Genomic DNA, 72,089 nt, shown 5'->3' on the forward strand with positions numbered 1-72,089 from the left:
AACAGGGCCCACGTCAAAGCCCTAGAATAGTAGTGCAACTTCTTGTGGCTTCTTGGAAGTCCTACTCTGACTCCTACTAGGCCCTGGCCCATGAGACAGTATCAGACCTCGTGGCTGCAAACAGCTTTGCGCAAGCCCTGAAGACATCTGGTTCCAACCTAAATCTCAGAAAAGCCTGCAGAATATTCTCTTCTCCAAAAGCTTCCAAGTCTAAAGGTCTACCAAGCCAAGATCAGGCTCTAAAGAGGGACAGGATACCCTGGTCAGCCCAGATACAAATGCCATACTTTAGAGCCTTTGTGCCCTTGCAGACCACTTCTCCACAGCAGCTGCGACACTCATCCCATGAGAAGCTTCGTTGCCCCCTACTTCTAGATACACTGTTTCTCCACCTGGGTCCTGGTTCCCTGTACCTCAGCCAGTTTTGGGGGCAGAGGGTGGTAGGAGAGGGGACAACAATGCTGACAGATACTACTATTTATTAAACACCCATTCTGTGTGAGGTACTTTCATAATAACATCACACTGACCTCAGAATCTAGAATCTTCTCAGCCACCCTAGAAAGCAGATGGGATTTCTTTTTTTTCCATTTTACAAGTTGCATAAACCACCTAAGATCACACAACTAGAGGGTAGCAGAGGCAAGATCTAAACCCAGGTTTAACTACCTTGAAAAGCTGTATTATTTCTGGCATCATCTGGTGTCTTTACTGGCAGTCGTGGGGAAAGAATAGTAGAGGGGAGGGAAAATGCCATCCTGACACCACCGCCTTGCTCCCCACCCCCAACATTAAGAGGAAAGAAAAATTGGGGGCGGGGGAGGAGTAGAGAAACGAGTAAGAGAAGGCAAAGAAAATCCCCCACCCGGTTCTCCCCACTCTCCCTGAAGCTTCTTACCAGCGCCCCACCCCACCGCCGGCCTTGCACCTTCACCAGCACCTGCCTGACAGGAGCGCCCCCTGGGATACAGGAGACAGCAGTTTTGCTCTGACTCCAGCATCATGGAAACTCCTGCTGCAGAGTGATGGCTTCCTGGCTTCCTTAATTGGAATTCAACACATTTTTCCATAAAGTTACATTACATGTGGTAAGGGCTTATAATACCAGTGGCCTTTTTATTAAAAAAGAAGAGGAAGAAAGAAAGAAAAAGAATAATAGAGATCCACTAATCTGAAATCCAAAACACTCTGAAAACCATAAGTTTTTTCATAACTCATTTGGCAGCAAAACCTGACCTGACCTGAACTCATTTGGCCTGAATTTATTTGGCAACAGATCCTGAACTGAACTGACATGAGGTTATTTATAGTTTTTATTTATTCCACTGAGTGTGAATATTCATCAGTTATACGGCAAAGTATTAATGTGTTTGATTATAGGCTCATGCTGCAGACCACACTGCAGTGCTATGTAATAACTGGTATATACACAATATTATCTTTCAAAAAAAAAAAAAATCCAGGGTCAGCAAAATACAGCCTCAAAGGTTTTGAACACAGAATTGCAGACCTGTATTTACTCAGATTTAACCTCTTTGAACCTTGAGTTCATCGCAAGTCTGAAATTAGGTCATGGACAACATCATTTCTTTAGGAAAATATATTCTTAATTTCAAACAAGCAACTTAAAAATGAACTTTTGGGACACCACTAATTCATGGGTTGGAAACTATATAAAAATATACAATAAAGAAAAATTTGTCATGATAAAAGGTTTCCATCCTGCAAAAAAAGATCAAATTCGGTTTCCCAATCCCACACAATCTTCAAGGAAGTCTTCAGCTTCCAAAAAATATGGCCAATCTTCTTGAACCTCTCTGTGCACTGAGGAGAGCGTTGGGAATATTAGAATGTGGACCAAAGAAAAGAGAGGTAACAGTAGAAATTCTGCTAACTGCTTCCATCCTGTCATTCTGTTCACTCATATTTCTGCCAAAATTATGTTTTTATGGTTTTTATTGACATTCAAAGTTTACCTTTCCAGCAGAAGGAAAGCATCAAATGACCTTTTCAACACAACATATGTTCAAAGCAAAATTCCAATCTTATAATTATCTTATGAATGTGATGAATCCTGTGATGAATCTACCATTTTGTTTGGTAGAAAAACCACAGCCAAATTTATAACCTAGTTCTAGAGCCTGTATAGTATTTTATGCTGTATGTTCTTTATACTAACCCTACCCACACCAGCCTTGTTGTATTTCTCCCATTTTCCTTTGGCCCAATTTCTCCATCTATTTATTTTATGTGGTGGTGGTAGTAGTGGAGGCAGTCGGGTGTGTTTGTATGTGTAAATTTCCCCCAACTCTTCTTTTAATAAGGTGGAGTTTAGATAAAAAGATAAGTAATTGTATACTTAATAATGTCCTGGCATGGATCCAGTCACTCCCCACTGTAGAGGCTTCAGTAATAACAGAACTCTAAATCATTCTACTTGATTAACTACACAAATACTGAGCCATAATTAAAACCTCCTCTACCAAAATGTCCATGGCATCTTCCATTATATGAAAATAATCATAAATTAGGGAAAGCAAAAACAGCATCTCAGCAATGTTGCATGTTTCAAAAATACACAGTCACCCAAGATACGTGGTTAAGATTTGACCATCACTTTACCCCAAAGGAGGAGGGAGACACGAATTTCAAGTCTCAGCATTCGTGTATCTCTCTACTCCATACCCCCAGACCACAGTTACTTTCCACAGCACCACATCTGAGCCTAAGATTATGAAATCCCCACTGCTCACACCAGGCCCCATACTTGCTGGACTTACTAGAAGACAATGGAGCTACTGAAAGATGGGGAAGTCCTAAAGAGTATTCATAAAATCTCTAAGAGCTGAACACTTTCGGTTCTATGGCTGCATCTGGTGATCAACCTTTTATTTTCTTTTCAGTGGTTCAGTTTTTCCATGAATAATCCATACTTCTGAAGAGTTGTCTAGTTAAAAAATTTCTGAAAGGAAAAATTAGAATTTAATAACAAATGGTAATCAAGATTCATAAATAGTAAATCAGGATATATAACGTAAGCCTGCCCTCCCCAGGCCCAAACTGTAACCATGAAGCACTACAAGAAGTGAAAACGGGTTTATATGGATCCTACAAACAGAAGTCCCATAGTCCAGCATATCTCAGGTATGAGTAAGGGGCAGCGAGGTCACGGGACCTAGTTTCTAACCCAAAACTGGATTCTGACAGAATTCTATTTGAATAGATCAAAAACTCAGGTGCCTGGGTGGCTCAGTCGGTTGGGTGTCTGTCTTGGGCTCAGGTCCTGGTCCCAGGATCCTGGGATCAAGTCCCACATCCGGCTCCCTGCTCAGCGAGGCATCTGCTTCTCCCTCTACCTGCTCATGATCTCTCTCTCCCTCTCTTATGCGTTCTCTCTCTCTCAAATAAATAAATAAAATCTTTAAAACACAAAACAAAACAAAAACTCTCCCTGGCTGAAATCAGACTGCAGAGGGAAACTATTCTTTTTAAAATGTAGTGATCAACATTATATATAATATTAGTAGAATAAACTGAAATCTATCTGATGCTACACAATATGATGCCAAAAACAAAATGAAACAAGAAGATTGGGGAAGATTTTGCAACATTAAGAGTCTGAGTTCAAAAAAAAAAAAAATTTATAGGTGAATGTTTCATTAAACCCCTAAAAATTCTTAAGCAATAGTTCATATTTCTGGCCTTTTTAAATTTTACCTTGCAAAATTCTAAGCCATAAGATGCTTAAAGTCTCTTTAGAACAATAGATTATGCTACTAGCGTCACAGGAACACTGTGCCTAGATGGGTGTGCTCAGCAGAATTCAAAAGATGTCCCCCAAGATTCCCATCCCCTGATGATTCAATCAAGCACTAAATGAAGTACTGCTGGGAAGGGGCTTTGCTGTGTAATTAAGTTACTAATCAGTTGATATTACAGACATTATCCTGAATTATTTTAATTATGCTGGGAATTCAATTTAATATAAGGAATAATATTCTCATAATTAGAGCTCTCCAGCTACGAATGGACTGCCTCAAAAAGCAGTCAGAAATGTTATAAGATTCTTACAATTCCATTAAAAAAAAAAATTGGCCTGAATGACCTCTACATTCCAAATCCAAAATTCTGTGATTCCATCCACTTGGTAACAGTTACACCGACTGCCCGCTACAATGCTGGCTTCACCAGAGGGCTGGTTAAGGCACTAGTGCTCTATAGAACAGGGCATGTGAACTCATTAAACTTTAACAAGAAAACAGACGCGGCCGTTCTCACAACATCAATTATTAGCATTCTGAGTGTCTAAACAGGAGTAACATAGGAGTATACAAAAATGAAACTATTTTAAAGGGCAGCCTTTTGTTTTTGATTGTGCAGAGTTCCTCTTCAAAAGTGAAGTCTGGAACTTCTGGTTCTGAAGTGGAAGACGAGAAGGGGAGAGAGACCAGGTGAACCTGCCCCGATGAGAAGAGACCCAGGACAAAATGTGTTCCCGTTCCCAAGGTGCACAAACACCTGACTCTACGAGGACAGTCTGCCCCTTCAAAACAGAATCTGCAGAGCCTGCTCATCACACCACAGCAAGAAGCTCCCCGGCAACCCGTGATTGCTCATTTACTGAAGGTGGGCAGAGGGCTGCTGTAAGGAATGCCAATTTCCCCTGTATTCTCTTTCCCAAACACAAAGCCAAGTGTTTCTGCAAGGTTCACATTACACTCAGGTTTGTGTTAGGTTTGGTATGTTTCCTTGAGATTGGCTGAGTTTCCCCGGTTTTGGTGGGGTGAGGACAAGCCAATCATTTCCTATTTACCTTTCACTAAGACCAAATTGGACAAATGCAAATAAACATGGCTTTCCAGTATCCCTCTGTCACTCCTGGTACTGCCTTTGCGTAATATGCTGAGAACGAGGAGAAACGACCCAGTCACCCGCAGATCATACCCCGTGCGCCCTTGGGGCGGCGGGGTGACTAGCCGCCTCCCAGACAAGGCTACACTGGACCGGCGAGCACCCCAGCCCGACTCTGTGCTTGTCTGCTGTTCACACAGCGCCACCGCACTCACCAGTTCCTAGAGAAGGCATTCTGAGAAAAAAGAAAGAGACCGGTTCCCTAGAAACATTAAATTAACACAAGGGATCTGGAAACGAAACAGCAGATGCCTGAAAGCCTTCCCCTTGACTGTTTCCTGCCTTCTTGGAAAATCTTTGCATTAAAATAGATTGGATTACCCTGCAGAGCTCAACGCTGCCGCTCGAGAACTTCGTTTTGGGTTAACATGAAAACAAAGTTTGCCGTCTTCTGAAAAGCTTTTTCTTTCCGAGGTGGTTTGAATATCGCCTTTGGGTTGTTGATATCAGCCAGGACCTGAAGCTGAGGGGTTTTGCATCACAACAGAGAACTTCCCATAACACTGATTTGCAAATCAGATAACCAAAATCGGGGCTTGCAGAGTAGAAAGGTCGAGTGTAGAACGAGTAATGTGAGTTCAGAATCCGAGATTCTGGTCTCTGGAAAGAGACTAGAAAGGGTACAGTCCAGCCCCTTACTTTACAAATAAGTAAAATGTTTGATTTCTAAGCCTATTTACTTTAACGACAGCTAGAGGCAAACAGAAGAACAAAACTATGTAACAGCATTTTCAGAGAGTCAAAAACAGAAGCAAAAAGGCTTAGGAGTAATATTACATCAGCCGCCTCATTTTAAACCCCAGGCACTAACCTCCATCAACACGATCTGCAAATCAATCTCATCCTCTAGAATGTGTAAATTCAAACCAAGATTAATAACTACACACCTTGAGAAGAGTGGACCTTCAGGACAGAATGGAGTCCACCTCCAAACCACCTTTACTTTCATATTTAAACATTTTTGACAGCTGAGAATAAGATCCAAGGCCTTCTGTGAGATACTTTAGTTATGGAGAAAATAAGGTTTTTATTGTCATAGCACCGTCTTTGACATTTTAACTTTTTTTCCTTGATAACCTTTAAGGAAAGACTCATAATCTTTAGCCACTATTTTACATGGGTCTTGCTTTCTAGTAAAAACAGTTAACCTGTGCAGTCCTGAAAGGATTCTATGCTTATCCCAAACTTGGGAGGATGTGATGGGGAAGAAGTGTATTACAAGATACTCTCAACAAATATAAAATTAAATATCCTGGCCTAAGCAAGAAAGCAACAAAACTCATTTGAAAGCAAGGCAGTTGGACAAAATCATTTCATCTGTAACAAGGCAAGTATACCACTCCATGAGAACAGCAGCCCAAAGTATTTCTGTTTTAACAACTCACAGGGGATACACAGAGTCTATCTTTCCTCCCTGATGGATGAAAAAATAAGGGGCAATTTTATAGTAACTTCAGTGCTTTCTAACTTAATGGTTGGACGTAGGGAAAAGCAAGTAAAATTTTTAAATGTTTATAAGAAAGCAAAGGAAGATACTGCAAAAATTATTTAGCTGGCAGGCCACGGAGAAAGCCAGAATCCTTTGCAGGAGTCACCAAACTACCGAGCTGCTTTAAAACTGAAAGTCAACTCAAGCAGCTTTTAACAGGTATTAAGTATTTTACACAACAAAATTATCATGTGTACATAGGTGTTTTTTTTTTTTAATATCACAAATAGACTTATTTCTAACTATTAGGGAAAAGCTACAGGTATTCAAAAATAACTAAACTGCCTGTGACAAGAGTAAATAACTTGCCACGCAATGCTATTAGCCAACACTGGCTTTAAAAAAGAAGCCAAGAGAACTTCAAACTGATTCTAATTGATCTAGGGTGACTCCTGCGTTTTCTAGGTAGATATTGCTGTTAAGACTATAGCTTTCACAGAAATATATTCCATTCTATCTAATTTTCATGTATCAATCACAGCAACACTAAAATAGAAATGACTGCAAACGAAAATGAATTGACCAGGCTTCTTTTAAAAAATGTTTTATTTAAAATAAAACCCTTGGCAAGTGTATTAGGGAAGGTTAGCAAATCTTAAAATCCCCCTCCAAAATTATTTTTGAAAAAAACAAAACAATCTTCATGCCATAGAAAACTATGGATAGCTTATAACCCTCAGAATTCCTTCCACACAGCTAATGGGTCTCTCATTTCTGGTATTTCTTCACATTTAAGTGAAATGTTAAAAGGAGGAATATTTGGATGTTGATAAAAAAGTTATTCTAATCATCCTGCTTCTCTATCTAATTTCAGCTCAACCAAGATAAAAATCTAGTAAGCACCTGGTCTGCTTCAGTATTTTTCCCCCTATTTTAAAAATCACTACTAAACAGAAGAGGTTATTATAGTTAAAACTCTAAATCCAAATGTCATATGCTTTGTTATAAAAATGTGCACAGTATTAAATATACTTTTCTTTCTACATATTTTTGTATCTTTGGCCAAACTCTCCAAGTGAAGTTTTAGTTTACGATTTGTATTCTAAAATAAAAATGTTTCTATTTTATGCTATAAAAATCCGTAAACTTTTTCTAAAGTCGGATGTTTCAAAATAAATGATTCAAGTATTTTAATGAAAGCCCTCTTGTAATTAAAGGCGGCGAGTGGTAATGAGGAAGAAAATTGAAGGCATATTTATAATAAATCAAAAACAGAGTTGCAATTAGTAGCCTCCATATTGATTATTAATCATCTAGAAAATATTGGTCTTTGCATTTAAATCGAAAGTATAACCTCATTTTTTTCTTAATATATGAAAAATAATTTTCTGGTTTTTTTCTATTTTTAAGATGAGAATGACTACTTTAAGAATAGAAAACAACTTCCAGGATCTTTCCCTTTCTCCATTTCAAAACTACAAGTTATTCTTATTTATCTTTCTGAACTCTTGAAATTCACAGACCTTGTCACAGCTCTGAGAATCAAGATAAGTGAAACCACCAACAGTAGGAGACAGCCTTGATGCTTTTGATTATATTTTCCTAGAAAGATTTATATGATATTGATATTTAATCTTAATAGTTTTTAAAGAAATCTTTCAACGCCAATAAAAATTAGATTTATTTAGACCATCAGCATACCCTATAAAAACAGGATAATTTATTAAAACCTAAATAACACATTGTATTTGATTTTAAATAATATGTTCTATACTTTCAATATGTATGTCCTATTAAGATTAGTGGGTACCAACCTCAAAACTGTTGGAAACGGGCAGAGTACACATTTTTTTAAAGAAGAGGCTACATTAACCACGGCTCAAAACCGTCACATTTGGGTGTAGAAGAAAGATGGAAAGAGAGTATGGGCAGCCTGGTTCTTCCTCAGGGAAGCTCCCCACCTCACAGCACCCACTGGGTCCTGACCATTGTCAAAGTCAGAATACTCAGTTCAAGAGTCTCTACAATCACATATCTGTCTGTTTGGCTGTGAGGAGAAGGGAAGAAACAAAGAATATAAAACTCATTCTTCAACTCTCTGTATTCTTTAAAAATCAAGTAATTAGTAGGATTAAAAAAGAAGCCACTCGTAATCTAAATGATTTCCTCTTAAGACACATTTTAAGGTCAACAAGAGCACACATTTTTTTTTTCTTTTTGCTCCCCTTTTTTCTTTTCTAAAGTCAGACGCTCTGACTTATTAATGATTTTTATTCTGTTTAAATCTAGTCCCTGTTTTCTTACATGATTTTTCTGGAGAGAAATAAGATTTCCATTGTTTATGAAGTTTTATAAAACAGGAGGCTGACACTTTACGCACAAAAAAGAATAGCCAAAGGTTACGGTGATGTCAACTTTAGTTTTTGCTGAGGGCTGGTGGGGTTTTGGCGGGGGTTGGGGGGCAGGTGTGAAGAACTGGGTGTGTTTCCTTAGTGGAGAGAGGATTTTCACTTCACGTAGTGCTAACCTGGTTCTAAGGAGGGGGCCAGCTCTGCCACTTCTTCTGGATAGACCTCATAACAGAGTTGAGCAGGCTCTATTCTCTAGAAAGGCTGAAGCTGGCAACTGCTTCTCATGGAAGATTCCACAAAAGGCTAAATTAGGATGAGATCGTCAACAGGCTTTAAAAAGGCAGAGTTCCAGGCTCCATCCCTGAGGCCAATGGGCCTCCTTCAGGTCCTTGTCCCCACAGTCTGACACTTTTGGCCTCTCCTCTCTCTTCCAGCTTCCCACCCCATCCTTCTGCCAGCCCTTCCTTTTTCCTCTAACCCTGCAAAAAATGAGCCGCACTGTTGTTTTGCTCCAACTGACAAAACAGCTAAGAACACCAGAAGAACATGACTGCCCTTTTCAAAATGGGCCACGGGATCACCCTATTTAAACCCAGCTCTTACAGTAAAAGTGAATAGAGAGGGAGCTGTTTACGAAACTCTCCTGCTTGCCTTTATGATACTGTCATCTCCTCCCCTCTCAGCCTTCTAAATACCCCAATGAAATTATATAATGAGCTTTATTTTCTCACTCCAAAACTCTTCCTTAGTCCAAACTGCTAATGCAGCAGGTTCCAGCTGCCTAAGTTCCCTAAACAACATTCCCTGTTCCATAAAAAGCTGTTGCACTGCAGGCACAGCAGTCCTGCTCCAGGGCTCAGGGCCGTGGAATGACGACCCAGTTCCTCCGCCTGAGAGGGCGGTGACAGAGGCAACATGGCTGACTGAAAGGTAAACCATATCGAAGGTTCCTCTTTCCACCGAGGCAGCCAAGAGTGGACAAGGAGAGGCCACCCTCCATTTTTCTTCGGACTCTTAGATTGATTCCATGGGAACTACCTCTGCTCCAAAGAACCAAGCCTCCCAATGAAGAAAGGTAGACACTAAGTTGTACTGCTTTTTATGATTGTATTTGTTTCCCCAAGAAGGAGCAGAGTTCCAGACAAGAGACCACCTTAGTTAGGTGACTTGAAAACCAGAACAGCAGAGTAAAGTGCAGCGTTTAAGTCCTTTCTTTAAATTAATTAATACGACTTCAATGTTTACATAATAGTCATCGACTCATTGACTTTCATCTGACACATATTGTATGTAGGTCTCTACCTTTGGCAAAAATACTGCTTGAACCATCCTAAGCAGATGTGGATGCTTTATTTTGAATTTTTAAGGCTCCAAAAAAGAAATTACACGACCTAGCTTGCATTGCCAGACTTCAACAGTCTTCATACTCAACAACCTAGAGATAGCTAATTACTTGGAATTCCCTGCACAAACATCATGCTATCCCATAGCTCCCTGTCTCTCCACCTACTGTCTCCTCTACTTAAATACCCTCTCCAATCTTGTTCATATAGCAAACTCTAATTATTCTTCAACAGCTGGCCTATAGCACCATCACTCACCTGTCCCAGACCTAAGCCATCACTGTCTCCTTGGTTGCTCGTACATGACCTACACTACTCCTCTCAGACACTAAGGACCATGTTTGTTCATGCGTCCATCTCCCCTGCTGGACTCACATTCCTGAAGGAACTGATTGTTTTTAAATCTCTAGTGCCATGCATATTTTGCACCAGATAAAATAAAATAAAAATAAATTTAAATTAACATTTAAAAAAGAGAGAACTGAATTGATGTGGCTGTACAATGGCTTCCAGCTTTCAACCATAATGAGTCTAGAACAAGGTTCATATAGATTCTGTTGCTTGATGCTAAGTCTGTCAGGTTATTGTCAGAAATCATTTGTTCTCACTCTAGCCTCAGAGCAAAACAAAACAAAACAAAAACCTTGCCACACTTCACACTTCTCTGTCTCATTAGATGGGAGACATAGAGGGCTAGGTTACTGGAGAACAACTGACTTACCTAGTCAGAGCCTAAGAGAAGTCAGAACTGAAGAAAATCAGTGGATCCATCAACACTTACCACACCCTCCATCCAGCCCACCGTAACTATTTGAATTGGCAATGGTGGAAATAAAAGAGAGAATTTACTGCAGAGAACAGAATAAAACTACTATAGGAAGCAGTAGAAGAAATAATCCGAGGAAGAGCTGGGTTGAGGCGGTATTTGTAAGAAGAGACAGGAAACACAGAAATGATGGAGGTCAAAACAGAAAGTTTTGAACGTAAGGACTTTATAAATCAGCTTGGTCTCTCTTTTCTGGTAATAGGCTGACCATAGACAAGAATAATAGGAATAATAATAGGAATAATTGTTCCCCAATTCCTACACAATGTGCTGCACTGCTGTGTAAGCATCCCGACGTCATGCTTGCTTTGACAAACACAAGTAGCCAAGCTTTGTCATAGCTTTGTTGCTATGATTCTGCCTTGAGATTTTTTTTCTCTACTTTAACAACGTACAAACCTTTCTCAAAAGCCTTTCTGGGACTTGACTGAAGGGAGAGAGGCAGAACAGGGGAGCTCAAAATCTCCTGATGGCCTATTACATGTGCCCAGCACTTGCTAAGCACTCTATGTGCATCATCTACCTACCATCCTCCCAACAAGCCCACTTGGTAGGCATACTTACTCTCACTTTCTTTTTTTAAAAAAGATTTTATTTATTTATTTATTTGTTTGTTAGAGAGAGTAAGAGAGCCCAAACAGGGAGAGAGGCAGGCAGAGGAAGAAATAGGCTCTTCGCAGAGCAGGGAACCCAATGTGGAACTCGATCCCAGGATCCTGAGATCATGAACTAAGCTGAAGGCAGACGCTTAACCGACTTAGCCACTCAGGCGTCCCTTGTTCTCACTTTCAATGCAGTTTTAAAACGAGGTCTCCAGTATTCTTTCCATAAACATGCTATTCCTATTTCTAATATCAGCATTAAGAACAAAGGTGTGTATCATTCATTCATTCATTCAACATTTATTCCACAGCTAACCTGAGCCAGGCACTTCACTCTCTTTGAGGATATAAACACAAAAACGTTTTGATACTTGACTCCAAATTGCTCACAGCTTAGTGGGAAACAGACACAAAAACAAATAACTTGGTTTATTCTCTTTTCCCCCAGGCTCTGTATTGGGTTTTGTTTTCCCCCTTTGTCACTTTTTACTGCCACTTTACTAACTTTCCAAATCTTAGTAGCTGCTTTCCCATTCTTTATTTTAAACATGAGTAAAACATGAGAAACCTCCACCATTTCATACGCTGCCTTCATTGCTAGAATCACATTCTGGAGGGAAGCAAAACTGAACAAACCATCATTTAAATTTAAATTTGCTCATGCTGCTCTCAGTTCTGTGCTGCTAGAGTAATCACTCATCTGTTTGCTCACATTTTTTTTTAAAAGATTTTATTTATTTATTTGTCAGAGAGAGAGAGGAAGAGAGAGAGAGCGAGCACAGGCAGAGGCAGAAGGAGAAGCAGACTCCCCGCCAAGCAAGGAGCCCGATGTGGGACTCAATCCCAGGACGCTGGGATCATGACCTGAAACGAAGGCAGCTGCTTAACCAACTGAGCCACCCAGGTATCCCTGTTTGCTCACATTTTTTGGAGCATCTGCTAGAAGGCCCAGTGCTAGCTGAAGAGACAGTAGTGCGAACTAGATAACCAGGGTTCCTGCCCCCATGGAGCTTATCTTCTAGTCATTCCAAGAGGGGAGAAAGTCAGTAAATAAGCCCATGGTTTGGGATCAGCGTGCTGTGAAGGAAAACCAGAGTGCTGTGAAAACATATATACGGCAAAGGACCTGACCTGGACTGGAGGATGGGGAGGGCCTCCCCTTAGAAGTGGTTTGAAAGCCAAGATCTATGAGTTGAATGAAGCTGGATGAAGACGGGGGGTGGAGGGAGAGGAAAGGGAATAGAGAAGAGCATTCTAAGCAGAGGGAACAGCATAAGCAAAGGCCTGAATGTGGAAAGAACGCAGTGCTTCTGAGGTGAGGAAGGCAAGCCAGTGTGTCTGGAAGACAGGCAGTGAGAGCGAAAGGGTCCCAGGTTAAAGCTGTGAAGTCGTCATAGCCAGCTGACGTAGGGCATGGCAGACAACCTTGTGGATTTCAAATCTCACCCTAAGAGCAATGGGAGCGAAGATTAAAGCAAGTCCACTGAACTCATTTAATGTTCTTTCCAATTCCCTTGGCTACCTGTAATTGATGTATTAGAAAAGGCACGTGGTGCAAAAAAGCATTTTGATGATAGAAAACATATTTAGAATAGAAGGCAGACTGTCACAGAAGAAAGGGGGCTAAAACTAAGAATGAAAAATAATGGGTTCTATTTCGTAGCACTATTACCCTGCGTAGGTTATTTAATGTCAAAATATCTGTTTCCTCATCTATCAAAGCAAAGTACTAAAAAAATCCAAATTCACATACTTGTTGTAAAAAGCAAATGCATTATTTATAATAAATAGTCAAATTATGGAAGCAACTCAAGTTTCCATTGATAGATGAATGAATAAAGGAGATGTGAGAGAGAGAGAGATCTAGGACAGAGTATTATTCAGTCATAAATAAAAGAATGACATTTTGCCATTTGCAACAACATGTATGGACCTAGAGGGCATCATGCTAAGTGAAATACGTCAGAGAAAGACAAATTTCATATGATTTCACTTATATCGTGGAATCTAAGAAAACAAAACAAACAGAAAAACAGAAATAGATCATAAATACAGAGAACTAATGGCTGCCAGAGGGAGGGGGGCTGGGAGTTATAGGCTAAATAGGTGAAGAGGATTAAGAGGTACAAACTTCCAGTTAGGAAATGAAGAAGTCACTGAGATGAAAAGTACTAGGGAATACTGTCAATGATATTATAACAACATTACATAATGACAGATGGTGATGACACATACTGTGGTGAGCACTGAGTAATATACAGAATTGCCAAGTCACTACGTTGTACACCTGAAACTAATAATAACATTGTATGTCAACTATACCTCAATAATTATAAATAAATAAATAATTGAGCGAGCCAGCCAGCAAATGAGACACTCCATTTGAGGATGCTATAAATCTCTGAAATGTAAGCTCCTGAAGGCAAGGATTTTATCTGTTTTGTTCACCGCTATTACTAGCACCTAAAGGATAGATGGGAAGACAGAAGAAAGGGAGGGAGGACAGGCAGACTAAGGGATCGCATCGAGCACCATACTGTGCAAACACGAAGCCAGAGGTCCCACACGTGGACGAAGCCCACCCAGGAGAGCAGCCTGCACAGGGGAATGCGATAGCACCAAATCACAAATGCCTGCCAGCCAGCCAGGCCCTCCCTCGCTGCTGGCGCACATCCAGCAACTACCCTAGAGGACCGGCCAGTGCCCCAGCCAGCACAGGAACAGGAACCTGTGGCATCCACTTGGGCAGTGGAGTAAGAGGGGGTGGCTGCGAGCAGTGAAACCACTGCCCTTCCTGCTTCCTCCTCCTGAGAGACCGGCCCCTGACAAGGACACCAAAGCCAGGCCCTGCATACACATCCTTCTCTCTAATACCATCCATCACTTCAGATTCTTATTCTTTTTACCAAATGTACTATTATAATAAATTTTTAGAGAACTTCTTAAACTTTTCTTATATTGCACAGTCTTGGCTATGTGCACTCAATTTCTTAAAGAATTACAAGGTAAAACACAAAGATGAAAGGGAAAATATAAAAAGCCTAAAGATGTTCTTTGATATTCAGTTTTATAACCATGACATAGTAACCATTCATTGAATACCTACTTACTCCAAACACAGAGTTTGATACTTAGCCTATTACTTCTAATCCTCACATCTGATAAGGTAAGCATTACTGACCCCATTTCACAGGAGAAAATTAAGCCTCCGAGCATAAGTGACTTGCCCAAGGTTTCAGGGTTATTAAGAGACACAGGCAGGGTTCCGATCCAGGTCTTTGAGATAATACAGTATACGTTCTTTCCAATATATCACTTCTTATGAAAATATTCTAAAAGAGATTGAACTATATGTGATAAGAGCAACCTGAGCATTTCCTACGTACCAGATGCTATTGAACTCTTTACAAAAATCCTCTCATTTAATCCTCTCAACAACCCTGTAAGGTTGGTACTTTTGAGATGAAGAAACTGAAGCCAGGGAGACTGGCTTTTTTAACTTTCTGAAAGTAACAACACTGCTACATAGTAGAGACTGGATTTTATTTAACTCAGGTCTACCTGACTCCAAAATGCACCCTCTTAACTGCTACATAAGAGTTCCACTATTCACATGAGATCAGTGTGACATGTACACCTCCGAAAGAGAATGTCAAATAGAAGAACAGGGTCAATAAACCATTTCAAAGATTATTCAAAATAACTACTGCATTAAGACACTGTCTCTAAAAGCCCATTACTAACCACGTTCGTGGTGACTGTCACCTTGCTCGGTTGCCCCGAATGGCCTTTGGAACTATCTACACCCAGTATTTCCACTTCAAGTGTTTTCCTCTTTCATTTGATAAGTTAAAAAAAATATTTCTTAAAAAAACAGCTCAAATGGAACTCATATCTCTGCACCCACATCTTCAGAGATACCACCAAAATGAACCCTAGTTACTTAGCCTACAATTCTCATCATTAAACAATGTTAAGTGGTTAGGAAGATGCTCACATCACTGTGCAAATTGCCCACAAGCCATATAAAATACCAGCTTTCAGAGTTTCATAATAAATTCTACGTTATGTATCAAGCCTCAGGAGATATTCCCAACATGACTACCTCCTTATCAGAAAGAATACTTTTCTAAACCAGGAGGTTCCTTGAGGGGGACTTCTTCAGCAATATTTAAGACCATTTTTTAAAAATTCCATTCGTTGGGGCGCCTGGGTGGCTCAGTGGGTTAAGCCTCTGCCTTCGGCTTGGGTCATGGTCTCAGGGTCCTGGGATCAAGCCCCGCATCAGGCTCTCTGCTCAGCAGGGAGCCTACTTCCCCCTCTCCCTCTGCCTGCCTCTCTGCCTACTTGTCATCTCTCTCTCTCTCTCTGTCAAATAAATAAATAAAATCTTAAAAAAATAAAATAAAAATTCCATTTGTTATTAAGAAGGTGTGAGCCCAGAGCACCTGGCTGGCTTAGTTGGTGGAGCATGTAACTCTTGATCTCAGGGTCGTGAGTTTGAGCCCTATGTTGGGAGTACAGATTACTTAACTTAAAAAAAAAAAAAAAAAAAAAAGGTGCCCAATAGAAAAACCCGACCTTGCTGAACTGCTGATTGGTCAAGCATGAATAGGACTCCCCTGCATCTATTGAGAAGTTTACTCATGTCAATTTCACAATAACTGGATTTGTAAATCAAATAGCTGGCAAACCATTACTTTAAACCCAATCAGTGAAAAAATTCCGGCAATTCTTAGAAAAACACACGGGAAATCATGTGTATGTGTGAACTTATACTTATGCCAACTCTCAAAGAGTAAAATGTAAGTACAGGGAAAACCTAAAAACTCCCTAACAAAATCAAAGTAAATATACAGACCTGGATGAAATCTCTAAATTTTGTACTTAAACTTCAAGTTGGAATGTTCCATGAGTATGGGAAAATTATAACAAGTATTTTTAAATACTTTTTAAAAACCAGGGTATATTTGTACAGCAAAAAGAAATCAGAAAAACTGCAGAAAAATATAAAGAAAATAAATCATTTATAATTACACCACTGTCAACACCGTGTCCCAGACTTTTTTCTTGGCATGTGTGGGTATGTAAACACCGAGTTTCTCAAATATAGGGTTGCGCCACATGGGCTGTTTTGCAACTGGCTTTGTTTTACTTTTCCATCCAATAGTAAATCAGGGACATTATTAAAAAATTAATAAATACAGCTCTACCTCTTCAATTCTCCCATAACTGATTTAGTCCTTCACTGATGGACAAGTTTCTTTCAAACTTGTGCTTTTATAAATACTGAATTGAACATTCTTATACATATGACTACATGTCAAATTAATCCTTTCAAATTCCTAGAAGTAGAAATACTATGTCAAAGGATGTGGCTCTTGATACATATTGCCAAACTGCCTTCCAGAAATATCATGTCAGTGGACACAGCTACCAACTATAGAAGAGAGTACACTTTTCTATACCGGGACCTTTCCTAGCAATAAGATTTTTTTTTTTTTTTTTAACTCACTTCCAATCTGATAGACAAAACAAATGGTAACTTCAGGTTGCTTTCATTTGCATTTTCTTTTCATAAATACATTGCTAGATAGAGGTCAGTGTCTACTGAAGAGTGAGAGCTTTGGAGGCAAATAGTCCTGGGTTACAGAAACCCTGGTAATTGCATGACCTAGGACAAGGCATCTGAACTCCCTAAGTTGGACTCTCTCCACTGCAAAATGTAAATCACTGCAGCTGTCTCAATATTTCCTGAAGCACTGTATGTAAGCCCTAGCCCAGTGCCTGACACACAAAAAACACTCGGTAAATGGCGGCTGCTAGTTGTAGTTGTCAAGGTTGTTGTCAGAGTAGTAGAAGAGTCTTAGTAGCCATTTGTATTTCTTCTCTTGCTAACTGCCTTTTCATATCCTTGGTCCATTTTCGTGCTAGAGAATTCATTTGTTGTTTCTTAATCTGTTCATTTGTTGTATATTAAGAGCTCATTATACTGGGGCGCCTGGGTGGCTCAGTGGATTAAAGCCTCTGCCTTCAGCTCAGGTCATGATCTCAGGGTCCCGGGATCGATCCCCGCATCGGGCTCTCTGCTCAGCAGGAAGCCTGCTTCCCACCACTCCCTCACCCCCGCCCCCCCACCACCTTTCCCCCACCACCACCCCCCCCCCGCCTGCCTCTCTGCCTACTTGTGATCTGACTGTCAAATAAGTAAATGAATTCTTAAAAAAAAAAAAAAAAAAAGCTCATTATAAATTATGAACAATAATAATTCTTTGGCTGCCATATATGTTGCCAGCATTCTTTCCATGTTGGTATTGTTTTAACTTTATTTAAGGGATTCTTTGTTATGTAGAAGTTAATTTTCATGTAGTTAAATCTTCTTTTTTTTTAATTTGTTAGTATCTGCCATTGGTGTCATGCTTCCAAAGAGCTCCACAAAAACAAGATTGTAAATAAAAACTAGGCATGTATTTTATTCTACTGCTTTTATAGACTTCAATTTTTTAACAGTAAAATAATAAGTAGTTAATTTTGTAACAAAGTTGGGATTTAATTTTATCTTTTTTTCTCTTAAATGACTAGTATGTAATTCCAACACCTTTCAAAAACCCTTTATTTTTTTTTAAGTCTTTTATTTTATTTTGTTTTATTTATTTGACAGAGAGAGACACAGTGAGAGAGGGAACACAAGCAAGGCGAGAGGGAGAGAGAGAAGCAAGCTTCCCGCAGAGCAGGGAGCCTGATGTGGGGCTTGATTCCTGATGTGGGATCATGACCTGAGCCAAAAAGGCAGACAGTTAAGGACTGAGCCACCCAGGCACCCTCAAAAACCCTTCATCACTGATTTGAAATGCCACCTCAATATCAAAAAGCTGATAATTCCTTACCTGTGATTTTGATATCACAAAGCTCTGGGAACAAACAACTTTTTATCTGTTTTTTAAAGATTGATGCCAAAACTTATTTGGTAGCAAAGTCTGACCGAAGCCAATGTTGAGGCTATTTCTAGTCTTTATTTATTCCGTTTAGTGTCATTGTTAATGTGTTTAGCTATGGAAACAAACAGGTACATGACTATGAAAGGTTGTTAAAAACTCTGAATTCTGGGGGCACCTGGGTGGCTGAGTCAGTTAAACATCTGACTCTTGGTTTCAGCTCAGGTCATGAGATTCAGCTTGGTTTCAACTCAGGTCTGCTTGAGATTCTCTCCCTCTCCCACTGCACCTCCCCTGCTTGCACCCTCCCTCTCTCTCTCAAATAAATAAATAAAATTGCCCTCCCCCACAAAAAAAAAAAAATAAATAAAAAATAAATAAACTCTGGATTCTGAAACATGGCTGGCCCCAAACATTTCAAATAAGACACTGCAGGTCTGTACGAGGTTTCCATACATACCCAAGCCTGCTTTTAGGCTTCCTGTTGTAGCTATGCCATTCTAAATGCTCTTCTATCCTGTTACTATGATAAAGTACACTGACTTTCAAATGTTAAACCAACCTTGAATTTCTGGGATAAACCCCATTTGGTAATGATATATTACCATTTTTCTGTTTTACTATAATCAACTTGTTAATATTTTGTTAAGCATTTTTGCATCTATGTTAATGAAGTCTGATTTTTTTCTTACAATGTCTTTGTCATGTTTTGGTATCCAGGTTATACTGGCCTCTTGTTTCTGAGTTTATATGCTATTTTATTTTTTATTTACTGTATTTTGTAATATTTTAAAATCTGATGAGATAAAATCTCCTGTTTTTTTCATTCTTCCCTAATCTCAAACAATAGTTTTCTGAACTTTAAAATTATTCTATCAAATTCATAGAAGAATAATCCTACTGCAATTTTTGCTGGAATTGCTTCAAACTTTGGGTTAATGTAGATAAGAACAACACTGATATACTTTCTATATTAACAATTCTCACCAAAAAACATGACATGTTTCTACATTTATTCAAGTGTTCCTTTATATGGCTCAGCCCAGTTTGGAAGAATTCTTCATATGTGCTGTGTGCAATTGCCACATATTTTATGATCACCTTTATTTTTCAACTCTGCTCATGTCCATACTACTATGTTTCATTAGTTCTGATTACCAGTTGTGTGTAACTGGTAGAATTTCTGGTATATTTCTTTTCCTTGGAAGGGATGGAGGACCTGTGGAAGAAAGCAGCTGAATATTGCCATTTCATTATTTAACAGACATTTATTGAACATATAACATGTATTAGGCACTAAGTATACAAACTATCCCTGTCCTCAAGGGTTCAGAGTCTAGAGAGTGAGATAAACAAGGACACAGAGAAGCATACTGTAACAGCGTAAGCCCTGTGTTCAAGGAGAGCCCAAGAGAACAACACAAAGTCTTCCATGAATACAGGGTATTGTTAGGAAAAACTTCCCAAAGAACTGACCCCTGATCGCTGAGGTGGGCCCCCATTTCTCCCTTGAATAGGCCTGGCATGTGCCCAAGGCCTGGGCCCATGTAGAAGCTCCATTAAATCCTACAGAATGAATGAATGTCATTAACATGGAGCTGAGTGTGCCCCATCTTCCATGTCTAATCAGGGTGGCACATGCCTTCAGCTTGCTGGCTTCACCCTCTGGCTCAGCAACCCTGGCTGCCTATGGCTGAGCTGGACACTGAGCACTGTGGGTGGAGCCTCATTTCCCACATCCCCTCCTCTCTACCTCAGGAAAAGGCCATCAGTGTCAAGTTGAGTCATTACAGTTTCAGTTACTCATGGGCCTGACTCTCGACTCCTTAAAACCCATGAAGTATTTATTTCTACACAGGGACATTATGTTTGGCAGGAAATGGTTCCATTTCATGCCTAAAATGGTAACAAAGCAAATGAAAGCAAAATTGCTGTGTCTCCTGGACAGTGACAGGTTTTGGTAACAAATAAGCAGACCTAGCCAAGCTCAGGGATTGGCTGCTTGGATGAACTATTTTTCAGTATGAACTGTGGAATCAGCCCACAACTACAGAACCCTTAGCAGAGTGACCACAGGAAGCTGTGCACAGAGGAAGAGGGAGAGAGCACAGCCACTTGTGTTATTCTTGAAGAGACCCCAGGGTCTGTCCAGTTATTCAAAAGCACATCTGGAAAGAATTCACCTGTCTTGAACTCTGCTTGCTCAACAGCAAAACAAGCAAAAGCACCACAAAACACTCAGTCACAGTGATCTTTTCAGTTGCTGAGGCTGAAAGTTTTCCCACCTGAGCATCATAAAGGAGACAAACTGCATAATAAGATAATAAGAGCTCTTGCCAAAAGATGCAATCACAAAATAAAAGGACCTTTCAAAATCTTAGTAGAATTGGTAATTATCCAGGAACAGAATATAAAGAAGAACAATTCCAAGGTTCCTGCTTCTTCATGTTATCGTGAAACTCAGATGGCCAAATGCCAAAGATCACTCCTTTCACTTACAACAGACCTTCCTGTGTCTTCGACAACAGCTCTATTCCTACTGAGTGCTGGAGTAGTCTTGCTTATCAGTCAAACCTCAAACGCCACAATTCACAAAGTTGCCATTTGTTCTTTCCTACAGTGAAAACCCAACTTTAACCTGGTGAGATTCACAGCAGAAAAGAATAAGGACAAAACAGTAGCTTGTAGTTCTTTGTGCTTCAACTGACACGGCATGTATTTAATTATTTGGGTAAGATCTGTGCCTGATAAGAGAGGTGCCCCTCCAAAGAGAGTACTAGTAAAGTCTGGTTCCCTACCACAAAAAGCAAGACCTGAAAAAAATCAAATGCATACTTAAATATTAAAAAATACATTTATTGACCCAAATAAATAATACATGATCTCAATTTGCCCAAGCAAATTGAGAGTATCATTAAATAAACTATTTACTTGTTGCCAGTTCAAGAACATTAACTACAAAAACAATTACAGCTGCAGACTTTGCAAACGTTCAGATTAACTCAGTAGGAGAACCACAGGTCTTGGAGTCACCTCTGGGTTTCATAACAGTGCGGTGATGTGTAGCTTTGAGGCCTTGGAAAAGTTCATCTCTCTGAGCTTCCTTCTCTGCAAAATGGGGAAAATACCTACCTCATTGAGAGAGGTTTTGAGGCTTGAGAGAGAGGTACATATAAAGCCCAACGATGAATAGACAGAGGGGGCATTCCACAGCTCACTAGTTTCCTATTCAAATTCTCTGGACACTAAATGGTCAAAATAAATGTCCCTAGCTTTTCAACCCACAACAGACACTTAGTATTTAAAATAAAGATCTTCCTTGACTTACAAAGGAGTTACTTCCTGAAAAACTCATCCTAAGTTTAAAATATCCTACGGAAAATACATTCCATACACCAACCCTATTGAACATCATAGCTTAGCCTCGTTTACCTTAAGTGCCCAGAACACTTACGTTTGCCCACAGTGGGGCAAGATCATCTCACACAAAGCCTATTTTGTCAGAAAATGTTGAACAGCTGTATTCACTTGGGAAGTGAGAAACAGAATGGGTGTCTGAGCAGAGAGCGTTGCGCGATCACATGGCTGACTGGGAGCCGTGGCTCCCCCTGCTGCCCGTCGTCACCAGAGGGTGTCGGGCTGTGTCCTCCCAGCCTGGGAGAAGACTCATGCTCCCAAGTAGAGTTTCTACTGAATGCGTACAGCCTTCACACCGTCATAAAGTTGAAAAACCAAGTCAGGGACCATCTGTTTTGAATTCTTTCCATTAAAACATTGCAATATTCCACAGGTCAATTCTCTTCAGCAAAACTTGAATTTCTTATATTTTTCCAACCTCTCATTTTCATGCTCTTACAAATAAAAGCACCATCGCACCACCACCACCATTTCCCAAAGTCACTCTCAAGGGACTCTGTTGGGAGGAGTGGGGCAGGGTACAATGGGGTGAGGGCCTTGAGTCTTTAAAGGCAGTACTTGGCATCTAGTTCAATTTGTATTTTAAAATCAATCAACAGTTTTTTCTTCAAAGCAGAATGGTTTGAGGACATGCAAATTCATATCTAAGGAGTACTACAGCAGGTGGTGACGATCAGAAACTCAGCTGAATGCTGCCAGTAATCACGGTGTTAAAATTGTTTTATTCTTAGACATACATTGTTCATACATTATGATGCCCATAATGGGCCACTGGTTAAAAAAGAGAAGCACAGGGAACACTCATAGAGAAACACAACAAGTTAATGAGGAGATGAACATAAAAATTATGTCTGTTCCTTATAAGACTACTAAAAATTACTTTGTAGTAAAAGAAAATGTCCAAACCAATGTTAAAAGGATGCAAAATAGTGACAATTATACCAACGTGCCCTGTCATTTTCAGGAATACACTCTTCTTGCTAATGAAGTTAGAAAGGTAGAAAGAGGTAAAGTGAGAGGTCTTACTCTTACCGTGTAAATAATTTATATAAGAATCAAAGGCAAGAGTGTCTCTGGTCCTCAGTTATCCCATCTCTACATAGGAGTTGTTTAATAAAACTCAACATAAGCAGGGTGCCACCCTGTTCTTTGGGCTAACACAACTGTCACTGCCAACTTCTTTCTCATATACTATCTCCATTCTAGAGGCTGGAAGAACAAACATTCACTGTGCAGGCTCTCCTGCATCAAGGAGTGACCATGCAACACTCCCAGCCACCGAAACAAAAAAGGAAATGGGCTGGGGATTTCTGGGAAGACTACTGCTTTTCCTGATAAAAGCGACAGATGCATCAGGAGTTGCCCCTTCCCACTAACTTCCAGCCTTACAGATGCAGCCATCTTGCTAACACAAAAAGAACCAATTCCATCAACCCTTCCATCTGAGAAAGGCAACAAGTTCTAAGGGCCTACCATCCAATAATTTGAGCCACACATATAATTTTAAATTTTCTAGTGGCCTAGCAGCCACATTTCTAAAAAGAAAAACAAGATGAAATTAATTTAAGATTTTTTTTTAATTTATTGAAGAGAGAGAGCATGAGGTGGAGGATGGGGGCAGAGGGAGAGGGAGAAGCAGACTCCCCACTAAGCAGGGAGCCCCACACAGGGCTCCGTCTCAGGCCTCAGAGATCATGACCTGAGTCAAAGGCAGATGCCTAACTGAGCCACCAGATGCCCCCAAGATGAAATTAATTTTAATAATGAATTTTATGTAACCCAATATATCAAAATATCATTTCAATAGGTACTCAAAATAAATTATGATTAGATAGCTTACATTACTTTTTGGTACTAAAATATGGTATGTATTTGAATCCAGCATGCATTTTCCACTTTGGGACACATCAATTTGGAGTTACCACATTTTTACTGTTTAACACTTGCAGTAGAGGCTACCATGTTGAACAGCACAGGTCGAATGGAAGAACATACGCTCTTTTCTGTAGATGGACAACAGGTAGAGTTGTGTTAATCAAATAACCTGGCAAAATATAGTACCAACTTTCTCGACCTAGTAGTGCAAAAACCTCTTCTAAAACAGAACAAAAGGGAATGAAATCTCATGGACCTCTGAGAATATGCCCTTGAACATTTTTTTTTTTAAGATTTTATTTATTTATTTGACAGAGAGAGAGAGAGAGAGATCACAAGTAGGCAGACAGGCAGGCAGAGAGGGAAGGGGAAGAAGGCTCCCTGCCAAGCAGAGAGCCCGATGCAGGACTCGATCCCAGGACCCTGAGATCATGACCTGAGCTGACGGCAGAGGCCCAACCCACTGAGCCACCCAGGCACCCTGCCCTTGAACTTCTAAGGATCAATGTTCCCCAACTGAGCCTTCAGAGAGCCTTCAAAAGTGGCTTTTTTTTAAAGCTTATCCTCAAAATAACAACATACAAAAGAAAATCTGTTTTATGTAAAATTTGAGGAGTTTGAAAGCTCTGTTGGAAAAGAATCAGGAGATCTTTATTTTTATCTTGATTCTACCACCGAACTAAAGTGGTAACTTGGGAAACAAAACAAAACTATTTTTCCAGGCCTCTTTTCTGTAAGGGTGCCCCAGTTGCCCACTAAACAATGCTGTTGTAAGCATTCACAAACCATCTTTTTACTAATCCATTTTAGAACTCTGCCCACGAGGAGCATAACACTCCTTCTCTCGGTCTATGGTTTTTGAACCATATTCCTCACTATTGAAAATTAGGACTGCCTTTACCTACCTTCATAATTCTGACATTTTTCCATTCTTCAAAATTCTATGAAATAATACTTAATAACAAATTATCCCCAAGTTCTTTCAGTGTCCTGAAATAGAATTCTTCTGGATCAAAACTCTTAAACTCATTTTGAGCAATTAAACAGTCTTGTCCTATCCATTCAAGTTTCTCAAGCTTTAATTTCATGTTACCAAGGACTTTTCTGGCTTGTTCAGGATGACCATTCCTGCCTTTCATTTATTCACTTTAAAAATGACTACTTACCGAAGATCTACTGTATATGTTGATGCAATGGGAATAGAGATGGAACACGAACAAGACAGGCAAAGGCAGTGCCTGCTTGCAAAGAGCTGACACTCCAGTAATGGGAGAAGTCAGTAAAGAAGCAAAAAAATAAGCAGGGCAATTTCAGGTGGTAAAGAGTGATATAATAACAGCTAACATTTGAGAGCATACCATATACCCAATAGCCTCCTAAATATTAACTAACTTAATCCTCATAACAACTCTATGAAGTACATACTGTTATCAACTGCATTTTATAAATGAGAAAAATGAGAAACAGAGGTTCAGTGCTAAAAAGAACAGAACAGAGAAACGGGGGGGGGGGGAGTGCCCGGTGCACTACTATAGCCTGGAAGGTCAGGCAGGTCTCTCCAAGGTCATCTGGGCTGGGGCTGGGCCTGGAATGAAGAGCCAGCCACAGAGATCTGGGGGCAGAGTGTTCCAGAGAGAAGGAACAAAAAGAAAAAGGCCCTAATGCAGGATGAACCTGGCAGGATAAACCTGAGGGGCTCTAGGAACAGAAACAAGCAAAAAGTGGCTTGAAACATAAAGAGGGAGGGGAGAGTCGTAGGAGGTGAAGTGTAAGAAGTGGGAGCAGGAGCCAATCCATGATAAGGAGTCGCTATTTTATCACAAGTACAAGGGAAACCCACTGGTTTATTTTAAGCTGAGGAAGGACATGATCTGATTGACATTTTTCAAAGATCACTCTGGTTGCTCTGTGGGAAATGAACTGTAGGAGGCAAGAAAGGAATCAGAGAAACCAGTTAGAAGAGAGAAGGCGGAAGCCAAAGAGCCGTAGTTCAAGTTTTCCTCTGCCATCTGTTAACATTATACCATCGGCCTAGAGCAACAGGCTTGTTCCCTTCTGCTTCTTGTCCTGTGCTTACCTGACCCGCAGACAGAGACCCTCGGTCTAGGTTACCCCGAGAACTAGACAAGAGTCCCGGACTGCCTTTCAGAGGCCTTGGCTTCCGAGTCCAACCTCCACCCCAACCAACAGAACATGTACGACACAACATAAATGCCAAGGAAAGCAGAAAACCAGGGCAACACAGCCAATGATCTTCAGCTGCTGCTCAATTAAGCCCAAAATGTTCACAGCACTTCTCTCTATAAACACTTCATAATTCAAACACAAGTGGTTCAACTAATACTCAAAGACCTGTGACTTCACTAATAATGCTCTACTTCCCACTGAAAAGGTAAAACTATTAAAAATCGAAACATGCTGATGTGGACTAGCTGCAAACATTGCCCCTGATAACTCCTCACAGCCCTGTTACACACATGCCACCCAACCCACCAAGAGGTGGCGTTTCCTCCCCCTTCCCCCGAATTTGGGCTGGCCTTGGGACTCACCTGGAACAGTACAATGTGGTGGAAGGGATGCGGTGCCAAGTCCTGATCTAGACCCTGAGAGAAGTGGCAGTGCCCCTCACATGCTTGGAATCCTGGGACCATGCTATTAGGAGCCCAGTCTAGCTGCCCAAGGAAATGAGGCCATCGTGGAGAGGAGCAAAGCTGTTCCTGTCTATAGCCAACACAAGATGTGTGAGTGAAGCTTTCCTGGACATTCCAGGGCCAGGCAAGCTCTGCGACTGCAAGCATCCGCTGCCTTAGTGACACTAACTGACACCACGTGGAGCAACAGAACCACTCAGCTGAGCCCAGCCAACTTACAAAATTGTGAGAAATAATAAGCTGTTGTTGTTTAAAGCCACTAAATGTTGGCGTGGTATGTTATGCAGCAATCAGTCACCTGATATAAAAACGTGTAAGTTGTTGATTCTACAGGCCCTTTGCGAGCCATGAATGTCACCTGAGAAAGCTAAACTGATCACACCAACCAGAGAAGCCCACTAATGAAGATAATTTTATTACTGGTTAGTTTCCTTGGGAATTTAACATTGCCTCTTCTGATTTCTAGGCATATGTATTCCTTTTACACTAAGGGCTTGAAGAACTCTTAATTTCCCATATTCAAGTAAGTTTAACACATTCTTATTAAGAATCCCTTATGCTCTGTACTAGAGAATAAAAAGCAAACTAGACCCAGGCTCTGCAAAGAGTTCATATTTAAGTGAAAGAACTACATGTACATAAATATTTCCAGGTGAAGCAAAATATGCTTACTTGATATCAAATCACATAATTATTAAGTACAATGGAGGAAAGAGGTCATCCACGTGGAATTTCAAAATGTCAAGACAAAAAGCAGGATATTCCAGATAGAAATACAAACAGGAGCAAAGACTAAGAAGCGCTATCGTACAGAGTACTTTTCGGGAATGGCAAGTTCTCTGATAACCGAGACCTGGCATGACACAGTGTATCTGGTCTGAGTGAATCACTCCCTGGGTAAGCCCTATTGTAGTACTTACCACATGAAGAAGCTATGGGGGCTGGGGAGGGGGGGTCTGAAGGCCCAGAAGTTGTCGAATGAGGACCCCTGAGGTCAGCGTTAAAACAAACGATCTGTGAATGTATCGGGTATACTTTTGCTTCTCTTTCATTCTACCTTGCAAGCAGCCAGCAGTACCACCTGTCCTCCATTTTGCTAAATCCTTCCCCATCTCAAGTTCTACATATGCATCCTTATTGATTCATTCAGCCACCAAGTATTTGCCAGGCACTGTTCTAGGTGCTGAGGGTACAGTAACGAACAAGGGCGACAATGACCCTGCCTTCAAGAAGATGAACAGTGATGAAGGATAGGAAGTAGATGAGGTGGGTGGTCAGAGAAGGCTTGAAAAGGGCATATTTGACCAGAGATCTGACTGAAGTCAGAAAGCAAGCCACGGGACTATCTAGGGAAAGAGCATTCCAGGCCGAGGAATGAGCAAGTGCAAAGGTCCTGAAATGTCTGCATATTCAAGGAAGGGGGCCAGTGAGGGAGGAAAAGCAAGGTAGAAAAGGAGATCAGAGAGGAAGCAGGGATCGAGTTCACATAGGGACTTGAAGGTAACGACCAACACTCTGGATTTTGTTTTCAGTGTAATGGGAAGCCGATCTCCTTATGCCCTTTCCCAGCCCCCGCCCCAGCCCCAACAGCCTCTACTGATGACTCTTCCTTCCTGTGCACATATCACCTGTACTTTTGCCACCCAGACTATATTCCATGGATTTCTATTCATCTCTTATGCATCAGTCCTATTTCCTCAACTATGTCTCAGAGGCAAGAATTGTGTCATTTTCTCCTCTGCATTTCCAGGGCCTGGCACCTATGTGGTGCTCAATAAATCTTTCTGGAAGGTGATAATGATGATGTAATCCCTTGGGAGTCCTTTCCAGCTGTAAGATCTATGATTCCTTTGAACTCTTCCAACAAACTAGCTTGCACTATGACTCAGAGGACTGACATCTTTCTAGATGTTTTGAGATTACAGTCATCCATTAAATGACTGGGATGAATCACATCAGACTTTTTATTTAAATGAAGGCTGTACCATTTGGAATAGGTTCCCCTTAAGTGGAACTACTTATTAGTATTTATACTTTAAGCTATCTGAACTTCAGGAGAGGCATAAATTGCTATTAAGTAAATGCAATCCTGATGTGATCCCATCACCAGCTATTAAAGATAGCCTTGAATTCTCTGCCGCTTCTCCTAATGAAAAGTGGATAATTCCCCTCACCTTAAGTCTAGGTTGGTGTTAGTGACTTATCTGACCAATAAAATGTGGGAGAAGTAGTGTTCTGGAACTTATGGGGCTAGGTCATAAGAAGCTTTGAGCCTTAAAGTTTCTACCTACACCTTTTGGGGACACTCCCTCTGGAAACCCAGCTGCCATGCTGAGGGTAGTGCAAGCACACTGGAGAGACCATGTGTCAGTGCTCAAACCAACAGCTCTCGCTGAGTCTCCTGCCAAGAGCCAGCATCAACAGTCAACACACCCCCGACCCAGGCATTAGATGGAGGAGGGAAGAAGCCGTCTTAGAATTGAAGCCTCCAGCCCCAGGCACCACAACTGACATCATATGGATCAGACACAAACCACATAGCTGACTCCTTTCTGAATTCCTAACCCACACAATCAAATGGTTGTTAGAATCTGCCAAGTTTGAGAACACTTTGTTATCTAACAATATTTTTAATTTAAAAAAATAAGCATAGAACATCACCACTCACAAAAGTACCTCTCCCCCAAACATTTATAAAGATGACAGATACTCACAGTCCAATATTTGTCCTATGTCCAATGAACTACTCTTCCCAGAGATTTGACTCATAGACATGAGGAAGACAAATTAGGTGATTTTGAATGAATACCTTGAATCAATCTTACTACTAAAATTGTAGGCCAAGAAAATTACCTAAAATGGATCCAATGCAAAAGCCACAGCACCCATATGGATTATACAGGTCACAGAATTATGCTATTGGGCAAATTATACATATTTCACTTAGTCACCCAACAGTTAAGAAAACAATTTACAATTGACCCCTAAACAACATGGGTTTGAACTACGTGGATCCACTTAACAAAGGTTTTTGTGGGTTTTTTTTTTTCAGTAAACACACTGCAGTACTATAAATGTATTTTCTCTTCCTTATGCTTTTCTCTTTCTTTTCTTTTCTTTGTTTTTTCTCCATCATTTTATCATGAAAACTTTCAAACACGTAAGAAAGTTAAAAGAGGGTGCCTGGGTGGCTCAATTGTTAAGCGTCTGCCTTTGGCTCAAGTCATGGTCACAAGGTGCTGGGATTGAGTTCCACATCAGGCTCCCTGCTCAGTGGGAAGCCTGCTTCTCCCTCTCCCACTCCCTCTGCTTGTGTTCCCTCTCTCGCTGTGTCTCTCTCTGTCAAATAAATAAATAAAATCTTTAAAAAAAAAAAAAAAAGGTTAAAAGAACCCTACAGCAAACACCAAATGCCCACCACCTAGATTCTACAGTGGTTAACAGTTTGCTATGTTTGCTTTCTCACATATCTGCCCATCCTTCCACCCACCAATTAAAATAAGTTGCAGACATCTGTACGCTTCACCCTTAAATGCTTCAGCATGCATATGAATAACCAGAATTCGATGTTTATTTATGGCACTTTTTGTTCTTGAGGTAAACCTTACATACAATAACATGCACACATCTCAAGTGTACTAGCAGATGAGTTGTGGCAAATGTATACTTTCTTTTAACCCAAAGCCCTATCAAAATATAGAACATTTCCTTCACCCCTCAGAGTTCCCTCATGCTTCTTTCTAGCCAATACCTGCTCTACCCACCCTGTATTAGTTTCATGTAGCTACTGTGACAAATTATTAGAAACTGGACTGCTTAATACAACAGAAATTTATTCTGTCATAGTTCTGGAGGCTAGAAGTCCAAAATCAGGGTGTTCACAGTGCCATGCTCTCTCTGAGAGCTTAGGGAAGAATCTGTTCCATTTCTTACTTTCAGCTTCAGGTGTTGCTGGCAATCTTTGGTGTTCCTTGACTTATAGTTCCTTATGATTTTTCTCAACAACATTTTGTTTTCTCTATCTTATAGCAATATGGTACAGAGCATATAGTACATAAAACATACAAAATATGAGTTAACTGACTCTTTATGTGATTGGTAAGGCTTCCAGTCAACAGGAGGCTAACAGTAGGTAAGCTCTGGGGGAGTCAAAAGTTATTTTCGGATTTCTGACCAGGCACAGGGTGGGCGTCACTAACCCCCGTTGTTGTTCAAGGGTGAACTGTATTACATTACTTAAAAACGTGGGTGGGGCTTAAAACAGAAATTAAATGCAAACTGCCATCATAAAAATAAAAAGATCCAACTGCTAAGCAATGATTGCATGTAATACTAGGAATTTCTGAAAATTATTCTCAGACGCTACCAGAATGGAAAACACTCGACTGCAAACGGTCCTTTTCCTTTAGAACATCCTTTTGTTTGTACAAAGAAGTCTTAGTGTGAAAACAATAGCTCCTCGAAATGGGCAGGCATTTTTACCCCATCAGTATGAATATCACTTTTCCCCAACAATAGTCATTTCAGACGCTGCAAGTGAGAGGCTTCTGGGAAAAGAGCCTGCTCATTGTATCCCCTCCTACTCCTCCTCCTCCCCACTATCTTTCTCAAGTCATGTTTGGCTCTTCAAAAAAAATACAGAACCATTAAGTGGCCCCAAGACAGGGAGGAGGGATAACACAAAGAGAACAAATTTTGGTAGCAAATGCTTCAGAGCATCAATTTTTCACACAAATGACTACCTTGTAGTATGTCTAATCATATTCCGCCACTCACATTTTTCATAATATGAATTCACACTGACGTGCCATTTTTAAAAATCAATAAAAGAAAATAAGTTCTCAAGAAAACGCCCTACAAGGTAGAGGCCTAACAATGTGAAAATGGCAAAATGCTTTTAGCAGAAAATGCCACCTTCCAGATTGATAAGCACATATTTGCTTAAAAAACAATGCATTATCAATAACAACAATAAAACCACCACGAAAGGAACCAAAGGTCAACATTTACATTACTAGAAGCTAGATGGGTACATGCATTTTTCAAAAGAGAACTCCAGAATTTAATTAGATAAAATGTATTAACCTCTGATAAAAATACTTAACGATTTCCTTTGCTCAGAAACCATTCCTTCAGCAGTAGCAAAGCATTGTCAGCATAACACGTGTCTGAAAACACATGCATCTCTATTCCTGAAGTGCATTATGTTTCTGAAACTGCTTCAAAGGCACAAGTAGCTGGAAACACCATCAAAAGTAAACACAGTGGGGGGGGGGGGGGGGGCGCCTGGGTGGCTCAGTGGGTTAAGCTTCTGCCTTCGGCTCAGGTCATGATCTCAGGGTCCTGGGATCCATCCCCACATCAGGCTCTCTGCTCAGTGGGGAGCCTGCTTCTCCCTCTCTCTCTCTGCCTGCTGCTCTGCCTGCTTGTGATTCTATCTCTCTCTCTGTCAAATAAATAAAATAAAATCTTTAAAAAAAAAAAAAAAAGTAAACACAGTGGGGGCACCTGGGTGGCTCAGTGGGTTAAGCCCTGGCCTTTGGCTCCGGTGGAGCCCTACATCAGGCTCTCTGCTCCGCAGGGAGCCTGCTTCCCCCCACCTCTCTCTGTCTGCCTCTCTGCCTACTTGTGATCTCTGTCTTCAAATAAATAAATAAAATATTTTTAAAAAAAAAGTAAACACAGTGACATTTTGGTTATGTGGCTCTATCAATAAAATGAAAGTTAAACAGGAATTTAAGAAATGCAGCAGAGGACATAAATCATTCCCTTTTCATTTCAGTGAGAACATTAGCAGCTATGTGTCTTCCAGCCTTGGGAGCCATTACTTACACGTGAAATGCAAAAGAAAAAGAACGTGTTTAAGTTAATAATGAAAGCAAGTTTGGCTAAATGTCAAGCCAAATGATTCTAAGTATCTTGCACCTTCTGTATTACTGAGAAAGTTGAAACCTGTTCAGCGGTCTTCTGCAGTGTCAAGGCACCACTGATGGGGGAAATGAACATATTTCAACTTTACCTCTTCAAATCACTAACATGGCCTGACACGTTCGGGCAGAAAGGAGTCTGTCAGCAAGGATACCAAAGACTGACTTTCCCCACCTCAAGTGGCCCTGACTCAGAAAAAGGCCTGCTAGTAAAACATGGGTACATAAAAGAGGATCTACAGTATATAGGAATTTAATGGTGTTTTCCTCCGAGTCCCCCAAAATGGAAAAAAATTCATGATTCTTAAACCTCAAATTATTTCATTCAATCAAGTCATTTTTTCGGTTTCAAGAACCTCTGTGATCACCTGCATCAATGTGTCCATTGGTGCACCTCCTCCAAAAATCATGACTGAGACCTCCTATGGGGCAGGCACTGTCCTAGGCGCCGGGGACACAGGCTGAAGCAGCCAGTTACCGTTTCTCCACCAGCTTACAGTCTAAGGATGGGTAACTTACCGGTCAAGTAAAAACAAACCCAGTCAAGCACAGGGGCCAGGCTCAGAGAGTATTATAAGCTACAAGGAGAGAAAGCAGATACAATACTGATACGCCAGAAAGTGACTTGGTAGGGGTCTAATTTGCACAGTCTGGGTAGGCCTTGCTGAAGAGGCCTGGCACCTAAGTTACCAGAAGGAGCTAATCATTACAGCACAACTAGGAGGAGGGCACACCAGACACGGGGACAGCTGAAACAAAGGCCTCAACGGGAATTAACCTGGCCACCAGGAGACCCGTAGGGCCAGAGCACACACAGTGAGGAGGGAGACCAGTCAGAGTCATATGACTGGAGCAGCAGAAGCTTCCAATCATAAGGGCCTCGTGGGCTCTGATAAGGAGTTCTGACTTCATTTCAGTGCAATGGAAGCTACTGGAGGAAGGTTTACAAGGAGGAATAACATAATCTGCTTTGCATTTTTAAAAGAGCGTTCTGGCAGCTGTGTGGACAATGGGTTGCAGAGGGAGTACGTGTGGAGGCTACTGCAATAACCCTGGCAAGGGAAGGAGGTATTAAGTAGACAGATTTGAGGCTATTTTAGGTTAGCTAATGAGACAGACACTGCAGACAGGCGTTGGCATAGCAAAAGATCAAAGTAACGATGATCTGTAGGTTTTCACCTGAAACCATGGTAAAAACAGTATTTCTGCCTGGGGTAGCTCCCTCATTTCTCCTCTAACTGGGATAGCTGGAATTAGAACCTGACCTGCTACTTCCTAATCCAGTTTTTAAATTAAGAGTATTAAATTGAGATTTCTAAATTAAACAGTCCCCAGTTTTTCTATTGTTATTACAAAGTACCCACACAACTCCAAATAATTTCAAGTGTACATTAAAAATCAAAAGCATATACGAACCTATGTGTGACAGAATTTCATAGAACACACACATACTTCAAAAACGTGTTAAAACTATCCCAGTAAGGTCCTGTTTAAGTCAATAGTATCAATGTGAGTGTCCTGGTTGACAAAGTAGAAGATATTTTCTTTGAGGGGGAGGGGAACTGAGGGAAAGGTACCTCAGAACTCTCTGTACTACTTCTGCAACTTCTTGTCTTAAATGATTTCAAAGTAAAAAGTTATTTAAAAAAAAAAAATATTGTCCAAGGATAGGGAACCAGCCAGAATAGCCAATATCTGAGCTTAGATCAACTGACTTCTCATTTTCTCAAGTATACCACAATTTTTACTCAAAGCTTTAAAGGGACCTTAAGAAAGAAACACACACACACACACACACACACACACACACACAATACCTGATTGGCCCCTGTTTTCTTTATGGCACCTGTTTTAGTTTTTATTTTTGTTTCCGTTTACTTTCTAAAGAGATAACTGCCTTTTGCCCCTTTGGAAGGTAGTAAGGAAGCATCTGTGCTTGTGTTCACTTCTGCCCTCAAGAACACAGTCAGCATCTAGTCAGCAACCTTAGAGCCAAAATCTGCATTTGGCCAGTTTGGGGAGTCTACAGTAGGTGTGAAACACTGTTCTAAAAATAATGAAAATGTCTATTTTCTGTTTTCATTTCCCAAGTGAATTGAAAAAAATAACATAAATGATTTAAACCACTTGTGAACTGAGTCGGAATGGAGCTTACCGAATCTGAACAAACCAGGGTTAGAAAAGCAGGGACTTCAGGGAGGGTGGTTTGATCCCCTGCATTCAGGGCCACTGCTCTCTCAGGAACTATCAACAATGCCCAACCACCCACAGCTATGTCCCCATCCACAGGCTCACCACAGGACCTCTAAGGTCCACTGCATTTGCCTGCAAAGAGTTACAGAGTTTCTGTTTGCTTGTTTGTTTTGTAAGGAGTAGAGGAAGGACGGGAGAGGTGAAGATACAGATTACGGGTGGAGGTGCAGTGTGAACAAGGCTCTGGGAGCCTGCAGGTAAGAAGACCCTGAAAAGCATCAAAGACCAGGTTGAGCTATTTCCCTCTCGCAAGGGAAACTGTGGGCTTGCACTTCGGACCGAGTCATAGTCAGATACCACCTGGAACACGGGATTCTTGGTTTCTCCCCAAAGCCTAACATTATTAGGCCTAACAGCACCCACCTGAAGCCAACGTTAAGTTAAAATGAGAAGCAGAATGGATGTCTGCATCTCAGTTAAAATCTGGGGAAATCTGAAAGGTATGGGGCAGCTGAAGTCAGCCCCAGAAGATGGTAGATGGAGAGATGTTCTGTCTCCCTGGGCCACTTTCCTCACATTCAAGGCTTGCTCCCTGACCTTCTCAAGCCCAAACCAATACCTAGACAGCAAGATCATCCATCAGCTCACCTCCCTCTTATCTGTCTCTCTCTCTCCTTTTCTAAACACATCAATTCTTCATTTGAGCCAAACAATCTGTTTGCTATCCTTCCCCTCACAGAACCCACTCATTCAAGGACCTGCTTTGTGGAAAGAGCAGGTACATAATTCAGAAAACAAAATGACACTGACAACATTCCTAAAGACAAGAGCAGAAGCTGGATTTATTGGGGGAGAAACTATTCCATTTGCAACATTAAGGGTTTAATGTTCCGGCAAAGCATCTCGGAAAGCTATCTGGGAGGAAGTACTCAGTATCTACTCTGTATGGACTGGCTTCTTCCCTAGTGATCATGACTACGTTCCTTACCACCCAGAGTCACCCAACAAGCATTCCCTACTTTACCCCTCCTCCCCACTGAGATCCCTTCTTCGCGCCTCGATGGTGAAACTCCATTCACTGGTATTTCTCTGCAGGCCACTGTTAAATGTTCAGAAATTCACATGCATGTCACACTTCTCTTTCCATAAAGACTACAAACTCCTTGAAAGACAAGGGCTCTACCTTCCATTTCTAATGTGATCCCTTTGATGCCTTTTCCAGCCCACAGCACTCTGTGAACACTCAAAATGTATTGTTAACAAATGCCTTAGGGAATTGAGAAACCTCATCCAGCCACATTTCTGAATAACAGACAGAAAGAACATAATGGCTATCTCGGGGAATGGGAAGAAATTTCTTACCCTTACTTGGCATTACCTGTCTGGGGGTTTGAGTTTCAATGGTAAATGATTTCCTTCAAAGAAGGTGAAAACAAAGACAAGATAGAGGGTTGTACAAAGTACACAAAATACCTAATGGATGAAAACAAAAGCCAAATGCTCATGATGGCAAGCCTTGCCTAACTCTTTTTTGTGATTAGTACTCAAATGCTAACATTATCTCATCACTCCAGTACTTAAACATTTTGAGACTAAACCATGAGTAAGTATATGGGATAAGCTGAAATTAAATCCTCGTGTGAGTGTGCAGAGTACAAAGGAGTTTTATCTGTTTGGTTTACCTAATTCTTTTTTCCCCTTTAGTACAATTTTAGAAATGAAAGAAAAGGTTCAATGGCCCTGGTATGACAAATCTCTTCTGGCAAAATTTAATTCAAAAGAAATGGCAGAGATAATAACATACTTTCACAGGGAAAGTTTGCCCTGAAGAAAGGCCTCTCCACTTTTGACTCTCAAAACAATCTTAGAACTAAGCATTAGCTTTAATCCAGCACTCTGGTAAGCACCAAGAAAAGAAAGGTAAACAAAATTGATTCCTGTCATGCAAAGCTATTTTCCGGCCTTTCTAACTCTTTATACGAAGTGTGGGGCTGACCTTCTTTGTAAAGGCCCCAACAGTAAATAGTTTTTGGACTTTGTGAGCCGTAAAGTCTCTATTGCAACTACCGAACTCTGCCAGTTTAGCGTGAAAGCAGACACAGACAACACATAAACAACTAAGCCTGGCTGTGTTCCAATAAAACTTTATTTATCGACACAAAAATTTGAATCTCATAATTTTCACATGTTAAGAAATACTCTTTCTGTGCCCTTGTTTTTGTCCCAACCCTATAAACAGGTAAATCCTCGACTTATGGGCCACACAAAAACCGATATGACCACAGGGACTTGGCCATAGTAGGCCAAACCCCGGCTTTATACCAAAGGCAAGGTGACAGAAAAAGGCCAAAATCAGCTTGGAAACTTCAGCTTGCCTCTAAAAGAAGAAGACTGTTGGGGAAGCAAAGAGGAAAGGAAAAGATGAATCCAGGAGAAAGAAAGGACACCCAGGAGAAATCAAGAAAACTGCAGCCTAAGGCAAGAGAAACCCAAGCAAAAGTGGTGAAAGCCTGAGCGGTGTGGGGAGGAGTGAAAAAAAGAAGCAGGAGGCCAAGTTTCTAGGGCATCTGTGGAAAATGAAGAGGCAAAAGCGAAGTCAGCTAGCCAACAGCCCAGGGGAGGGGCTGTACATTAAACTGTAAGAAAGTTGAACATCAGAAAAAGGCTGATTAATGCAGGAGCCCAAAATTTAAGAACCAAGGCTACTGTGTGTACAAAATTCTTGTCTCAGCAGGCCTGAGCAATTCTGTTGTTCCTAGTCTGTTGGGTTATGTGCCTGTTAGAGAGGGGGATTTTCATTTTGCTTTTATTTTATGCAGTGTTCCTAGGAATAAGTTCAGCGGGGCCCATCATGAAAACCTTAGATCTTCAGTCTTAGAATTTCTCTCATCTTTAAAATGATGCGGCCCTGAGCAGAGCTGAGCTCACAGGTTCTGACCGCTGTACCCACTCCTATAGCGAACCCGTATGTCCGTGAGCAGAGTTTTCACCAACGAGGAGAAGATCACCCTCCCACATGAGACCTCATTTTTTTTTAAAAGATTTTATTTATTTATTTGACAGAGAGAGATCACAAGTAGGCAGAGAGGTGGGCAGAGAGAGAGGACGGGAAGCAGGCTCCCTGCCGAGCAGATGCGGGGCTCCATCCCAGGACCCTGAGATCGTGACTCGAGCCGAAGGCAGAGGCTTTAACCCACTGAGCCACTCAGGCACCCCATGAGACGTCATTATTAAAACAGTTAATCATAATGCTGATAAAGTGGTTTGCTAACCAGGCAGGTTAAAAATTGCACTCTGTTTCAAGTTTGGTGAAGTGAATGGGTAGAGCCTGGCACCCAGCACATATTAAGTAGCAACCTCTAAGAAATGCCAAAGAATCACTTTCAGGGAAGATCAAGAACCAAAGAGTTATTCTCCGCTGACTAGCCAGGAAAGCTGACACATAAAGTAAAAAAAAAAAAAAAAAAAAAAAGGCAATAATAGCGTAAGAGTGTTACAGGCTGAACTGTGCCTCCCCAGAAGTCCTATGGTGAAACCCTGATCCCCCAGTACCTTGGTATGTGATTCTACATGGAGTCTTTAAAGAAGTAATTAAGTTAAAATGAGGCCACTATTAGGCTGGCCCTAATCCAGAATGACTGGTACCCTTGTAAGAGGAGACTATCGGGGGACACGGAGAAACACGGGGATGCACGCACACATGGGGGAAGACCACGTAAAGAGGCAGCGCGAGGGCCGCCATCTGCAAGCCAGTGGGGCCTCAGGAGAAACCAAACCTGCTGAAAACTTATGTCAGATTTCCAGACTCTGGGACGATGAGAAAATCAATTTTGGTTGTTCAAGCCACCCAGTCTGCATACTCTAATACGACAACCCAAGCTGACGAACAGAAACAGTTATGATGCTCGGACATTAAGAAGAGGGGAGCAAATAAGGCCACCACAGATTCACACACTCAACCAACACATCTTGGCGCCAGGAGGCGTTTGGCAACGTGCTAGGTTCTGAGTCCACAAGGATGAAAAGCTAAGTTCTTGCCTTCGGGGAACTCACAGTCTACTTGAGGACGAAAGTCTACCATAGTATGGATGTGCCAGAAGAGAAATATTCCCCTGGGGCTTTGGAAACACAGAAGAGGGTTTCCTCAGCCAGCCATGAAAGGGGTGCACAAAGCTTCAAGAAAGACGTGAGGTGATATCTGGGCTAAGTGCTTCCAAAAACCAAATCAAACAAACAAAAAACCCACCACTTCCTTTTGATTATTTGACCGGGACTATACTTTCAAACTGGACAAAATAAATATCCTCGAGGAAGAGGGTGTTTGCTGTGAGCAACGTGAGGTTTTCTTGTGGCCACGTTGAGTTAAGGCAGAGGACTGAAACACAGCTATCTCTCGGGGCCAGAGAGAGCCATCCAGAAGCCGCTCACACTGAGGTCATCCAGCCAGGGCGCAGATGGGCTCTGCCCTAGGAGAACAGTGCCAGTGAGAAGAGAAGAAGAATTCAACGGAACTCGGGAGAAGGCAAGCACTGAAGAGGCAAGCAGGGCAAGCAGCTGAGAAACAGAAGCTGGAGGGGCAGGAGGAAAAACAGGACCACGGCAGGGGGCAACATCAAGGATGGAAGGGAATAGCCCCCCGCCCCGCCCCTGACATGCTGCCAAGACAGCAAGTGGCAACCCGAAAAATGCCACTGGACTTAACCAAAGGTCGCTGGTGGCCTCTGGGAAAACAGCTGCAAGGAGCAGCAGTCAAATGACCACAGCTTGAGAAGTGAATCACTGTGTTCTGATGGGAGGACATGCATGAAAACCCAAGGAAATAAAAGCTGCCTGAGTCATCTTCTGGGATCGGTAAGGGGCGGGGGGGCAAGGGGGGGGCGGTGGCGGGGCGGGGAGCAGAAGACACAGAGGCAGTGGCAGCAACGATGATGGGGGGGGGCTCTCATTCTCCTCTCCCAGTCTTCTGGGAGCTGCCTGAACACAGACTGAGAAGGACAGAAGCGAGGGTATAAATAAATGGCATTTATTTATTTTTATTATTTTTTTAGAGAGAGAAAGTGTGGGGTGGAGGGAGGGGAGGGAGAGGGAGAGAAGCAGACTCCCTGCTGAAAGCACAGCCTGTCCAGGGGCTCCATCTCACCACCCTGAGATCATGGCCAGAGCCAAAACCAAGAGCAGGACACTTAATTGGAAAACTGGCATTTATTGACTACGTGAAAAATACCACCTACATTCACATGGCACTGTATGTTTTAGAGATTCAGCCATAAAGCCTCTCATTTAATCTCAACAACGACTCTTAGAGAAGAGTAGAGGCAGCTGTTTCACACGTGAAGAAATTAAAATTTAGAGGAAAACTAACCAAAATAATCTACCCGAATATCACACGGCAGGAAAAGGTAGAAGCCGGACTCCGTCCTGAGCTGAGACCCAGTACCTCCACACACTTAGCCAGCACTTTCACGGAGTGAACTGCTTGTGGCTCTGGGCCGGGTCTCAGTTTCCTCATAAGGCAAGTGGGAATGAGAACAGACCCTACCTCTCACTGTTGGTAAAAGTAAAGCACTTAAAGGGGCGAGCTCACCATAAGCGCTCAATGAATGTGACTCACTATTGGCTTACATTCAAGGAGCGTAACACGTACGCCAGCCATACACACTGGGTACCCATTCTTGGTGCCTATGAAGAGCTGTCCAAACCAGAAATCTAGGTATCATGTTAGAATTCTCCCTCGGCCACAGCTCAATCAGGCAATGAGTCTTTCTAAGGCCATGCTTCTCAACCTTCGCGTCATCATTATCTCCTTACAACTTTTCAGACAGGTTTTCCCTAATTGCATCCCTCCCATGAAATTTTAATAGCATGGATAACTGCTTATGTGTTTATGTACTGTGGCCCTTTTGAATCTTAATATCTGAGGTTTTTTTCACACCATCCCCCCAACCAGTTTTTGCCCTGTGGGGACCATATCCCCCCTAGGCAGAACACATTTAATAATCCTTCCTCCTAAATCTCTCTAAACCCATTCCCCTCTTCTCTATCCTCAATGCCAGCGTCTAGTCCTCACAATTTTTCATCTAGATTGTTCCAACAGCTTCCTAACTGGGCTCCCTGCCCCTATTTCAGCCCGTTTCCCATCCATATTCCACTGGAGTAGGCGTTCTAAATGCAGGTCTGTTCATGTTGATCCCTTTCTCAAATGTCATCAGTTGTGCTCTATCATAGATTGGACTTTTACACTGCACTCAAGGCCCCTGCTGAGCAGTCCTGGGTCTGTGCCCCCAGACTTGGCTGCCACCACCCCACCCCACCCCACCCCACCCCTAGGCACTAGGTGCCCACAACGTACAGCCATCACCTCCATGCCTTGGCACTTTGTTGCCTCTGCCTAGGATGCCCTTCCCCTCTGCCTTCCTTGTGAACTCCTACTTCCCCTTTAAAACTCAAACAGAAGGTATTGTACACATGTTCTCTAAACCCTTCCCCAATTCCATCTTACTGCAACCTGTGTGGAGCTGCCCTGTCCCTTGCACATACCTCTCTGTCACAACCCTTCGGTTACCTCTAATGATAATAATGACAACTCACAGTCACTGAATGTTTAATAGATGCCAGGCTCCATTCTAAGCACTTTACATGTATCATCTCATTTATCTGGAGCAACTTGAGGGCCGGTATTAAACTTTATTAATTTCTGTATCGAACTCACAGCAAACAGTGGAAATTCAATAAATGCTTCCTGAAACAACGCAGGAAGCAATGTTTTGGAGTTTCTCGTGTCTGCTCTTTTCCTCTGACTTACACAGCCCCTCCTACAACGGTTTATGGTCTTTACTCCGGTAATAAGGAGAGGGATGAGATATGATTATTCACCAAAGGTTTTAACAGTTTCTTTGAAATACACTCCATGATTTAGTGAAAAAAGTCATTAGGAATGTCTTTCTGAGTGCAAGGAGGAAAAAAAATCTAATCTCCTATCCAGAACACTCACATATTTACAAATCTAGTCAATTTGAGGGATATAAATAGATCTTAAAATGCCACAGGCAAAGGCTTAATCACCTATAGTGGAACAGCTTGGGAAAAACAAAGAAAAGATTTAGAAACATAATATTTAAAAGCATACAAACAGGAGACTTAGAAAAAAATCAGGTCATATAATAGCCTAGTGAAACACTTTGAAATAGAATACTAATAGAAAGATAAACAGAAAAATACTTTAAACAACAGAGTGAAAAATATTCCTCTTAGTTCCTTAAGAGTAACTGGAGAAGGTCATTTAAGTCCAGTCCACCACACCCCCACCCCTGCTAACTGAAATGAAATAACGAGGGGCTAGCCTTAATAATTTGAAAAGACTACTTCAAGTTGATTCAGGAAGTTTTACTCTCAAAGGAAAATGTGTATGTGTGTATGTCTGTGCATATATATATATATATATATATATATATATATATATAACATATATATATATATATATTTTTTTTAAACACAGTCTTCTGAATTTTATTGTTTATTTAGCATCACATGAGAAATTCCAGATTTAAGAGTTGGTATCAAGTAAATAACAACTTTCTGGAAACGATCAGAGTTCAGAAAAGAGAGAGTTTCTAAAACAACGTCCTAGGGTAAAAACCCAAATACTGCATTTCACTCCTCATTTGTTATGAACTGTGTTATCTCTGAAAAATAAGATTATGGGTGACTTCCATTTTCTTGGTATCTTTCTAGAGCCTTTCCTTTTTAAACAACAAATAAGTGCTGCTTTTATATTTGGGGGGAAAAGAGCTGTTTTCACTTTTTAAAATCCATGTTTTGTTAAACTAGTAAAAATATTTGTTATTAATTTACAAGTCACTTTCATGTATGGCAGCTAACTTTCCATTTATGATAACAAATATATGTACTTCAAGTCACTACATCTGATAAGTGCCACAAGGCCCAAGATAATTTGACATACTTCCCAAGAAAATGTGAGGTCTCTAATTCATCTCTTGGAATCTGGGCTCTGGGATACCTTAACCAAAGAATACAGTGAGAGTTAACACTATGTCAGTGTCTGGGCCCAGGCCTTAAGAACTGGCAGCCTCTACTTCCTGCATCTTGAAACTCAACCACCACACTGTAAGGAAACCCCAGCCACCTGCAGAAAGGCCTACATGGAGAGGAACCAACAAGCAGCACCAATTTACCAGAAATATGAGTGACACATCTGGGAGGTGGCCCCTCCAGTCCCAGTTAAGCCACTGTGACCAACACCAGGTGGAGCAGAAATGAGCTGCCCCCTTCTGAGCCCTGCCCTAATTGCACGTTCATGTAAAAATAAATGTTATTTTAAGCCACTAAGTTTTGTAGTAGCTTGTGACACAGCAACAGATAACTAGAATACCCTATTTTGTTTGCCTCTACCTTTCCCTCAAGGAATTGAAATTCCTTGAGGGTATGATTCCATCTTTAGGTTCATCTTCGTAGTCCTGCCTTCATTCGCTCTGTAAGCATGCGGGGACTAATGGGTAGCTAGCACTATGCTAGCTAGGTGCTTCGGGTACAGAGGGAAAAAGTCTGGGCCTTAGAGATGCTCACAGTCTATTTTCAGAGACAGACAGATAAACAGACAAACAAACAAAAATAGACAATGACAACCATAATCTCACAGCTTTGGCAGAAGAGCCAGCAATGGTAGAGTCAATAAATGTTGGCTAAATAAATGAATGAACAGATCAGGTTCTCAGAACTACTTTGGGAATTAGACACTACCATCCTTTTACAGATGAGGTGTACCGATTAGTGATGTATTACTTCTGAGCTCTACATTCACCCTCTTTGCCCTGCTTTGTGACACTGGGGCTGGACCCTGTGAACATTTCTCCTTTGCCAGATGGTGCAGTGTTCGTTTTCATCAAAAGAGGGCACTGGAAGGACACTGAAAGGCCCCAGCAGAGGAAGGGGCTTTTCGATGGGTTTGGACTGCTTCATCCCCTCTAAAGTGTACTGGCAGTGGCATTTGGGAAACCCAAACGAGCTCACTCCAAGGAATTTCCCTGCCATTCAGCAAACTGCTCAGGAACAACTCTGGTCCACCCACATGATCTACCAAGATTCTCCACCGAGTGGGCTGACCAGCTCCAGCCTGGACCCTCGGGCAACTTCACTGGCCACCAGCAGTTACTTCATCTCCAAAGTGGACTGAAATTCAGTCTTGGGGGGAACCTCTTGCAAGCTCTTAGTGCCTTCACCCTGTACTCTCCTCTAGTCCAAGAAAAAGCAGACCTCTTCACCCCTTCAGTAGTTAGCCATAATGAACCTTTTACTAGTTAATGATTCTTTATATTAAGATTTCCTTGTTCACATTACTGTGTGGTTTTTGTCTCCTGAATGGATCCTGACTGGCACTCGAAGGAATAGAAGGGGTCAAATACGAAGGGCCCAAAAAAGGACAATTGCTCACAGCACCATCAAAGGGCTGGTTCATAATAAAAAGAAATTGAAAGGGAAGAGATAAAGACTCGGCAAAGAAAAACTGCCACGTCAATCTCATTCAGAATCTTTACTTTGTCTAATCACATTTCTTAGAAAATATTTTTTATCTTCTTCAGTGTTTTTTTAACCTCCCATTTGGCAAACTGTTTTTAAAAACGCAATGAAAACATTGGCTACATGTGAGACCCAAGGAAACAAAGGGTCAAGCAAATAAAGAAGCTGTAGGGAACCCAGGTCAGGTGCTCTGAGACATGTGACACTGACCAGAACCAAGAACTGGTATTAGGGACCCAGAAGAGCCTCGCGATTAATAGCATAGACTGGATGACCAGACTGTCAGTGTTCAAATCTCAGCTCTGCTACTACCAAGTTATGTGACCTTGGGCAATTTGTCTAATACCTTCATTTGTAAAATACAAATGATGGTAATAGTACTGACCTCAAAGGTCTATGAGGATAAAGTGAGTTTATGGATGTAAAGCTCTAAGGCTAGAACCCAATCTAAATTCTCTTTCTAACCACCTCTTGACTTCAACATCCTCTTCAACATCCTTCTTCCCCCAATATCTTCTGATTTTGGAAAGGTTTTGGAATACCTATCTTGCTCTAAAAACTGCCCTCCTCTAATTTTCCTATCACATCTGACCTTTGACCCGGGCCTTGCTGTACTAAGAGGTGGAACATTCTCCTTCTTTAAAGGGCTATCATTTTTTTCCAGGCCCACAAATGTGGAACCTGTTCAATATAAAAAGAATGGGTGTGATAGATGATAGAGGTCGTCCTTTAATCAGCTTTCACCTCTTCTTTTTAGATCTGTCCCCTCCCCACTACAGGTGACTCTGGTGTCCTAAAGAAAGGGCTCATGACTCAACCTAGGCCAGTTAAACGCTGCATCTTGAGATGAGGCACAGCGGAGGAACTCGGCTGGAGATGGTCATCAGTGGCCAGAGATCTCCAGAGTTGCCTCATTCCTGCCTTACGGAGCCCAGGCATTTTAGCAATTCCTTCAAGGTTGTGAACAGCCCTATATATGTTAGAGAAATTCCTATTTCTGCTTATGTTAGTTAGCAAGAAGTCTACTGCTTGAACCAAGGAGCCCACATACTCGCTGTTAGGCTGACTTACGTCTTCGAGTTTCCTCACCTGTGCAGTGGGGGGTCTCTGAGGTCCCTTCCACCTCTAAGCTTCTACGGTTCTAACCCCAGGGCAGGTCCCAGCAGATGTGCTTGGCTGACTCTGCAGATCTCCGTAACAACGTGGTCATTACCACCCAGCAGCCATACACCTTATACACAAATGGTGGAACTGAGAGATGCATTAAAAGTCTTATATTTAGGTTATGAAACCACAAAGCTCTCCTTTGCCACTTACTACATCTCAGCAGTATTATTTTGGTAACGGCGTCACCACGCTCTCTGCTATGGTGCTGAGCATAAATAGAACGTGAACATTTCCAGGAATTGTCAACTTGGCACTTCTTATAAGGAGTTAAGATTTCTTTTATAACATTAACAAAAATAAAGCCTAGGACTAAACTTCTTTTAGAGGTCACATTTCCTTCTCAATTAAAATTTAATGTTTGGAAAAGTACAATGTACCCTTTTTTTTCCTCTGGGGAAAAAGTCCTCCAAAGAATCATATACATATACTCCTTACTGTTCAAGCTGAGGAACAAGTATAAACACAGCTGCCTATTAAAATTAAGCAAAGGCAAACATTCCTGCAGCTAGCTACAACAACAGCCTACAAGTTTCAACTACACCCATAAAAAGAGAAAGCTACCTTGCTAAGTGCACGGTTAAAATCTTGAAGTTGTGCCACCGGAAGAGCTGGTTATTAGAACTGATGGCTTTCGGCTTTTGATAGGAAGATTTAACAGCTGCCAAAGTGGAACCTGATTCCAGTACTGGGAAGCCAATGCACTGTCTCCTAATCACAGCCAAGAAGATTTGGTCTTTTTTCTACTCTCAAGGAGCAAGTTGGAATAGAAGCAACCCAAGGGTTCTGTTCCTTGACCCCAAATGGCCTCACATTAGACCCTGCCCCCAAAAAAGAATTTTAAAAAAGAGATGGGGGAGAAAGAGATACCAACCAGGACTCAGTCATCTGAAAATAGGCAGGAAAGAGAAAGACAGAGAAGCCTCTTGGGCTGCATATCTGGGAGTGACTGGAGTAGGGGAAGGAAGACAATTGGGGGCTGGTAAATGATGGGTTCTGGAGCAGCCACAGGTTGTCAGAGGTAGGAGGGAAAGAAAAACACACCTTGAAAATGTGTTTTCATAGGCTATGAATTAGCAGGCTCTGAAAACCTAAATTCCAAATTTGGCTTTCCTAGGTTGAATGACCCTGAACAAGTGACTGAACATCTCTGTGCCTCCATTTTCTCCTCTATGCAGTAACGGTAATAAGACCACCTGTCTCACCTGGACCAGTACCTGGCACAAAGTAAGCCACCAATAAATATTATGATCGTTATTTTATTGGCTAAGCCATCTTCAGTCTTCCCAACATTATCTCTCCCCTCCTCTCATCCATCCTCAAGCCGTCTTCAACTCACTTTGTACCTGAGGGCTAGCATCCACCTCATTCTCCACTGGCAGGTTTATCTCCATTTGGACAACTTGATCTACAGAGCACCAAATATTCCAGATGTTTGTAATTACCTAACAATGTGAAGAGGCAATGAAAATAATTCCCTCAAATCCAAATTTATCTGCTAATTCAAAACGCTTCAGTCAGTGCTGTTCTGTGTACATCGAGCCTGTGTATCCCCAAAGAGCTCTAATGGATTTTAGTATTGGTAGCGGAGTCATACCTGTGTGGGGTCTGGGATTCCGGAACATTTTTGAGCAATAACATTCAAAGAATTAAAAACACTTGTGATTACAGAATCAAAACAAAACTACATATCCATCTGTATCTCCATTCCTACCACCTTTTGCTCTTCACCTCACCAGAAAACAAGAACAACTCTTCAAGCAAGTACAAAACTCTGGGAAGCTCATCCTTGGGGAGCAACAAGTGACAAAGGAGCCATGCCCCTGATCAGCTGGTCAGAGTTCAAGGTTCCCAACCCTGGCTGCACTTTAAAATAATTTTATGAGGCGTTCATGCGTGTCCCTGTGCTTGCATGTGTGCCCGTGTGTGTGTGTGTGTGTGTGTGTGTGTGTGTGTGTATGTCTTAATACCACTGCCAGGATCACACCTCCACAGATTTTGCCATGAACTGGCCTGTATCAAAGTCAAGGGATCAGTAGTTTTTTTAAAGCCAGAACTGAGAAAGACTAAGCAAAATCAACCACAAGAGTCAGCAGGGTGATTGATGTAGCCAAGTGGTGTGTACGTCCACCCAAGGAAGAAAAAAGTCACAGTGAGAATTTCTAAGAGAAAAGAACATTAAATCCATTTTTTAAAGTGAAATGGAGGCAACCCTGCTGGGGAGAGGCCTGTCACATGGTTTGCTATTCCTAGAAAGAGCTACAATTAGCTGCCAACAGATGCATTATTTCATCAGTCCCATAAATACTTGATAAAAGTCTTCCGCTCTTCCTTTATGTCAGCCTTGCAGAAGCCGGGTGGGGGGAGGGGGGTCAGGCGGGAATCTTCTGATAAAATGCAGTACTAAACTATCAAAATTTCCTTTGAAATGATTAAAATTAGCATTAATAAAAATAAAATATTTTAGCAAAATCTTATCCTAGTATACCTCTAAAAGCCCTTGAAAATTTTCGTCTTCAAACAAACAAAAAAAGCATTAGTACAATTTTTTTAAAGCTTATTTCAATTATTAATGCTACAGCATAATATAATTCCATTTCAAACCCAGTGGGAAGTCAAGATTGCATAGCAGAAGAAGTCCTAAATCAAGAATTGGGAGGCCTGGATTCTAGTTTGGCATTAAATTACATTAACTAGCTATGTAATCATGGACAAGTTGACTTAATCTCCATAGGCTTCAGCTTTTTCGGAGAAAAATTAGATGATCTGTGAGTCCCTCGAGACCTAAAATTCTGGGATACCAGAATATGTCTCTGTCTTGCTGACTCTGAACATGTTTATAATTTAGAAAACGTAAAATTAAATCATTCTGGCAATTCTACTATTAAATTTAACCAATTCCCAGCCCTGTGCATTATCTGAAGGAGCAAAACAATAAAGGACCTTGAATTTGGCACTCTTTTCTATCTGAACTAGAGCTGGAGCCTTCCTCCCCCAACTATGCAACCAGGGGCTCCTGCCCCAAACTCCTATCTTTTTAAATGAGAAAATGCATGAAAAGCATCTTTACAATTTTTGCCACATCTTCATACCACTATTTTCATAGTATTTTTTTATGTGACTCATTTTTACCTAAATAAAGGCAATGTATTTTTAAAAGTAGCTTCATAAATGAAAACAGTTTTACTTGCCATAAGTGGAAGGAAACCATTAGACTAATGCAAGGGAAAGAAGGCAACACAACTCAACTCCAGCTAGATACTGTTGTCCACAGAAGGCTTTACGCATAAGGAACTTTTCCAGTGTCAAGGAACTGCCAGTGTCAAGAAAGATGCTACAGCAAAGGGAAGCAAAGGGAAGCTTTCACCTGGAGGTCATCACGACTGAAACAGAAAGAAACAGGAAATGACTCTCTCACCACGTGATTCACTCCCATAGCTGCATTTCATCTAAAATCATTTTAAGAACCACCCAGGATCATGGCTGTGCACACATCTCACATTTTGGGAAGCGCAGCAACAAGCGGTCGAGCGAGGGCCTTGGCTGGCGTGCAGTGTGACTCCGCTCTCCGTGAGGAAGGTTCTCCACACCGGGCTCTAGCCACACTGTCAGTGAGGGCTCCCGCTGGAGCTCCTGGGCCTCTTCAGTCCCCTTTCTCTGCGACGCTCCTCCTCTAAGCATTCTCTCTGTTGCAGAGCTCTGGTCTGTGCTCCGCATCCTCAGGCAGAGGCTTTCTCTGACCACCCTCCACGATGTGCGAAGGCCTTCCTCACCATCAGCGCTAACTTTCACTTGTTTGCTTGCTGTCTGTCCCCATCAGACTACAGCATACAGTGAACTCTAGAAGACAGGGGCTTTGACTCCCCTAACATCCTAACACCTGATGCCAATACTCAGTATTTCTTCAATGAATAAATGAATCCCCTCAATCGATCTGGAGGGCTTTCACAGGTCCTTCTCACCTAGTGCCTGGTATCGAGCTGGCCCCCGGGCAGTGTATGAGAAATCACATTGGGGCTCTCTGCAGCCCCTGCCCTTACCACAGGGAAGGGTCTCACCATGGACGCTGACCCACCACTCCCACTTGAGCACACAGGATGCCACAAAGTGAACTCTACCCAGCCACGGTGGAAGTGCCTGGAGAGACCACAAGCTGGATAAAGGGAGATCAACACCAAACTTACTACATGCAGAGTAGGGCCAATTCATGGTATGACTGGAGAATCCCAGGCTAGAAATCTCTCCAGTAAACCTATTACAATCCCCAAGATTTTTGCCATTATTGCTCTGTAACTTCAGATGAGTCCAAGTATACATCTGAGAACCAGAAGAGATCCTGAGATAGTAGCTGATATGCCTCTGCATGGTTACACAAGGCCAGTTCCAAAAGGAACAGGATGAGCCCCGGAGCCCTTGGATAGAGGGGAAACGGACCAGGCCTGCATCCTGCGCCATGGAGGGCAGCCAGTGTCAGGGCACAGGGTCCATGGTGAGGACCGGCTTAAGCTCAGGCAAAGCTAGAGCAAAGAGCCTCGGGAGGCTAGAGTGTTGAGGCATCTGATGCTAACATATGAGGCACCAAGCTGCGTTCCAAGACATCTGTCCTTCATCCTTGCCAGTGGCTTAGAGGACATAAAGCCAGAGTCTAGCCTACAGAGGAGGGAGAAGGAAAAAAGTCCCAAGCCTAACCTAAGACTGGAATTAAAGGCAAAGTCGCCAGGCTGACTGGTAAGTGAGAATCACAGCAGAGACCAGTCCCACAAACAGGGCCAACACGGTGGAACAGGGAGTCCTGGGACCCAGGAATCACTCCCACCAGAACTTAGGCTAAGTCCCACCAGCTGGTGGACTTGGGCTCCCATAAACCTCTTTTCCAGATCCAGATTAGCTCAGGCACTAGGGAGAGCCTGCCAGCAGACAGGGCCCATAAGCAGCAGAAACCCAGGCAGGCGGGCACATGCTGCCTACACCCAGACCCAGCACTGTTCTCATCTCCTAAAAGACAGAACAGGAGCCCAGAGAGGACTGCCAGCTGATCTATTGTCTACTATGTGACCTTGGCCAGCAAGCCACACATTATGAAGTGTCCCTTCCACAGTGCCAACCTGGATTAAGTAATATTATTGCCAGAATTGCTTTTCTAAAATATAAGACTCCTTTTATATTTTAGAGGGTGAGAAAAACACAAAATCAATTATCCATTAACATCTTAGACTTTTTTTTTTTTTTTCTAACATAAATAGGAAGGCCCATCAGTTAGGTAGACTCTGAGAGAAAAAAAGGTTTAAGGTGTTTTTTATGTTTTGGGATTTCCTGGGGGAAGGGTTTAAGAGACCAGAGAGGATTAAGATACAAGTGGATTCTTCTCAAATAAAAAGCAACTAGAATCTGTCACCAAATAGGGCCTGTTGAGGCAACTCAAAATTTACAAGTGAAACACAGAAATTAAATAAGCAAAGAGGAAACCACGATTCTCTGAGAAGCCCAAAACAAGAACACTTCTTAATAAAATTAAATCAGTTCATTCTTGGAGAAGTTTCAGCCTTTTGGCCAAAGAGAAAGCCATTCCTGCCCATTGGTTCTCAGACCTCCCAAGAAGGGAACACGAAACCTACACAAATTAATAAATAATGACAATCAAAACGACTAAAAGATCAGACAAGGTTAATATATACACATAATACATAAGCACCACATCTTCCTACAGTTTAGTTCCTCAAAATTCAAAAATGCCTTTACAAAAATTTAAATGGACTTTTTAAAAGCTTATTTAAATTACTCTTAAAACACTAGAGAAGCACAGAGTCCTGGGAAATAGACCTCTGCATCCATCTGCATTTCTTACCAGAATATTAAACGGAAGGCATCTCAACTCTGAAACTCTTTCCAGCATTAAAAACAAAAAAAAAAACAAAAAAAGAACAAAAAAAAACCTTGGGTTTTCAATTAATTAAGTCTCAATGAATTTTAGAATTAAAATATCACCATCAACTTAAATAAACACTGAAAGTTTAAGGTCCCAAATAAGAGAAGGTTGTTAAACTAAGAACTCCTTTAAAATGTATCATTTCCCAAATAATTAATTAATTTAATTAAGTCTATCATTTCCTCCATCGCTTAGTCTCTCACACACATTATAATTTTTTTTTATTTATATCTTTATATATCTTCCTAAAACTTATGGTATTGCAGATTTTCTGTAAGTGGATTTTAAAAGTGATTTTTATGAGGGAGAAAACTACAAAGTGAAGAAGGGAATGATAAACTTCAAATTCAGGATTTACCAATAAGTAGGGGTTGGGGCTAAGGTAGGCCTGGGGAGGAACACCCAGGGTTCTCAAAGGCAATGGTAATTTTTTTTTAAAAACTTAGTGATGGGGGGTGCCTGGGTGGCTCAGCCAATTAAGTATCTGCCTTTGGCTCAGGTCATGATCCCAGGGTCCTGGGATCAGAGTCCCACATTAAGCTCCCTGCTTGGTGGGGAGTCTGCTTCTCCCTCTGCCTGCCACTCTCCTGCTTGTGCTCTCTCTCTGACAAATAAATAAATTAAATATTTTTTTTAAAAACTTAGTGATGGGGAGATAGGTGTTCCCTGCACCATTATTCCCCATACCTTACTTGTTTTTTATAATCTTACTGAAAATACTCAATAATTAACAAAACTTATTTTATTTTTTTAATATTTTAAGTATATTTTTACTTAGCATATTTAATTTTTTTTAAGATTTTTATTTATTTATCTGACAGGCAAAGAGGCGGGCAGAGAGAGAGAGGTGTGGAGGCAGGCTTCCCGCTGAGCAGAGAGCCTGATGCAGGGCTCAATTCTGGGATCATGACCTGAGCCAAAGGCAGAGACTTTAACCCACTGAGCCACGAAGGCGCCCCAACAAAACTTATTTTAAAAGTAAGTTTACGTTATTATCACTGCAAAAGATATATAGAAAACATACGTAAATCAAACTCTCTCTTCAAAACATTTTTAAATAGCCGCGTTACTCCGACAAAAAGTAAAACAAAAGTACTTAAAAATCTGTACGGTAACCAACCTATCCTTCCCTTTGAACACTTCCACAGAACTAACAAATCAATATTTTTCACACAGACACACTCTATTTTTTCTCACGTTTCACTGTTTCATTTTGTTTACTTTAAAAAACAACTAGTTTTTCCTCAACTTCTGTGTAACTTTCACAGTTTGGTTAAAAAAAATCATAATTTTTTTCTCATTCTCTAAATAAATCTGAAAAGGCGAAAATGGGGGTCATACCTCTATGAACAACGTACAACAGGACTAGTTACATCACCCAAAATGACTGTAAAATTAAATAAAATATTTTGGTAGTAATGGGGTTTTGATTCGCTTTTTTTTTTTTTTCCAGCTATCTGGTGCCAAGAGGAATCTTGAAGTCAAATACCAGGAAAAGACACTGGGTACCCTAATGCTTCTCTTAACATGTCCCCAGTTCTACCTTATTTATTCCGCTTTCAGGGAAATGGTAGAAATGTCTTATCTCCTTTAGTTTGGATTTGTTCACACACCTGGAGTACTTAATTTTGGAAGGACACTGGAACTTGAGAATTCCTGGGGCCCTGAAAGGACAGCTATTTTCACTATTTCAAAAAGCCTAAAACACATTTACCTGCAATTCGGCCATGCTAGGAAATGAAAATGTGTTTGCTTTTTCTCCCCTGTGATTTAACCAAGCTTTCCTAAGTTAAGGGGTTACCTCGTGCAGAGCAGATATCCAGACATCTGTCATTAATAAAAACAGAAGGATTCATCATGATTAGTTAGCACTTGGGGTCTGAAAAATCATTCAAAATATAAGGTCCATAAAAAAAGAAAACCCAAAAATGAAAACAAATATGAGGTTCCATGGGGCAAAAATAATAAAACTGGTCTTTTATTACTGGCATTTGTTTTCTAACCGGTTATGCTGGTATTTTTACAACTGCAACAACGAAGTCTGAGGACCACTGTCCTGGATGAGTTCTAACTATCACTGCTTTCAAACACTCCGGAGCATGTTCATTTCCTAACTGTTCCAAATTTGCAAGTCAACTTGCAATTTTTTTATTTTTTTAATTTATGTCTTTTTAAATTAATTTTATTTTATTTATAGATGTTTTCTTCTTTTACGTATTTATTTTTAATTAATTAATTAATTAATTAATTCACCAACTCTGTTCTCTGCTCCTTCAACTTTGTAAGACAGTAAAAGTCATGGAGTTGTTAAGAGGGAAAATGTTTCACATCACATCTCCATCCTACGACAAGCCAGGCTCATTGCACCGGGACTGTTTCTCTTCTCCATAGCTTCCAACATTCTTTAAAGTCAAAATGGGGGGGCACCTGGGTGGCTCAGTGGGTTGAACCGCTGCCTTCAGCTCGGGTCATGATCTCGGGGTCCTGGGATCGAGTCCCACATCGGGCTCTCTGCTCAGCAGGGAGCCTGCTTCCCTCTCTCCCTTAGCCTGCCTCTCTGCCTACTTGTGATCTCTCTCTGTCAAACAAATAAATAAAATCTTAAAAAAAAAAAAAAAAAGAGAGACTGACCTGAGGAATGGCTCAAGGTCATTTCTTTAAAGTCAAAATGGGATCCTCCCCAAACTACTAGTTCTATAACATTGAATGCTCTGGGTGTCTGAACAAAGCCAAACTAAAAAGACCGATTTGAAATCAATAATCTATAAAAACTTACTTAACCAGCTTTCTAAATAATCCCCTTTGGCCGTGCAGGGTAGCCTAGGGAACAGGTGCAAGGCATGCCTTCCTAGAGGCTGGCTCCTCCTTCATGAAGCTGACCTTCTCCGGACGGCCTCTCTGGCACCCCACAAAACAGTTACCAGTAAGCCTAATGCCTGCTTTCCCATCTGCACTTTCCAAATGGCGCCCAATGCCAAGGGCTGAGATATGACCTGGCTCTCAGATGAGAACATGCCTCCCCCGTGACTTGCCAAGTTTCCCTGGAAGCATTTCTAAGTGTATTCCCTGACCTCCCACCTCACCCTCGGGATCATGGCTCATTCTTCCTTCCCTGAACTTCCTAATTCCACCTCCTCATCCTGTGCCTCCAACGCCGCCAGCCTTCAGTCCAAACTCTTCCCGACTTCCAGCCTAAAACCCCAACTTCACATCCGAAGGACACAGTTTCAACAATTTTGCGGCTGGTTTGCAGTGATCTTTTTGAGGCCTACCTGCAGGCAGCTCAGTTACGGCTTCTTCCCTTGCCTTCTCCAGCTTCTCCCTAACCCAGGGAAATTCCTGCAGGGAATCTAGGAACGCGTCAAATGCTTTAGGACCTCTGGAAGGTAGGATATCCAGCAGCAGCATTGTTTTCCGGAGGCCTGTGGCTTGAGCTTTGATTTCTTGAACGTGGTTTTCTGTCAAGACCCCTTCCTGGTAAAGATACTGAAGAACCAGTCCCTCCACCAGGACCTCGGCACCCAGCTCCAGCCGAAGGGAGCGAAGCACTTGCTTGTCTCTAGCCTCCATTTGTCCCTGGGAAGAGACAAAATAGGAGCTCAGATTACCGGGAGCTGACCAACCCCTAAACACAGCGTCCCATAGGCAATGCGAGATCCTTAAGGTCAGGTACCACTTTGAACCTTAGCAGAGTCCAGGCCATGGTGTTTAGTACACAGCTGTTAAGCCAAAGCAAATTAATGTTTGAATGTTTCCAAACATAATGAACAACCTGAATATGAACCATCTTTTCTATTTTTGCTTTCCACACAATGGAATCCTAGCACCATTCCTTGGTTGATAAAAGAGATTTGGAAAAAACTGGGCCACGGACCCTGCTTAAAAAGCAGCTGTGATCTGAGAATTAAAGAGGAGCATTTCATTTTAACAAACTTAAAAAGAAACAGTGGCTTTATTTTAACATGGCCTTCATCAGATACACCCCAATACCAGAGAAACGGCCAACATGCATGCAGGTGCCCTTCTCACCGTCGGCATTTGCTGAACCTGCATAGCCATGGGAGTGGGCGCCAGAAACTGTAGTACCAGTAAACTTAAGGTTCTCTTCCCTAAGAGAAAAGCCCTATACACCATCACCTCCAAGAAAAAATATTTATTGTGTGTGCCTGCAATAAACCTTATATATGGTCACAGACTCTGCCGCTTCCCTCTAAGAATTCCGAATCTCTTTCACAACACTGCCCGGACTACATGTGTATGGGACATTTAATGGGGATTTTTTTTTTTTTCTTTACAAGAAAAAAATGTCCACACACCAGTCGTGGTCAGTAGCCACGCACGATTTTAAGGCTTGTTTTCAAGACCACTGCGCGAGTTTGAAGGCGCTTGTGTGGAGGCTATGAAGGCAAAGAAAGGGGGTGGGGGGCAGATGGGGCTTCCGGGAACCCACAGAAAGTACAAACGGCCGGCGACCCGACCCCACTCCTTTGAGCAGCCTTCGGTGAAGTCCAGGAGGTGGCAGGTGAGGGGTAGGGTGTGCACTTTGGGCCGCCAACGCCCATTTGGAACGTTTTATTCCCTGCCTCGCCAGCTGAAGTCCTGTTGTGTTACGAACAGGAAGAACTATGAAGGATTTTCGGGGCAATCTGACAAGCTAAAAGATGGGTGTTGGGGATGATTTCAGAGTGGCCCGAAGGGGGAGCGGTACCCCCCCACCCCGCCATCCCTACCGCCACCCCAACCCCCGCCCAGCTCGGAAATGCAGCGAACAAGTTGGGGGGGGGGGGCACGCAGGGCCCAGGCCGCAGACGCCACGGTGCGGGCCTTCGTGAAAAAATGGGTACGGGGTTGCTGGTTTCCTGTTACTTACGTCTGCAAACACGTATTTAAAAAAGAAAGAAAGAAAGAAAGAAAAAAACCGCAACCGGAATCCAGATTGTTAGGGAACATGTACCATAACCACCATCTTTGTTGAAGGCGAAAGCCCTCAACAGGAAGTGTTGTCGCCATCTTTATTGAGGGCAAAACACAGGAAGTGCTGTAGCTATGTTTATGGGAGGAGAGAAACCCAGTGTCGAACTGAAGCCTTTTCCGCCATGTTTGCTGTGGGTAAACAATATACTGGCCTAGAGATGGAAAATAGTAGCATCACTTAGTGGGTTATCTAAAGAAAGAAGTATCTTAACACAGGAACTCCGCCACAGCGTTGCACACAACTGACATAATAGATAGTCAGGTCTCAAAGTCACCTTATCAGCGAAGCCTTCCACAAGCACCCTATTTAAAATTGAAACATTCATCTCCTGCGCTCCCCATCCCTTTACCAACTTTGTTTTTATCTGTAGCACGTAACACCATCTTATTAAAACTTTTACTGAATTATTTGCCATCTGCTTCCCTCCACTAAAATGCAGGGTCGTTTATATCATTTTATATTACAGAGTTTCTACCCACAAAGTGATTACAAGTCCCTAAGTGAGGATTCAGTGGCAGCAACCAGCTAACTACTCTAGAAAGAAAAGGATTTGTCATGAGGAATTGAGGACATTCACAACCCTTAGAAAGGCTGGAAGAGGCCTGGGCATCCGAGAATTGCTCCCTACACACCACCACCTAACTGACCACAATCGGCAAAGCCAAGTTGGGAAGCCACCACTCCACAGTCCCTACCTCTTATTGACACTGACAGATCAAGTGACTGGACATTGAAACACTGCTGCAGAAAAACCAAGGGCTCCACAGCTGTATTTGCCAGCAGCATTAAAACAGCACCTCAAATCTTACTCTGATGTATGCAATTGGTGAAACCTATTTCACACATAGACCATGTGCAGCAAGGGTGTCTGGGGCATGTAGTTTGCAGTTTTCCAGCTTCTGAAGTACAGAAAGACATTCTAAAAAGAGAACAGCTGTTACTAGGGAGTGACCTGCTGAGTTCACATTTTTCATTCAGAAGGCAAGACAAATGCATGACCCAAATATAGAGACATATCAGAATATCAGAAGGAGGGTCATTCCTGAATTCCTTTATGAAATGAGGCAATCAATAAACACATTCATTGATTCACTTTTAAATCAGTTGGGTGATAACTGCGGAAAGTCATACACCTGATAAAAACTGGTTAACAGTAACAGGAAAAATATCTCAAATATCATTATTTCTGTAAAGGTTTTCTCTTTTTTTTTTAGTTTTGGGTTGTTTTTTTTTTTTTAGTTTGACAGAGAGAGAGATCACAGGTAGACAGAGAGGCTGGCAGAGAGGGGACGGGGGGGAAGCAGGCTCCCCAATGCGGGGCTCAATCCCAGGACCCTGGGATCATGACCTGAGCCGAAGGCAAAGGCTTTAACGCACTGAGCCACCCAGGCACCCCTGTAAAGGTTTTCTTAACCAACACCTCTGGTGGAAGATGAAAGTCTTTGTAAGCAAATCAATGGAAAGCAATTCTAAACCTCACTCCTGAAAACCTAACTTTTGTGACCAGTTTAAAGTGTTACTACACCAATATACCATTTTATTATGCCAGTAGAGACAATATTTTTACATGGGTGGCAAGTATTATTACTATTAGCGTTTTATTTTTTTAAAGATTTTATTCATTTGACAGAGAGAGAGCACAAGCAAGGGGAGTGGCAGGCAGAGGGTGAGGGAGAAGCAGGCTCCCCACTGAGCAGGGAGCCCAGTGTGGGGCTTGATCCCTGGACCCTGGGATCATGACCCAAGCTAAAAGGCAGAAACTTAACAGACTGAGCCACCCAGGCCCCTATTACTAGCATTTTACATATGTGAAGACTGTGGAATCAAAGTGGACAAATGTCCTAGCCAAAATTTCACAGCTAATACATAGCAAAACCTGAATTCTAACCAGGTCCTTCCAATTTCGTGCCCTTTCCAATACACAATATACCACACAGCCATGTGTGGTGAAGAGTCTGTTGTTCTAATGACAGTCAAAACATTGGCAAATCATTCTGTTGCCACCTCCCACTTGATACTCCTGAGTTCCTAGTACTCTCTTCCCTCTCTTCCTCTTTTTTCTTTTTTCTCCTCTGGAACTGCTTTCCTTTCCTGGGCAAGATTTATCATTTGTATGTGGACAGGTATTAGCAACATTCTCTGCCTTCATCTAGATAAAGTGCAGACCTCTTGCGATCCTAGCAATAACTGAGATTACAGACTTTTGGGTGTAATTTTTCCAGCTATAAACTTTGATCATTTTCAAACATTTACCAAAGTTGAAATAAATGGCACAAAGCACACCCATATAAAACTACCTAGCTTAATGACTAGGTAATTTTAATGACTTATCCTATTTGGAAAGGCTTGAGATCTTCTGGGAACTAGAAGGAGACACTGATGATGACGTCCAGGGAAGGTGCGGGGAACCAACAGTGAGTTCCATGAGAGTTCACAGAAGAGAAGAAGGGAGCGTAAGAGGCAGCAAGAGAAGAGTTAGTGCAGGAGCAGAGGGGCATGGAGTCCAGATGGGGAGCAACTTAAGAGGCTAGTTATTAAGGATCTGACTTAAATCCATAAGGTGAAGCCCCTGATTGTTAAATTCCTCTTCCAATGGCAAATTTAGATGAGCGTTTATGGTGTCCCTAAGCGACTGGCCACCTGGCCACCTGGCCACAGTCGGCTCACTGCAGGATCACCATCCCACATTACCATATAATGAGCAGCTCAACAAAGCTTTAGCTTCACTCATATAAATGTCTAAAGCCAGGGGCCTGAAAAGTCGAGCACAGATCAGAATCACTATCGCAGATGACTACGCCTCCACTGTGTTTCTTTCCTCTCTGTAGGCTGGAAATGTGCCCCCACAGAGGATTAAGCACCTGTTACCCAGTGGTAACAAATCTATTTTCAGGAAGGACAGATATTTTCCTTTTTCTCTTTCCCCTATGGTGTTTACTTGTGTCAAGTTGTATACCCATTGTTAGGTTGCAATATAAAGAGCCCGAAGAGAACAAATGTACTATTTTTCTGTCTTTCAGTTTGGTCTTTAGTTCTGCAAACTTCAAAACAAAAATCAAAGGAGTCAGACATTTTCGGTTCTTCCTGTTTCATGAATGTGGAAATTAAGCCATGGGGAAAAACAGATTCTTTTCAAGCATACTTGAAACAGTTACAGAAATAGATCATGAATTAAGTTACAAAGAAACGTCGATAAATTCCAAAAATCAACAGACTACAAACTATGTTCTCCACCATTTCACAGTAAAATTAGAAATTTTAACAAAAAGATAGCTTCAGTAATTCCCATAAACTTAGAAACTAAATAAAATAACTCTTAAGGGGTGCCTGGGTGGCTCAATCGGTTAAGTGTCTGCCTTTGGCTCAGGTCATGGTCCTCGGATGGGTGGGGGTCAGGCTCCCTGCTCAGCAGGGCATCTGCTTCTCCTTCTTCCTCTCCCTCTGCCCCTCCCCTGCTTGTGCTCTCTTTCTCTCTCTCTGTGTCAAATAAATAAAAAATAAAATCTTTTTAAAAATAAAAAAATAACTCTTAAATTCTTGATTAAAAAAAAGTTACACAATTCTATTGGTACAGCCATATGGAAAACAGTATGGAGATTCATAAAAAAATTAAAAGATCTGTCATATGATTCAGCAATCCCATTTCTGAGTATAGATCCAAAGGAAATTAAATCAGTATCCAAAACCAATATCTTGAACTCCCATGTTCATTGCAGAATTATACACAAAAGTCAAGATATGGAATCAACAAAAGTGTCCACTGGTAGATGAATGGATAAAAAAAATATGAGCTTATATGTATATGTGCATATATAATTCTGAATATACATCTATTTGGCTCTTAAGAAAATCAGACCTATTAGAACGATCACAACCCAAAACTCTGACAATGCCGAATGCTGATAAAGACATTGAACAACAAGAGCTCTCATTCGTTGCTAGTGGGAATGCACGATGGTAGAGCTATTTTGGGAGACAGTTTGGCAGTTTTTTACTAAACATAATATACTTTTATCCTATGATCCAGCAATTGTCTTCTTTGGCATTTACTCAAAGGCGTCAAAAACAAGTTCACACAAAAACCTGGCACAAATGTTTATAGCAGCTTTGTTCATAATTGCCTAATTTGAAAGCAACTATAATGTCCTTCAGTAAGTGAATGGATATTTAGACTGTCACACATGTAGATAGTGGAATACTATTCATCCCTGAAAAAAGAAATGAGCAATAAAACATGAAAAGACATGGGGGAAACTTAAATGCATATTACTAAGAGAAAGAAGCCAATCAGAAAAGACTACACTGTATGTCCCGACTATATGACATTCTAGGGAAGGCAAAACTAGGGAGACAGTAAAAAGCTCGGTAGTTGCCATGAGACTGGGAGGAGAGTATGAACAGGGAGTCACAGAGGATTTTTAGGGCAGTAAAAATACTCTGTGTGGGGCACCTGGGTGGCTCAGTGGGTTAAAGCCTCTGCCTTATGCTCAGGTCGTGATCTCAGGGTCCTGGGATCGAGCCCCACATCGGGCTCTCTGCTGGGCAGGGAGCCTGCTTCCCTTCCTCTCTCTCTGCCTCTCTCTGCCTACTTGTGATCTTTCAAAAAAAAAAAAAAAAATACTCTGTGTGATGTCATAATGGTGGATACATGTCATTATACATTCATCAAACCCAAAGAATGTAGAACAGCGAGCATGAACCCGAAAGTAAATTATAAACTTTGGGTGATTATGATGTGTCAATATAGGGTCATCAATTGTAACAAATATTACATTATCCTCTGCTAGAGGATGTTGCTAATGAGGAAGTCTGTACACGTGTGGGGCAGGGCATATATGGCAAATCTCTATACCTTTTCTTCAATTTTGCTGTGAACCTTAAACTGCTCTTAAAAAAAATAGTCTTAAAAAGAGAGAGAGAGAGAGAGAAGGAAATCTTGTCATACACTATAACATGGATGAACACAGAGGGTATTACGCTAAGCGAAGTAAGCCAGATACAGAAAGACAAATACTGCATAATCGCACTTAACATGTGAAATCTGAAAAAGTCAAACTCACAGAAGCCGAAAGTATAACGATGGTTGTCAGGGGTTGGGGGTGGGGAAAATGGGGAAATGTTGGCCAAAGGCTACAAAGTTTGAGTTATGCAGGATGAGTACGTTCTGTGTCTCTAATGTAGAGTATGGTGGCTATCATTAATAGCATGTTGCATCCTTGAAATCTGCTAAAAGAGTAGATCTTAAATGTTCTCACCTCACATAAAAAAAAAATTATAGGGGAGGAGTCAAGATGGCGGAGAAGTAGCAGGCTGAGACGACATCGGGTAGCAGGAGATCAGCTAGATAGCTTATCTAACCATTGTGAACACCTATAAATCCAACGGGAAATCGAAGAGAAGAAGAGCAACAATCCCAGAAACAGAAAATCGATCACTTTCTGAAAGGTAGGACCTGCGGAGAAGTGAATCCAAAGCGACGGGAAGATAGACCCCGGGGGGAGGGGCCGGCACCCGGCAAGCGGCGGAGCGACGGAGCACAAAATCGGGACTTTTAAAAGTCGGCTCCACTGGGAGACATCGCTCCAGAGGCTAAACTGGGGGGAAACCCAGGCGGGGTCAGCATAACCCCAGGACCCGCAGGGTCACAGAAGGACTGGGGATGTCTGAGTGCCGCAGAGCTCGCAGGTATTAGAGCGGGGAAGCCGGCTATAGCGACAAAGCCGAGGAGTGAGCTCTAAGCCCGGGGTTACCTTGTGCCGGTCGCAGGCTGGGTGGGCTCGGAGCGCGGCCGGAGGCCACGGAGACAAAAGCGACCCGGCGCTTTTCTCCAGCTCCAACAATTGACTGCTTTCCTCGAGGCGCGACCGCAAGCCAGGGAGGCGGGGCTATTGGGCGCTTTGCTCTGAGAGTGCACTGAGGAGCGGAACCCCAAGCTCTCGGCTCCTCCGGGCCCGAGAGATTGGGAGGCCGCCATCTTCATTCCCGTCCTCCGGAACTCTACGGAAAGCGCTCAGGGAACAAAAGCTCCCGAAAGCGAACCCGAGCGGATTACTTAGCCTGGCCCCTGGCAAGGGCGGTGCAATTCCGCCTGCGGCAAAGACACTTGAGAATCACTACAACAGGCCCCTCCCCCAGAAGATCAACAAGAAACCATCCAAAACCAACTTCAGTCACCAAGAACAGCGGAATTCCACAGCAGGAGAAAGCAAATCCTACCTGGACAAAATGACAAGGCGGAAAAACTCACCTCAAAAAAAAGAACAAGAGGCCGTACCGAAGGCTGGAGACCTAATCAATACAGACATAGGTAGCATGACAGATCTAGAGTTCAGAATGACAATTCTCAAGGTTCTAGCCGGGCTCGAAAAAGGCATAGAAGATATTAGAGAAACCCTCTCCGGAGAGATAAAAGCCCTTTCTGGAGAAATAAAAGAACTAAAATCTAACCAAGTTGAAATCAAAAAAGCTATTCATGAGGTGCAATCAAAAATGGAAGCTCTCACTGCCAGGATAAATGAGGCAGAAGAAAGAATTAGTGACATAGAAGACCAAATGACAGAGAATAAAGAAGCTGAGCAAAAGAGAGACAAACAACTACTGGAACACGAGGAGAGGATTCGAGAGATAAGTGACACCATAAGACGACACAACATTAGAATAATTGGGATTCCAGAAGAAGAAGAAAGAGAGAGGGGAGCAGAAGGTATATTGGAGACAATTATTGGAGAGAATTTCCCTAATATGGCAAAGGGAACAAACATCAAAATCCAGGAGATGCTAAGAACGCCCCTCAAAATCAATAAAAATAGGTCCACACCTCGTCACCTGATAGTAAAATTTACAAGTCTTAGCGACAAAGAGAAAATCCTGAAAGCAGCCCGGGAAAAGAAGTCTGTAACATACAAGGGTAAAAACATTAGATTGGCAGCGGACCTATCCACAGAGACCTGGCAGGCCAGAAAGAACTGGCATGATATATTCAGAGCACTAAACGAGAAAAACATGCAGCCAAGAATACTATATCCGGCTAGGCTATCATTGAAAATAGAAGGAGAGATAAAGAGCTTCCAAGACAAACAAAAGCTGAAAGAATTTGCAAACACCAAACCAGCTCTACAGGAAATATTGAAAGGGGTCCTCTAAGCAAAGAGAGACCCTAAAAGTAGTAGATCAGAAAGAAACAGAAACAATATACAGTAACAATCATCTTACAGGCAATACAATGGCACTAAATTCATATCTCTCAATAGTTACCCTGAATGTTAATGGGCTCAATGCCCCAATCAAAAGACACAGGGTATCAGAATGGATAAAAAAACAAAACCCATCCATATGCTGCCTACAAGAAACTCATTTTAGACCCGAAGACACCTCCAGATTTAAAGTGAGGGGGTGGAAAACAATGTACCATGCTAATGGACATCAGAAGAAAGCTGGGGTGGCAATCCTTATATCAGATCAATTAGATTTTAAGCCAAAGACTATAATAAGAGATGAGGAAGGACACTATATCATACTCAAAGGGTCTGTCCAACAAGAAGATCTAACAATCTTAAATATCTATGCCCCTAACATGGGAGCAGCCAACTATATAAACCAATTAATAACAAAATCAAAGAAATACATCAACAGTAATACAATAATAGCAGGGGACTTTAACACTCCCCTCACTGAAATGGACAGATCATCTAAGCAAAAGATCAACAAGGAAATAAAGGCCTTAAATGACACACTGGACCAGATGGACATCACAGATATATTCAGAACATTCCATCCCAAAGCAACAGAATATACATTCTTCTCTAGTGCACATGGAACATTCTCCAGAATAGACCACATCCTGGGTCATAAATCAGGTCTCAATCGGTACCAAAAGATCGAGATCATTCCCTGCATATTTTCAGACCACAATGCTCTGAAGCTCGAACTCAATCACAAGAGGAAATTTGGAAAGAACGCAAATACATGGAGACTAAACAGCATCCTTCTAAAAAATGAATGGGTCAACCAGGAAATTAAAGAAGAATTGAAAAAATTCATGGAAACAAATGATAATGAAAACACAACAGTTCAAAATCTGTGGGACACAACAAAGGCAGTCCTGAGAGGAAAATATATAGCAGTGCAAGCCTTTCTCAAGAAACAAGAAAGGTCTCAAATACACAACCTAACCCTACACCTAAAGGAGCTGGAGAGAGAACAACAAAGAAAGCCTAAACCCAGCAGGAGAAGAGAAATCATAAAGATCAGAGCAGAAATCAATGAAATAGAAACTAAAAAAACAATAGAACAAATCAACAAAACTAGGAGCTGGTTCTTTGAAAGAATTAATAAGATTGATAAGCCCCTGGCCAGACTTATCAAAAAGAAAAGAGAAAGGACGCAAATAAATAAAATCATAAATGAAAGAGGAGAGATCACAACCAACACCAAAGAAATACAAACAATTATAAGAACATACTACGAGCAACTCTATGGCAACAAATTTGACAACCTGGAAGAAATGGATACATTTCTAGAGATGTATAAACTACCACAACTGAACCAGGAAGAAATAGATAACCTGAACAGACCCATAACCAGTAAGGAGATTGAAACAGTCATCAAAAATCTCCAAACAAACAAAAGTCCAGGACCAGACGGCTTCCCAGGGGAATTCTACCAAACATTTAAAGAAGAATTAATTCCTATTCTCCTGAAACTGTTCCAAAAAATAGAAATGGAAGGAAAACTTCCAAACTCATTCTATGAGGCCAGCATCACCTTGATCCCAAAACCAGACAAGGATCCCACCAAAAAAGAGAATTACAGACCCATATCCTTGATGAACACAGATGCGAAAATTCTCACCAAAATACTGGCCAATAGGATCCAACAGTACATTAAAAGGATTATTCACCACGACCAAGTGGGATTTATTCCAGGGCTGCAAGGTTGGTTCAACATCCGCAAATCCATCAATGTGATACAATACATTAATAAAAGAAAGAGTAAGAACCATATGATACTCTCAATAGATGCTGAAAAAGCATTTGACAAAGTGCAGCATCCCTTCCTGATTAAAACTCTTCAAAGTGTAGGGATAGAAGGCACATACCTCAATATTATCAAAGCCATCTATGAAAAACCCACCGCAAATATCATTCTCAATGGAGAAAAACTGAAAGCTTTTCCGCTAAGGTCAGGAACATGGCAGGGATGTCCGTTATCACCACTGCTGTTCAACATAGTACTAGAAGTCCTAGCCTCAGCAATCAGACAACAAAAAGAAATTAAAGGCATCCAAATCGGCAAAGAAGAAGTCAAACTATCACTCTTTGCAGATGATATGATACTATATGTGGAAAACCCAAAAGGCTCCACTCCAAAACTGCTAGAACTTATACAGGAATTCAGTAAAGTGTCAGGATATAAAGTCAATGCACAGAAATCAGTCGCATTTCTTTACACTAACAACAAGACAGAAGAAAGAGAAATTGAGGAGTCAGTCCCATTTACAATCGTACCCAAAACCATAAGATACCTAGGAATAAATCTAACCAAAGAGGCAAAGAATCTATACTCAGAAAACTATAAAGTACTCATGAAAGAAATTGAGGAAGACACAAAGAAATGGAAAAATATTCCATGCTCATGGATTGGAAGAACAAATATTGTGAAAATGTCTATTTTACCTAAAGCAATCTACACATTTAATGCAATCCCTGTCAAAATCCCATCCATTTTTTTTAAAGAAATAGAACAAATAATCCTAAAATTTATATGGAACCAGAAAAGACCTCGAATAGCCAAAGGAATATTGAAAAAGAAAGCCAAAGTCGGTGGTATCACAATTCCAGACTTCAAGCTCTATTACAAAGCTGTCATCATCAAGACAGTATGGTACTGGCACAAAAACAGACATATAGACCAATGGAACAGAATAGAGAGCCCAGAAATAGACCCTCAACTCTATGGTCAACTAATCTTCGACAAAGCAGGAAAGAATATCCAATGGAAAAAAGACAGCCTCTTCAACAAATGGTGCTGGGAAAATTGGACAGCCACATGCAGAAAAATGAAATTGGACTATTTCCTTACACCACACACGAAAATAGACTCAAAGTGGATGAAGGACCTCAATGTGCGAAAGGAATCTATCAAAATCCTTGAGGAGAATGCAGGCAGCAACCTCTTTGACCTCCACCGCAGCAACTTCTTCCTAGGAACATCGCCAAAGGCAACAGAAGCAAGGGCAAAAATGAACTATTGGGATTTCATCAAGATCAAAAGCTTTTGCACAGCAAAGGAAACAGTTAACAAAACCAAAAGACAACTGACAGAATGGGAGAAGATATTTGCAAACGACATATCAGATAAAGGGCTCGTATCCAAAATCTATAAAGAGCTTATCAAACTCAATACCCAAAGAACAAATAATCCAGTCAAGAAATGGGCAGAGGACATGAACAGACATTTCTGCAAGGAAGACATCCAGATGGCCAAGAGACACATGAAAAAATGCTCCACATCACTCGGCATCAGGGAAATACAAATCAAAACCACAATGAGATACCACCTCACACCAGTCAGAATGGCTAAAATTAACAAGTCAAGAAATGACAGATGCTGGCGAGGATGCGGAGAGAGGGGAACCCTCCTACACTGTTGGTGGGAATGCAAGCTGGTGCAACCACTCTGGAAAACAGTGTGGAGGTTCCTCAAAAAACTGAAAATAGAGCTACCCTACGACCCAGCAATTGCACTCCTGGGTATATATCCTAAAGATACAAATGTGGTGCTCCGAAGGGGCACGTGCACCCGAATGTTTATAGCAGCAATGTCCACAATAGCCAAACTGTGGAAAGCGCCTAGATGTCCATCAACAGATGAATGGATAAAGAAGATGTGGTATATATACACAATGGAATACTATGCAGCCATCAAAAGACATGAAATCTTGCCATTTGCGACGACGTGGATGGAACTAGAGGGTATCATGCTTAGCGAAATAAGTCAATCGGAGAAATATAACTATCATATGATCTCTTTGATATGAGGAAGTGGAGATGCAAGGTGGGGGGGTTTGGGGGGAGGTAGGAAAAGAAAAAATGAAAAGATGGGATTGGGAGGGAGACAAACCATAAAAGACTCAATCTCAAGAAACAGACTGAGGGTTGCGGGGGGGAAGGGGGACGGGAGAGGGTGGTGGGGAAATGGACATTGGGGAGGGTATGTGCTATGATGAGTGCTGTGAAATGTGTAAACCAGACGATTCACAGACCTGTACCCCTGGGGATAAAAATACATTATATGTTTATTAAAATAAAAAAATTAAAAAAAAAATAAAATAAAATAAATATTTTAGAAAATGAAAAAAAAAAAATTATAGCTATGTTAAGGATAGCTCTGTTAATAAGCTTGACTGTGGAAACCAATTTGTAATGTATACGTATATCAAAAAATCACATGTACTGGCATAAATGTAAACAACTTTTATTCTTCAATTATATCTCAGTAAAGCTGGGCACAAAAAGTCACACACTTCTGACCAACAGAGTATAGAAAGGGGAAAAAAAAGCTCTATGGCAGAGAAAGCCGGCAGACACCACCTGGGCCAAATGATTGACATTAACATCACCAGAAATAAATCAGATTGACATCATGTGCCCAGATACCATGTGACCAGAAGGGCTATGTGTGCTATCCTTCCCCAAAATTCTTAATCCCAGTCTTTTCATGAGGAAAAATCAGACGAACCCAAATTGAGAGACCTTGCACAAAATATCTGATAATTTCTATTAAAAAGTATCAAAGTCATGAAACTGTCACAGACCCGAGAAGGCTAAGGAGATCTGACAACTAAAGGAAAGGACAAAGAAAGGAATAGAAGAGAGGAGGAAAGAAGTAGAAGAGGAAGATGGTAAAGGATATGCCCATGTCAGGTAGATATGAAGACTTCTGGACCTGAATCCTTATTCCCCATTTCACGTTTGCTGTTTTCAGTAGGAGTTTTCCTACTGCTGTTTGCAGTAGGAGTCTCATGTAGCTTTTCTTCCCCATACTCTCCCATTCCCAAAAAGACTTAGGGACAGAATTTGTTAAAGAAAATACAGGCCTCTATCTCTGTAACTGTAAATCCTAAAACTATACTTGGAATGTGCAGCCATGAATATTCCCTCTTTCTGTATAACTTCTGATAAAGGGATTATGCTATAAATAATATTACCTGAATCATGTGTGCTAATTAATTTTTCTCTACTAAGTTATGAATTCTAATGATTCCTTAAGTTCTCTAATATTTTGTTTTGCTCTCAGGTTACTTATTGCTTATTGTAAAAATTCTGGGAGAGTTTGTAAAAACCCGAGTGATAAATCTTTTAAAAGAGCCAAAGAGGAGCACCTGGGTGGCTCAGTGGGTTAAAGCTTCTACCTTTGGCTCAGGTCATGATCCCGGGGTCCTGGGATGGAGCCCCGCATTGGGCTCTCTGCTCCGCAGGGAGCCTGCTTCCTCCTCTCTCTCTGCCTGTCTCTCTGCCTACTTGTGATCTCTGTTTGTCAAATAAATAAAATCTTAAAAATAAAATAAAATATAAATAAGCACATCTTTGGGGCGCCTGGGTGGCTCAGTGGGTTAAAGTCTCTGCCTTCAGCTCAGGTCATGATCTCAGGGTCCTGGGATTGAGCCCCGCATCAGGCTCTCTGCTCAGTGGGGAGCCTGCTTCCTCCCTCTCTCTCTCTCTGCCTGCCTCTCTGCCTGTCAAATAAATAAATTAATTTTTTAAAAAGCACATCTTTAAAAGAGTCACATGCATTATTATGCAAATTATCATGATCTAACATAATATCCCAACAATATTTCTGGATGTTTAAAGTATTATAACACTTTAGTGATTGATAGTACTAGAATTACTGCAATTTATTCATAATTTGACAAGTTTTTATTGAACATTTACTGTGTTACAATCAGCTAGGGCTAACATTCTGAAAGAGTTAGAGTCTGTCTTCACAGAGCCTGGAGTCTAGAGGAGACAAACATAAACAAGGAAATAAAAAATAATTAATAATTACGATACAATGCAATTACAATTACAATGAAGAAGGCATGCTTTGATAAGAAAAACTGGTCAGGGGGATAGGGGAAAGGAGTTGATTTCAACTGAGTTTCCAGAGAGCCTCTTTAAGGAGGCAAAATCCCCTGTTTTTATTCAAAATCCTTGCAGTAGTTATAAAACTGTACTAGATACACTTAAAAGATGGATAAGAAGCCAGTAAAGAATTTAAGATATTAGGACACCTAAAGATATTAGGGCATGCTAAAATAAGCTTTCAGTTCTATGGTATTCACAATAAAAGGAGAAAATCATTTGTAGTGTTTAGTTCCCATCTCAGATAATACCCTGAGTCATCTAAAAAGGCTAACATTTCTCCAATGCTGGTTTCAAGCAGGAATTTATCATGTGATTCTTTATATAAGGAACGTTAGATCAATTAATCCCATGTTTTTCCTGTTATTTTGTGTAAGATACCAAAATGTTCAAATGTACCTTCCTAGTATTAACCCAATAGAAAGCAGAAGATAATACAATCTAGGTCTGACTTTCCGGTGGTGTAACTACATGCAGTGACTTACAGAAACCAGAAATGAATGCCCTTGAGATTGTCAAGTACTAGCTAACAACAGAACCTCAGTCTTCAGAATGGCAAAACTTAATAGCTAAGTTCCCTGCTGAGTATCTATTGGGCTCACATTATGTACTGTTGATTTAGGAGAAATCCATACACTTTGGATAGCAGACGGAAGGGATTAACTCAACATTTCGTAACCAACCTTCTATTTTTGTTCAAGGAAAGTGACATAAAAGCAAGCTATGCTGGCAGCCGGGAAAAGGATCAAGATGTTGCTCAAGGAACAACACTGAAACCACACATTTGAAGCTGTTTAAACATATAGCCAAGCATTTGGCTGAGGTGACAGATTTTGACATCCTAAAGCACCAAGAAATTATTTTGACCTTACCTCCCTCCAAAAAAATCCCTAAGTATTTCCATTACCAATTGCCCACACTGACCAAAAAAAAAAAAAAAAAAAAAAGTTATGTGGAACTTCCTGAGTGTTTATTTCCAAGCAGAACTTCATCATTGTCATGGTTCTGCCAGGATGATTGATCAGTGAATGTACCAAGTACTTGAACGAACTAAGCTTTTATCTGGGCTTATTTAATAAAGCCCATTTAAAAATTAGACAATGACTACTAAATATAATGATTTTTGTTTCCCCATAATTGATCCCAGGCTGTTCTTTCTGAAAACAATCCACCAAAACATTCAGCTGCATCTTAATAAAGCAGATACGACCATTAGCCCTGAAGAGGTGCTTCCCTTCCGTCCCATTTGCACTGATAAATGGGCGTACATCCAAGCCATCCACCGGCTATACAAGAAGCACAGAATTTTGAACAAATAGTGGATATTAATATGGAAGCATTAGAACTGTTCTTCAAGGAGACCGCGTCGGATTTAATAGGGAAAAGAAATCAGCCATTAAAAGTGCTGATGGGGGGCGCCTGGGTGGCTCAGTGGGTTAAGCCTCTGCCTTTGGCTCAGATCATGATCTCAGGATCCCGGGATCGAGCCCCGCATCGGGCTCTCTGCTCGGCGGGGAGCCTGCTCCCCCCTCCCTCTCTGCCTGCCTCTCCGCCTGCTTGTGACCTCTCTCTGCCAAATAAATAAAATCCTTTAAAAAAAAAAAAAAAAGTGCTGATGAATTCTTTACGTCTTTTCTCCCCAGATAACGAGATGTGAATCCTGGGGCGCTTGGAGCACCAGTCAGCTACAGGTAGGAGATGGACTGAAATAAGCTTCTCGCTGCCCACGGAAGCTCTCCCTTTGACCAGAAGTAGAAGGGAGGGGAAAAGACAAAATGCTTTTAGACTGTGGTCTACTTCACCAAATACATTTTGGCCCACATAGATTTCCTAATGGTCAACGGTCTAAGAACATCAGATATGCAGAAAGAAAAGGAAACACTCTTCCCTTGTGACCTTGAGAGGTTTGTTCTGCTCTTCAGTGGCAGCTTTGGACTGTCTTCTCTTGGGAACGGAGAATTGATTTTCCATTTTTGTGGTCTCTACTCAAATCATCTAGCACCATGAACACACCATGTGTTCAGGAAATATTTTGGCCAACATGACTGGTTCTTTTGATTTCATTTTATACATAGTACCTAATAGGGTACCTTGCAGTGGGCACTCAAAAATATGGGTCAAATGAACGCATATAAGACCAGTGAATTACAACCAGTCTTCTTTTTGGTCTCCATTTATATACACTAAAAAGTCTAAGAAGGTCAAAGATTCCTTTCAGTTCATTTTTCTGTGGATAATTCTATAAGAGTTACATGTTATTACTCTAAAGTTTTGTTATGGGGCACCAGGGTGGCTCAGTTGGTTAAGCATCTGTCTTTGGCTCAGGTCATAATCCCAGGGTCCTGGGATCGAGCCCCACAAGGGGTTCCCTCCTCCCAGGGGAGTCTGCTGCTCTCTCTGCCTGCTGCTCCCCCTGCTTGGGCTCTCTCTGTCAAATAAATAAATAAAGTCTTTTTTAAAAAATAAAAATAAAGTTTTGTTATAAGTCCTAAGTACCTGACATTTTAAGAATACTCCTCCAACCTCTTCTCTTAACTGTACTTTTTCCCTAAGAACTCTCATCCAGCTCACTCCATTAAATATTATCTAAAGGCAAAATCAAATAGCTCCCAAATGTTTAATTTGGTGTCATGCACCCAGCTGTCTACTTGAAAACTCCATTCCGAGTTCAACAGGCGACTCAGTCTTTCCACATCCAGACATCCGATTCTTCTTACACCAGTCGCATCCTCCCAACCTGCTCCATGTCTGCAGATGGTACCACTACCCCAACAAGCCAAAGGCCATAGGAGTCATCCTGATTCCTCTCTTTCCCTTATATCTTCCATCCAACCCTTTCCCTTATATCTTCCATCCAACCCATTGGTGAATTCTGTTGATTCTCTTGCCATGTCTCCTAGCCC

At 41.4% G+C, this 72,089-nt stretch overlaps 1 protein-coding gene across 1 annotated transcript; it reads right to left on the minus strand.

The window, feature by feature from the left end:
- Window positions 1-9,072: 9,072 nt before the first annotated feature.
- CRADD (CARD and death domain containing adaptor protein) lies at window positions 9,073-56,075 on the minus strand (the record flags this gene model as incomplete). The annotated part of the gene is made up of 3 exons (XM_080811695.1): window positions 55,955-56,075; window positions 54,357-54,660; window positions 9,073-9,170 (listed from the first exon to the last, which is right to left on the minus strand). Exons 2-3 carry the CDS (start codon window positions 54,652-54,654, stop codon window positions 9,073-9,075), a joined length of 396 nt encoding a protein of 131 aa, XP_080667821.1. The 5' UTR covers window positions 54,655-54,660; window positions 55,955-56,075.
- Window positions 56,076-72,089: the final 16,014 nt, after the last annotated feature.

Source organism: Martes martes (genome assembly GCF_963455335.1).
Source record: "Martes martes genome assembly, chromosome: 8".
NCBI classification, from domain to species: Eukaryota; Metazoa; Chordata; class Mammalia; order Carnivora; family Mustelidae; genus Martes; species Martes martes.